This window comes from Triticum urartu, chromosome 7A (genome assembly GCF_056163025.1).
Source record: "Triticum urartu cultivar PI428250 chromosome 7A, HENAU_Tu73, whole genome shotgun sequence".
Classification (NCBI taxonomy): domain Eukaryota; kingdom Viridiplantae; phylum Streptophyta; class Magnoliopsida; order Poales; family Poaceae; genus Triticum; species Triticum urartu.
The window spans coordinates 723,378,040-723,450,128 of NC_141879.1; the positions used below are offsets into that span (position 1 = coordinate 723,378,040).

General features: G+C 45.0%; 2 protein-coding genes, 1 long non-coding RNA gene and 2 pseudogenes across 4 annotated transcripts; 2 read left to right on the forward strand and 3 right to left on the reverse strand.

Moving 5' to 3' along the window:
- The first annotated feature begins 26,176 nt into the window (after positions 1-26,176).
- LOC147962267 (uncharacterized) lies at positions 26,177-42,224 on the forward strand. The gene is made up of 4 exons (XM_087537706.1): positions 26,177-29,109; position 29,467; positions 41,946-41,978; positions 42,088-42,224. Exons 1-4 carry the CDS (start codon positions 28,354-28,356, stop codon positions 42,222-42,224), a joined length of 927 nt encoding a protein of 308 aa, XP_087393832.1. The 5' UTR covers positions 26,177-28,353.
- A 2,749-nt stretch (positions 42,225-44,973) lies between these two features.
- On the reverse strand, positions 44,974-51,627 carry LOC125522804 (uncharacterized). Of its 2 annotated transcripts, XR_015612208.1 has the most exons (12): positions 51,506-51,627; positions 51,370-51,425; positions 51,195-51,260; positions 50,840-50,891; positions 50,137-50,254; positions 49,837-49,909; positions 49,369-49,763; positions 47,775-47,988; positions 47,278-47,346; positions 45,944-46,041; positions 45,669-45,742; positions 44,974-45,325 (listed from the first exon to the last, which is right to left on the reverse strand). It is a non-coding gene; the product is annotated as an uncharacterized LOC125522804 (long non-coding RNA). The 2 variants fall into 2 exon arrangements; XR_015612207.1 differs by lacking the exons at positions 50,840-50,891; positions 51,195-51,260; positions 51,370-51,425; positions 51,506-51,627 and adding an exon at positions 50,582-50,667 and having other exon boundaries at positions 49,369-49,909.
- A 1,719-nt stretch (positions 51,628-53,346) lies between these two features.
- LOC147962268 (uncharacterized) lies at positions 53,347-54,512 on the forward strand (annotated as a pseudogene).
- Positions 54,513-54,916: 404 nt separating this feature from the next.
- LOC147962269 (uncharacterized) lies at positions 54,917-55,625 on the reverse strand. The gene has a single exon (XM_087537708.1). The coding sequence runs from the start codon at positions 55,582-55,584 to the stop codon at positions 54,946-54,948; it is 639 nt and encodes a 212-aa protein (XP_087393834.1). The 5' UTR covers positions 55,585-55,625; the 3' UTR covers positions 54,917-54,945.
- Positions 55,626-70,991: 15,366 nt separating this feature from the next.
- LOC125527358 (disease resistance protein RGA2-like) overlaps positions 70,992-72,089 on the reverse strand; it is a 3,842-nt pseudogene continuing 2,744 nt past the window's right edge.

The window sequence follows — 72,089 nt, forward strand, 5'->3', positions numbered from 1 at the left end:
TGATTGTCATGTCTCCACTTCTTTTAGAAATCCGTCATGGACAATTGAGATTCGTAGGATGACCTGGATATATGTTCAAAACACGAAGGTTTCCGCCTGAAAGATCGTGGATGTCGCCTAGAGGGGGGGTGAATAGGCGTTTTAAAATAATTACGGTTTAGGCTTGAACAAATGCGGAATAAACCTAGCGGTTAATTTGCCAAGCACAAAGCCTAAAACAACTAGGCTCACCTATGTGCACCAATAACTTATGCTAAGAAAGATAAGCAACTATGTGATAGCAAGATATATGACAAGAAACAATATGGCTATCACAAAGTAAAGTGCATAAGTAAAGGGCTCGGGTAAGAGATAACCGAGGCACGAGGAGACGACGATGTATCCCGAAGTTCACACCCTTGCGGATGCTAATCTCCGTTTGGAGCGGTGTGGAGGCACAATGCTCCCCAAGAAGCCACTAGGGCCACCGTAATGTCCTCACGCTCTCGCACAATGCAAGATGCCGTGATTCCACTAAGGGACCCTTGAGGGCGGTCACCGAACCCGTACAAATGGCAACCCTTGGGGGCGGTCACCGAACCCGTACACTTTGGCAACCCTTGGGGGCGGTCACCGGTACCCGTCAAATTGCTCGGGGCGATCTCCACAACCTAATTGGAGACCCCGACGCTTGCCCGGAACTTTGCACCACAATGATTGAGCTCCGAACACCAACAACCGTCTAGGGCACCCAAGCACCCAAGAGGAACAAGCTCAAGGGTACCAAGCACCCAAGAGTAATAAGCTTCTCAACTTGTAACTTCCATGTATCACGTGGAGAACTCAAACCGATGCACCAAATGCAATGGAAAGGGCACACGGAGTGCCCAAGTCCTTCTCTCTCAAATCCCACCGAAGCAACTAATGCTAGGGAGGAAAATGAGAGGAAGAACAAGAAAGAGAACACCAAGAACTCCAAGATCTAGATCCTAGGGGTTCCCCTCACATAGAGAAGAAAGTGATTGGTGGAAATGTGGGTCTAGATCTCCTCTCTCTTTTCCCTCAAAAACTAGCAAGAATCCATGGAGGGATTGAGAGTTAGCAAGCTCGAAGAAGGTCAACAATGGGGGAAGAACATGAGCTCAAAGGATAAGGTTCAATGGGGAAGAAGACCCCCTTTTATAGGAGGGGAAAAATCCAACCGTTATGTGCTCAGCCCGCACACGAGCGGTACTACCGCTCCATGAGCGATACTACCGCTCAGGCGGAAGAAACAGGGAACAGAAGCAACAAAACAAGAACCTTAGGGTAGTAGTACCGCAGGAGACAGCAGTACTACCGCTGGGTTAAGCGGTACTACCGCGGTGGTAGGGCGGTACTACCGCTCCAGGAACGGTACTATCGCCACTACAACCGTGACTAGTGCCGCAAAACCCGACACGAGAAAAAGACCTCTCGAATCGAGGCGGTAGGAGTCAGACTGCCCAGCGGTACTACGGCAGGGGGTCAAGGGCGGTAGTGCCGCTGTGGCGCGGTACTACCGCTTGTGACCCTTCAGCCGTAGTACCGCAAGCGGTGCGGTACTACCGCTGGGGCGAGAGCTGAGGACCAGGCGGAGGTGCCGGGCCCCCAGCGGTACTACTGCTGTGGAGCCACAGCGGTACTACCGCTGTGGAGCGGTACTACCGCTGGGTACCACGGTACTACCACTGGGACCCCGACAAAAACCACACTCAAGAAAACCAGAACTGCCATAACTTCTGCATATGAGCTCCGAATTGAGCAAACTCAAGCTTGATGGAAACAAGACGACGAGTAGCATCAAAACAGAGGAGTGAAACCTCCAACCGAGAAGAACCGGCAAAACCTCCAACAATGAAAACATCATAGAAGAAGCATGTGAACTCCGTTTTCAATGAACTCGAGCTTGTCATCAAGATGACCATAAGCTCTAGACTCTCAAAGAGAACCAAACAAGAACCAAGAAAGATGATGCAAGGATGCAATGGTTTGAGCTCTCAGCGAACGATACGATCAAGCTACTCATCAAGAGCCCCCCTTGATAGTACGGCAATCGATCCTATAACCCGGTCTCCCAACTACCATCATGAGACCGGTAAAATAGAAAACCTATCAAGGGCAAACCTTTGCCTTGCACATGGTCCACTTGAGCTAGATGATGACGATCTTGACTCCCTCAAGTTGGACCACCTTTCTTGATTGGGTTGACTCGATGAAGACTAGTTGATTGCTCCCCCATACTCCACTATGGGTGAGCCACTCTTCCGCACATCTTCATAAGTCCATTGTCACCACAAAGGATGGCAAGCTTCAAGCATTTGATCTCTTCGTGATGCTCCACTTAAACTTGCACACCGCAACCTTTCTTGATTGTGTTGACTTGATGAAGACTAGTTGATTGCTCCCCCATACTCCACTATGGGTGAGCCACTCTTCCCCACATCTTCACAAGTCCATTGTCACCACAAAGGACGGCAAGCTTCAAGCATTTGATCTCTTCGTGATGCTCCACTTGAACTTGCACACCGCAACCTAACCCCACAAAGAACCCTCACGAAGACCATGGGTTAGTACACATAGCATAATTGACAATGCTTACCATACCATGGGATCACTTGATCCCTCTCGGTACATCTTCTACGCTTTGTGGGTTGATCAACTTGATTCACTCTTTAACTTAGTCTTGATCAACCTCTCACAAGACCAATCTTTAGGTAATTCCTTGAATAGCACCTTGGTCGACACAAACTCTCCTTGAAACCAACACATAAACTCCAAGAAAAGCCTATGGACAAAACCTTCAAATATAACTCAAGGCAACCATTAGTCCATAGAGATTGTCATCAATTACCAAAACCAAACATGGGGGCACCGCATGTTCTTTCACCGCCATTCTGATACATCAAATGAGGCACACAATCCTCTGGGATTCTCTGTTGAAAAACATAGTAATAACTTCATAGTTAGCAATGATGTACTAGTTTTAGAAGTATGCAAAAAGATGCACGGATGTCGTAATAGTAAAAAATCTTACCAGGGTATCTCCATGGTAGTTACCGTAGTTCAACACGTGCACTAGTGGCACGTATTGACCATAATGTTGAGGAGTTCGATTGTAGATATTGTAATTCTCAAGATCATTACAAAATCCAACCAGATGAGTTTTCTCCTTGTAAGTTAACTCAGAGCCATCGGTGTAGCAAGTTCTATCTACCATCTTCTGCACATTCTTTGATACTTCAAAATAAGCTGTCAATGGAAATAAGCTGTCAACTATTTTGAAATGAACAATATAAATTAGTTAATAATTAACTATGTTTGAGAAACTCACATAGCGGTAGAACTGGAGGAGTATCAACAAGGACCCAAATGTCCATATTGTCTTGCTCGATTTCAGGATCACCAAGATCCATGGTGACAAGCATACCCTCATCAAAACCATACAATTTGCAAAATGCTTCCCAATTTTTGCAACCAAAATGGGTTACGCTCTCAGCATTATACAACTTTACTTCAAAATCCACATGATGATGGGTCCTTAGGTGAATTTTCTTCGTTTCAAAATTTTCATGGTCTTCAAAATCCATCCTCTCCAAGACATAGCGTCTTGCATGGCATGGGATAAACTATACTTGAATTGTAAAAGATGAAAATTACACGTTGAAATAGTTGAAGTCATGCTTAATTATGAAAAAAAAACACTTGTCATCATTGCGTACCGTTTCAACTTCAAAGGTCTCCTCGAGCTTAATGCTGAAGCGCCGACCATCGTCCAGGTGAGGCCTGTCGCACTGACCTCGATCGTCGTGGCAGCAGTCGCACTCCCCCGGGAGACTTTCGTCGTCGGATGATGACATTTCCTATACGTTCATAATTCAAAGACTAAATTAGATCATTATTATTCAACTAATCATATGCATATGCCTTGCATAGTGCTCTCCAATTTGAGCATTCAATAAGAAAATTCAAATCGCAAAATAAAGTAGTATTCAAATTAGGATGCCTTCAATTATAAGAAAAACTACATCATCTCCATGTGTCCGTACATCGAATACTATCACTAATACACGTCGAATACTATATATCATACATATCGCCAGTACAGCTAGAACCGTAGCGCCCGACGGGTATCGGCGCGGGCGGTGGACACCCAAAGGGAAGGAACCATCACAGGATCATAGCTCTAGTGAGATCCCTGAAGAACCTGCCAGGTATTCTCGAACCTGCCCTCCAACGCAACCATGTAGCGACGGACGTGCTCGTCCTCCTCGCTGACACGGTGACGTACCACCTCCGCAGTGTCCGGAAGCCTCGGCACCGTCACTGGCCCACGCGACCGCCACCAAACAAGGATCGGGTCAACGACGGGCTGGCTCCTCACCAAGCTACGCCCCCCGGAAGGTAGCGCCTCCCAGTACCACCCCGGCGGAGCCGAGTCCCGGACATGGCCCATCTGGTCAAGCAGGTGTCGTCCGCCGCCGACTCGACGACGAGGATGCGGGATAGGCATCGTCCACGTCGATGCGGGAATAATTGCTTTAACTAAAAAAAATAAACTAGTTCTATTAATTTTCTTGCTAAAAATAAACTACTTCTATAGTAAAATAAACCAGTTTTATTAAATCAACTAGTTCAACTACTAAGCACTTACTATAAATAGAATAATGTAGTACTTACTAAAAATAAAAAAGTTTACCTAGTTCTAACTAATTCCATTAAACACTTTCTAAGTAGTACTAATTACTAAAAGATATCGGGGAGGGGGGGTATGTCGACAACGACATACCCGATAACAAAAAATAAGAAGAGGAAGAAGAAGAAAAAAAAAGAGGAGAAGAAGAAAGGAAAAGGAGAAGAAAAAAATAAAAAAAGGAGAAGAAGAAGGAATAATAGAGGAGAAGAAGAAGAGAGAAGAATTCTTCTTCTTCTCCTCTATTCCTTCTTCTTCTCCTCTTTTTTTTCTTCTTTTTCATCTTCTTATTTATTTCTCCTGTTATTTCTCTCCTCTTCTTCTTCTCCTTCTTCCTCTTCTTATTTTCCTTTTTTCTCTCCTTCTTTTTCTTCTAAATATGAACATATACATAAATGACTTTGATCATACATAATTTTCAGATTCCTACACAATATGAACAAAATTACAACAGAAAAAAATAATAAAAATTCTATGAAAAATTTGACATATTATTTGCATATATATGAACACAAACTTTTGCATATGCTACAATAATATCACCAAAAAAATGTATGAACAGAAAAAAATTCTAACTTTTGCATCTAAACTATACATCTAAATTAAGTACAACTAAATTAACTATACATCTAAATTAACTATACATCCTAACTATACAACTAAATTAACTATACATTCTAAATTAGGAAATTACGCAAGCCGGGGCGGCGATCGACGAGGAGGGGCACGGCGTCGGCGGCGAGGAGGCAGGGGGTCACGGGGCGGCGACGGCGACGGCGAGGCACGGGCGACGGCGACGGCGCGGTCGGGGGCGACGGCAGGGGCGGCGGACGGCGACGGTGAGGGGCACGGCATCGGCGGCGAGGAGGCAGGGGGGCACGGGGCGGCGACGGCGACGGTGAGGCACGGGCGACGGCGACGGCGTGGTCGGGGGCGACGGCAGGGGCGGCGGACGGCGACGGTGAGGGGCACGGCATCAGCGGCGAGGAGGCAGGGGGGCACGGGGCGGCGACGGCGACGGCGAGGCACGGGCGACGGCGACGGCGACGGCGAGGCACGGGCGACGGCGACGGCGTGGTCGGGGGCGACGGCAGGGGCGGCGGATGGCGTCGGGGCAGCCTGGCGGCGTCGATGTGCTCGGCGTCGTCGGGGGCAACTGCGAGGGAAATGTGAAAATTTCCCAAGTCTTTGCTTATATAGCAAAGCCATTGGTTCCGGTTTGTGGCACAAACCGGGACCAATGCACCCCTTTAGTCCCGGTTTGTGCCACGAACCGGGACCAAAGGCCACTTTTCGGCAGCCCAAAGGGCGGGAAGCGGCGGCCTTTAGTCCCGGTTGGTGGCACCAACCGGGACTAAAGGGGGCATTCGTCCCGGTTTCTCTCATGAACCGGGACCAATGCCCACATTTAGTCCTGGTTGGTGCCACCAACCGGGACCAAAGGGCGTGTACTGGAACTGCCGCGGTGCGTTGGGATGTTTAGTCCCACCTCGCTAGCCGAGAGGGGCTCGGAGTAGTTTATAAGCCCAGCGGAGCCGACCACTTCGAGCTCCTCTCTACTGCAGGCTTACGGGCCTAAATCCACTCTCTGTGCCTGTGGGCCTACTGGGCCTACTGTGGGCCTGCATCCTGGCCCAACTAGCGGGTTTCTAGTCGTATGCAGGCTGTGGTGGCCCAGTAGGCGGCATTCTTTTAAAAAAATCTAGTTTTTTGTCTTTTTACTAACAGCAAAATACTTACTAGTTTTTCAGTTATTATTTTTGGTTTTAGGTAATAAAAGTTATAAACTTTCTGTTAGTGCCATTAATTTTCCAATTTGAATTGTTTAAATTTGAATTCTTTGAAACTTATGTGAATCACTAGTTTGTAACAAAAGAAATATTTATGATAATTCTTTTTGCTATTAAAGTTTCTTTTTGCTTATAATGTTTTGAACAGAAAATACTTTGATAATTTTATTCTTTGTTGCTTTAGTTTTTTTTCTACCTATAACAAAATACTTATTGTTAATATAAGTATTTTTTTTCCAGATTTTTTGTCGACGACACAGTAGATCTCTCAATGAAAGCACCACAGTCGGTGTCAAAACCGGCACATCTCGAGTAGGGGGCCCCGAACTGTGCGTCTAGGATCGATGGTAATAGGAGACGAGGGACACGATGTTTACCCGGGGGGGATCTAGGGTTACGTGCAGTCAGTTAAACCTCCCCATTTTTTATTTTAGGTCACAAAATTTGTTTATGAATAGTTAAAATTTGAATAGTTTAAATTTGAATTTTTTAAGATTTGTGTGAATCACTAGTTTATGAATAACTTTACTATTTTTTTTCATTTCTACTTAGAACTAAATACTTATAGTTTTGTAGTGATTTCTTTTTTCTTTTAGGTCACAAAAAATAAAAACTTCTCTGTTAGTGAACATAGATGCACTTATAGAGAAAATTAAACATAAATTCATAATTAATTTCTATTTATGAATTTAGGTCCAATTTCCTCTATAGGTGCATCTATTTTCACTTTGAGAGGAGCTCAACAACGCAGAGAGGGACAGGCTTATAAACAGGTGTGGGCGCCCTTCGGTTGGCGAGGTGGGACTAAACTCTGGGCCAACCCTTTAGTCCTGGTTTGTGGCATGAACCGGGACTAAAGGGGAGCCTTTGGTCCTGGTTGGTGGCATGAACCAGGACCAATAGTGGTGGCCCAGGAGCGAGGCCCATTGGTCCCGGTTCGTCCCACCAACCGGGACCAAAAGGTCCAGACGAACCGGGACCAATGGCCCACGTGGCCCGGCCGGCCCCCTAGGCTCATGAACCGGGACCAATGCCCCCATTGGTCCCGGTTCTGGTCTAAACCGGGACTAATGGGCTGCCCCGGCCTAGACCGTTGGCCCCTTTTCTACTAGTGGGAGCTGACTCGTTTTTGATGATGTTGATGCCTCGGCAGGAGATTGTGCATATCCCGTCAGAGACCTGCAGTTGCGAATGATAAGCCTTCTCAAGGATACCAATCCCTCGAACAATTTTTCTGGCCAGTGGACTAGCGCATCACAGTTGTGAATTAACAAATTTTGAAGGAGTTAAAGTGGTACAACTCGAAGTGTGCGAGAGGAATATCATGATAATTCAATTTTTCCTTGCCATCCAGCACTTCCCTCAATCCATACTCAGCAGACGAGAGGGTTCTACTGTATATAGTGTTAGCTAGTGTCAAATTGGTTAATGAAGTCATATGTCTAGTTACCCACATGAATAACTCCCCCTCACATGCTGCCACTTCTAATACACTAAGCTTTGGTGATTTAGCTGTGGTTGTCAACTCTGAACAGCTGCAAATACAAGCTTTCTGGAGGCTCGGGAAGTATTGACGCCGTGGCAGCTTCGTCAATTTTTTACACTGATCAATACACAACTTCTCAAGCCTAGGAAACATTATCTCTTCTCTATCATTATCTACTTCAGACCATCTCTCCAAGTGGTCAAGACCATGTAGTGTAAGCTCCTTCAAAGTTTGCATCATAGCCGTCCATGTTGTAAGCTCCGGCGTGTGCAGGCGGCGGTGGTCCCTGTGCGCGGTCGGCGGCTCTGTCTTTGACCCGGACGGCGCGGGGGATGGCGGCGGCCCGGTGTGGCCGGCGATCTGGATGCAGTGGTGTCGGCGGCTCGCTGATCTGCCGGTGCTCCAAGGTTCTGCCTGGTGGTGCTGGTGGTGACGGCGGCCCGTGCACGAGAGTTGGATCCCTTCGAACTGATCTGGGTGAAAACTTGCCTTCGGCGTCTGCTAAGGCCGGCGGTGGCGGCGCTATCTGCGTCGCTCCCTTCTTGAAGGCATGGCCATGGAGAAGTTCAAGGCCACTCTCTGCTACCTCCGGGGGAAACCCTAGATCGGATGATCGGATGACGGCGGCGCTCTGGTGTCGTTCCTCCCTTTGAGGCGTCATTCTTGGAGGTACACATGTGATCGAGGGACCAGAGGACGGATTCTTTGGTGGAGCGGTGATTCATCCTGCACACTGATGGCGACGGATCTTGACGGCGTGGCGCAGTGCAGATTCAGAGTTCGCCCTGACAGAGAGACCTGGCATGGTACATGCAACAGTACAGCTATGAAAATGGATTGGTGGCAGGTGGCTGCGGCGGCCTCATACCCGGCAGGCGTCCTGGTTGAGGAGTGCGCCGGACTGGTAGGTGCCCCATACCTAGCAGGTGTCCTGGTTGGGACCTCAGGTCTTAGATGTTTAGGTTTGGCTGCGATGTCTATTTGGTATTAGGCCCAAACTATCTGCGCCCCTTCATCAATTGGATAGTTGTAGCAACAGTTGTTGCTTAGACGGTGGCTTTAGTCTTGCTATTGTTTGGCTTTGTAAGGTCTTGTGAGAATAATTAATAAAGTGGTTGTATGCATCGCCCAGATGCAGAGGCCGGGGGTCATCCTCCTTTTGTAAAAAAATGTATGTGGTGCCTCCATAGGATAATATGCTTATAGCACGCAGTCCATCATGAGGTTTGAGTTTCTCCACCGCTCCTCCACCGGCTACTGTTCAACCAACCCTCTCCACGGGGTCCTGTTCAACCACCCCTCCACGGGCTACTGTTCATCCAGCCCGCCACCGACTACTGTTCAACCAGCCCTCCACGGGGTCCTGTTCATCTAGCCCTCCACGGGGTCCTGTTCATCCAACCCCAACCGGCTCGATCGGGGTCCTATTTATCCAACGGCAACGGCCTCTACTACCACGGCGTCCTGTTAATCCACCCCCACTGGGAACTGTTCATCCAACCCCCCCCCCCCACCGACAACGCTCACTGTTCATCAAGAGGCAGCATCGCTCGGCTTCAGTTAGCAGCAGTAGCGAAAGAATCACTCGGGTTCAGTTAACAGCAAGGGATCGATCGGGGTTCAGTAACTGATACGTCTCCGTAGTATCTACTTTTCCAAACACTTTTGCCCTTGTTTTGGACTCTAACTTGCATGATTTGAATGGAACTAACCCGGACTGACGTTGTTTTCAGCAGAATTGCCATGATGTTTTTTTATGTGCAGAAAACAAAAGTTCTCGGAATGACCTGAAACTCCACGGAACATCTTATAAAAAATCCTTGCCAAAGATGAAGACCAGGGGGGCCACACCCTGTCCACGAGGGTGGGGGTGCCCCCCTAGGGCGCGCCACCCTACCTCGTGGGCCCCCTGGAGACCTTCCGACGCCAACTCCAACTCTATATATTTGCTTTCGAGGAGAAAAAATAGAGGAGAAGAAATCATCGCGTTTTACGATACGGAGCCGCCGCCAAGCCCTAAAACCTCTCGGGAGGGCTGATCTGGAGTCCGTTCGGGGCTCCGAAGAGGGGGATTCGTCGCCGTCGTCATCATCAACCATCCTCCATCACCAATTTTCATGATGCTCACCGCCGTGCGTGAGTAATTCCATCATAGGCTTGCTGGACGGTGATGAGTTGGATGAGATTTATCATGTAATCGAGTTAGTTTTGTTAGGGTTTGATCCCTAGTATCCACTATGTTCTGAGATTGATGTTGCTATGACTTTGCTATGCTTAATGCTTGTCACTAGGGCCCGAGTACCATGATTTCAGATCTGAACCTATTATGTTTTCATGAATATATGTGAGTTCTTGATCCTATCTTGCAAGTCTATAGTCACCTAATATGTGTTATGATCCGGCAACCCCGAGGTGACTATAATCGGGACCACTCCCGGTGATGACCATAGTTTGAGGAGTTCATGTATTCACTATGTGCTAATGCTTTGTTCCGGTTCTCTATTAAAAGGAGGCCTTAATATCCCTTAGTTTCCATTAGGACCCCGCTGCCACGGGAGGGTAGGACAAAAGATGTCATGCAAGTTCTTTTCCATAAGCACGTATGACTATTCGGAATACATGCCTACATTACATTGATGAATTGGAGCTAGTTTTGTGTCACCCTAGGTTATGACTGTTACATGATGAACCGCATCCGGCATAATTATCCATCACCGATCCGATGCCTACGAGCTTTCCATATACTGGTTTACGCTTATTTACTTTCCCGTTGCTACTGTTACAATCACTACAAAATACCAAAAATATTACTTTTGCTTTCATTACTCTTTTGCTACCGTTACCACCACTATCATATTACTTTCCTACTAAAAACTTTGCTGCAGATACTAAGTTTCCAGGTGTGGTTGAATTGACAACTCAGCTGCTAATACTTGAGAATATTCTTTGGCTCCCCTTGTGTCGAATCAATAAATTTGGGTTGAATACTCTACCCTCGAAAATTGTTGCAATCCCCTATACTTGTGGGTTATCAAGGCCTTTTTCTGGCGCCGTTGCCAGGGAGCATAGCTCTATTCTTTGAGTCACTTGGGATTTATATCTGCTGGACACTATGAAGAACTTGAAAGATGAGACAACAAAAATTTATCCCTCAACTACGAGGGGAGGTAAGGAACTGCCATCTAGCTCTGCACTTGATTCACCTTCTGTTATCAGTAAGCTTGCGACACCTAAACCTGCTTCTGCTATTCGTTCTGATATGTCGCATGTTATTGATGATGTCACTTCTGCTATGCATGATACTTATGATGAAACTACTTCTATGCTTGATAATACTGTGCCCCTTAGTGAATTTCTTGATGAACAAATTGCTAGGGCTAGAGAGAAAGAAATTATTGAATCTGATAATATTGATGAAAATGATGATGAGGATAGGCCTGTTATTCCTGAAGGTTATATTTTTGATATGGAATCTTCTGCCGCTATTTTAGCTTGCAATGATAACGTGGAGCTTAGAAGGTTAATAGCTAAATGGAACAAAGAATCACTTAGAGATAAAATGAGGCCTGATCCTACTTTTGCTACTTCACCTATTTGTGTTCCCGATAAGGATTATGAATTCTCTGTTGATCCTGGTATAATTACTTTGGTTGAATCTGATCCTTTTCATGGTTATGAATCTGAAACTGTTGTGGCACATCTTACTAAATTAAATGATATAGCCACCCTGTTCACTAATGATGAGAGATCTCGCTACTTTTATATTCTTGAAAAATTTCCGTTCTCATTAAAGGGTGATGCTAAGATATGGTTTAATTCTCTTGATCCTGGTTGTATGCGTAGTCCCCAGGATATGATTTATTACTTCTCTGCTAAATATTTCCCTGCTCATAAGAAACAAGCTGCTTTAAAGGAAATATACAACTTTGTGCAAATTGAAGAAGAGAGTCTCCCACAAGCTTGGGGGAGGCTTCTCAAGTTACTTAATTCTTTGCCTGATCATCCTTTTAAGAAAAATGAAATACTTGATATCTTTTATAATGGACTAACCGATGCTTCCAGAGATTACCTGGATAGTTGTGCTGGTTCTCTTTTCAGGGAAAGAACACCGGATGAAGCTGAAATTTTATTGAATAATATGTTGGCAAATGAAAATAATTGGGCATCTCCTGAGCCAGCTCCTGCTCCAATTACTGAGCCTATTCCTAAACCAACTCCGAAGAAGAGAGGTGTTCTATTTCTCAGTCCCGAAGATATGCAAGAGGCAAAGAAATCTATGAAAGAAAAAGGTATTAAAGCTGAAGATGTTAAGAATTTACCTCCTATTGAAGAAATACATGTTCTTAATTTACCGCCTGTTGAAGAAACATATGATCTTAATCCTTTATTTATTGAAGAACGTCCAGACCTCAATAACTCAACACAGGTAGTAAAGGTAAATTCTCTCTATAGATATGATAAAGCTAAAACCCCTCCTACTAAAATTGCTAGTCAGTGCTTGGATGAGTTTGATAACTTTATGTTTAAGCAAGAAGACTTAAATGCTTATTATGGTAGACAATTAAAACAAAATGCTTACATGATTAAACACTTGGGTGATTATATGGCTAATATTAGAGGTGAACTTAAACTTGTTAGCAAACATGCTTTTATGGTTACCACTCAAGTAGAAAAAGTACTTAAAGCTCAAAAAGAATTGCTTGATGAAATGAATAGTAAGAAGAATGATTATGATGTTAGAGTGGATACTAGAACTGGTAGAATGACTCAAGAACCTTTGTATCCTGAAGGCCACCCTAAGAGAATTGAGAAAGATTCTCAGAGAAATAATATTGATGCACCTAGTTCTTCTAAAAGGAAGAAAAAGAAAAATGATAGGACTTTGCAAACTTCTAGTGAACCTATTGGTAAAACACCTGAGAATCCAAATGATATATATCTATGTCTGATGTTGAAACACAATATGGCAATGAACATGAACCTAATGAAAATGTTAATGATGATGCTCAACCTAGTAATGATAATGATGTAGAGGTTGAACCTGTTGTTGATCTTGATAACCCACAATCAAAGAATCAACGTTATGATAAGAGAGACTTTGTTGCTAAGAAACATGGTAAAGAAAGAGAACCTTGGGTTCAGAGACCCATGCCTTTTCCTCCCAAACCATCCAAGAAAAAGGATGATGAGGATTTTGAGCGCTTTGCTGAAATGATTAGACCTATCTTTTTGCGTATGCGATTAACTGATATGCTCAAAACTAATCCTTATACTAAGTATATGAAGGATATCATTACTAATAAAAAAAGATAACGGAAGCTGAAATTTCCACCATGCTTGCTAATTATACTTTTAAGGGTGGAATACCAAAGAAACTTGGAGATCCGGGAGTACCTACTATACCATGCTCCATTAAGAGAAATTATGTTAAAACCGCTTTATGTGATCTTGGAGCCGGTGTTAGTGTTATGCCTCTCTCTTTATACCGTAGACTTGATTTGAATAAGTTGACACCTACTGAAATATCTTTGCAAATGGCTGATAAATCAACTGCTATACCTGTAGGTATTTGTGAGGATGTGCCTGTTGTGGTTGCAAACGTTACTATTTTAACGGACTTTGTTATTCTTGATATTCCGGAGGATGATAGTATGTCTATTATTCTTGGAAGACCTTTTCTGAATACTGCAGGGGCGGTTATTGATTGCACCAAAGGCAATGTCACTTTTCATGTTAATGGTAATGAGCATACGGTACACTTTCCGAGGAAACAACCTCAAGTTCATAGTATCAACTCTATTGGAAAAATCCCATCGATTATATTTGGAGGTTTTGAATTTCCTCTTCATACTGTCAAGAAAAAATATGATATTCTTATTATTGGGGATGTTCATATCGCCGTTGAGGTCACATAGTGTTATTCGAAATTTCTCCGGTTTCATGTTAATCGGAACGAGTTTGTTAACAAGACCTGATCAACCTTGTTAGTGGATCCCTTTTGATGAGCATGAGATGGATGAAACTAGAAGCACAACCTTCTGTACCCTCTTTATACTTTATGTTATTTAGTTGAAATAAAGTAAAAATAGTATTTTTCTGTCTGTTTCCTGATTTATCTGGGCAATATAAAAATATTCCGAAAATAAAAGTCCTCAGAATGCCATGCCAATTTAATATGATTTTTTCAGGAATATTTGAGGATTTATGGTGCAAAAATCACCGCGGGGGGAGTGTTGACATAGATTTTGACCAAGATAAAATAAAATCCATGACCCACATAAAATATATATTCAAAACGGCAAAAATCCGTTTTATAATGAGAAGAATCACTTAAAAATATAATCAATCGCTCAAAGTGATGATAGACAAAATAGGCGTCTAATGTATTTTTTGTCGACAGTGCACACATCAAACCGACCATTTTAAAATACGACGAAACTCGTCAAGTTTTGAAGAAAATATGGAGAGCACATGGCTCGCACACATGGGCGCCGCTACTAACGGCGAAAATAAAAAATATTGTCATGAGGGACGCTAATATCACCAAAATGGCGACTATATGATAAATGTTCGACTTTGTTCCATCGGCAAAATGAAATATTTAAACGGCGCATAAAAAATACCGTCCCAATGAAATATACGCAATATACTTAGTCAGATATACATCTGATTATAGACCTTGAGTTGCATGCAAAAAATATATATTTAGCGTGCACAACCTAAATTTTAATGAGCCATTAGTAGCTAACCATGCTTAGCCCATAAAAAAGGCCACAAATGCATGGCCGTACTCCCCATAAAGTTGACGTGCATGCATGCATGCGAATAGTGTGGGGGAAGGCCCACATGTTACTTAAAAAGAAAAAGTGCCAGCCCATAATGACTAATCACGTAATGGAGCTAGTTATTGGTCAACCTTACGTGGATCAATTAGTAATCAATGGAATAATAATAAAGAAAAAAGAAAGCAGCTCACGTTCTCACATTCCCGCACGATCACACGATGTGATGGGGCGTGGGTGGGCACGCCCTACAGCCAACGAGCACTGCTCCTCCCTAGCCCCTATAAGTACCAGGCAGATGCACTGCTCTAGGGTCGGTCTTTTCATTTTGTCTTCCCATCTGCTCTGCTAGAACACACACATACGAACTCACAAAAAAGAAGAAGAAGAAAGAGGCAGGCGTGCTGCGTCCTGTTGATTGAAGGTGAGATTCGATGTCTCTTCTCTGGCCCCTGGTTTGGCCATTGTGGTACAAGCCAGGGAGCTTTCTTCTCCTTCTTCTTCTAAATTTCTAGCCCTTGATTCGGCCATCATGGTACAAATCAAGGAGCATATTTCATCTCCAAAAAAATTCTTGCCCTTGGTGCATGGTTTAATCTATTTCAAAATTTTGTCTTTGGTTTGGCCATTTTGGTACAGACTAAAGAGTATGTTGCATCCATCCTAAAATTTTGTCCTTGGTTTGGCCATCGCGGTACAAACCAAGGAGCATGTTATATCTACCCCAAACTTTCTCCTTCGGCTCGGCCATCGCGGTACGAGTCAAGGAGCATGCATGGTTCTTGTAAGCATGGTTTCTTTAAATGTTGCGTGTGCTTCGTCCTATTGATCCCCGTCTTGGTTCGGTCCCTTTAGCGATACAAGCCAAGACGAACGCCTCGTTCCTTGGTTTGGTCTCTATACATGGATACAAATCAAGAGAGTGTCATAGGTGCGAAAACCTCATAAAAATTGCCTTAATTTGCTCATCATAAAAAAATGGATATGACTAAGTTGGAATGAAATTACGAACGCGCTAAACCGAACTCATGATAAACTCTTGTTTGGTTGCGCTATGGGCATTATGTGTCACGCTAGTTCCAATACGAACAAGAGCATAAAAATGTATCCCCTCACTTGGTTACGCTGCACGCGGGCATTATCTTAATGCCGCGCGGTGTTAGTAGTAATACGAGTAGGGCAAGACTTAACTAAAAAAATGTGTTCATGTTACATACCCAAAAACCAAAATCATGCAAGATGGATTATAAAACATGTTGCATCATAAAAACCAATCTTACTTGGTTGCTCTACACGTGGGCATTATCATAATGCTACACGGTGCTAGTAGTAATACAAGTAAGAGAAAATTAAACAAAGTATTCAGGCCACATATTTGGTCCAAAGTCAAATAAAACATGTCATGAAATGCTCCAATGCTATAAGAGCCTAAACTATTAGCATCGTCATAAATGGATATCACAAACTCACTTTACTTGGGTTATGCTACACACGAGCGTCAATGATGTGACGCTATGTGGAGTTAGTGCTAATACCATGTGAGGTACAAACATAAACAAAAATGATATATGTCATACGGCTCATGCAACACCATAATTGCTCCACAAACCTTTGCTTGGTTACGCTGCACGCGGGCATTATCTTAGTGCCACGCGGTGTTAGTAGTAATACATGTAAAGCAGAACTTAATAAAAAATAAGTTCACTCCACATCCACATATGCATACAAAATTCATGCAAAATACATGATAATGCATATTTTATGTAGCCCACATAGGCTTTAAACGAATAAAAAATATCATAAACAAAACTCCATTCGGGTCAAGCTATACGTGCGTGTGTGTCATATCATTGCACCGCGTGGTTAGTATTGATACCGTGTGAAGTCAAAGTCAATAAAATATGGCACATATCATATGCATTATAAAAAGCATCAAAATTGTGCCAGAAAGCTTCAGCCCATTACGCTACACACGGGCACCATATCAGTGTCGCGCGGTGATAGTAGTAATGTGATGATGCAAAACTTATTAAAATTGGCATGTCACATATATACATGCCATCAAAACCAAAGAGATCATATAAAAATCCTAAAGGAAAATACATACCCATATCCTATGTGCCAAACGTAGGATAAAACTAAGCCTAGCCAAAACCAACCTTCATTCTGCACCATCATATAGATGAGGTTGAACACGAACAAATTGTTGCATGCTAGGAAAATATATTCCCAACATCACACATGAAATGATGGAGGAGTATTTGCATGAAACAAACTTCAAGTTCACCAAGAAGGAGTTCATCGTCGACCGCGAGGAGGATTTCCCTTGTAGAATATTGTAATAGGCCTGTGATGTAATCCTATGTAATAGATATGTTGGAATTCTTAATCAGGGGTTTTGTCTTCGGAGATGTAATTGTTGGGGAACGTTGCAGAAAACAAAAATTTTCCTACGGTTTCACCAAGATCCATCTAGGAGTTCATCTAGCAACGAGTAATCGGATTGCATCTACATACCTTTGTAGATCACGCGCGGAAGCGTTCAAAGAGCGGGGATGAGGAAGTCGTACACAACGTGATCCAAATCACCGGAGATCCTAGCGCCGAACGGACGGCACCTCCGCGTTCAACACACGTACGGTCAGCGTAACGTCTCCTTCTTCTTGATCCAGCAAGGGGAAAGGAGAGGTTGAGGAAGATGGCTCCAGCAGCAGCACGACGGCGTGGTGGTGGTGGAGCTGCAGTACTCCGTCAGGGCTTCGCCAAGCACTATGGAGGATGAGGGGGTGTTGGAGAGGGAGAGGGAGGCACCAAAGGCAAAGGTAAGAGGTCATCCCTCCCCCCCACTATATATAGGGGGCCTAGGGGGGGCGCCGGCCAAGGGTGGGGGGCTTGCCCCCCAAGCAAGGGGGCGCCCCCTTTTAGGGTTTCCCCCAACCCTAGGCGCATGGGCCTTTAGGGGAGTGGCGCCCCAGTCCACTTTGGGCTGGGTCCCTTCCCACTTCAGCCCATGGGGCCCTCCGGGATAGGTGGCCCCACCCGGTGGACCCCCGGGACCCTTCCGGTGGTCCCGGTACAATACCGGTGACCCCAAAACTTGTCCTGATGGCCGAAATAGCACTTCCTATATATAATTCTTTACCTCCGGACCATTCCGGAACTCCTCGTGACGTCCGAGATCTCATCCGGGACTCCGAACAACATTCGGGTTACTGCATATACATATTCCTACAACCCTAGCGTCACCGAACCTTAAGTGTGTAGACCCTACGGGTTCGGGAGACATGTAGACATGACCGAGATTGCTCTCCGGTCAATAACCAACAGCGGGATCTGGATACCCATGTTGGCTCACACATGCTCCTCGATGATCTCATCGGATGAACCACGATGTCGATGATTCAAGCAACCCTGTATACAATTCCCTTTATCAATCGATATGTTACTTGCCCGAGACTCGATCGTCCGTATCCCAATACCTCGTTCAATCTCGTTACCAGCAAGTCACTTTACTCATACCGTAATGCATGATCCCGTGACCAGACACTTGGTCACTTTGAGCTCATAATGATGATGCATTACGGAGTGGGCCCAGTGATACCTCTCCGTCATACGGAGTGACAAATCCCAGTCTTGATCCGTGTCAACCCAACAGACACTTTCGGAGATACCCGTAGTCTACCTTTATAGTCACCCAGTTAGGTTGTGACGTTTGGTATACCCAAAGCACTCCTACGGTATCCGGGAGTTACACGATCTCATAGTCTAAGGAAAGGATACTTGACATTGGAAAAACTCTAGCAAACGAACTATACGATCTTATGCTATGTTTAGGATTGGGTCTTGTCCATCACATCATTCTCCTAATGATGTGATCTCGTTATCAATGACATCCAATGTACATAGTCAGGAAACCATGACTATCTGTTGATCAACGAGCTAGTCAACTAAAGTTTTACTAGGGACATGTTGGTGTCTGTTATTCACACATGTATTATGATTTCCGGATAACACAATTATAGCATGAATAAAGACAATTATCATGAACAAGGAAATATAATAATAATGCTTTTATTATTGCCTCTAGGGCATATTTCCAACAGTCTCCCACTTGCACTAGAGTCAATAATCTAGTTACATTGTGATGAATCGAACACCCATGAAATTCTGGTGTTGATCATGTTTTGCTCTAGGGAGAGGTTCAGTCAACGGATCTGCTACATTCAGGTCCGTGTGTACTTTACAAATATCTATGTCTCCATCTTGAACATTTTCACGAATGGAGTTGAAGCGACGCTTGATGTGCCTTGTCTTCTTGTGAAACCTGGGCTCCTTGGCAAGTGCAACAGCTCTAGTGTTGTCACAGAAGAGTTTGATTGGCCCCGACGCATTGGGTATGACTCCTAGGTCGGTGATGAACTCCTTCACCCAAATTGCTTCATGTGCTGCCTCCGAGGCTGCCATGTACTCCGCTTCACATGTAGATCCCGCCACGACGCTCTGCTTGCAACTGCACCAGCTTACTGCCCCACCATTCAAAATATACACGTATCCGGTTTGTGACTTTGAGTCATCCAGATCAGTGTCGAAGCTAGCGTCGACGTAACCCTTTACGACGAGCTCTTCGTCACCTCCATAAACGAGAAACATTTCCTTAGTCCTTTTCAGGTACTTCAGGATATTCTTGACCGCTGTCCAGTTTTCCTTGCCGGGATTACTTTGGTACCTTCCTACCAAACTTACGGCAAGGTTTACATCAGGTCTGGTACACAGCATGGCATACATAACAGAACCTATGGCTGAGGCATAGGGGATGACACTCATCTCTTCTATATCTTCTGCCGTGGTCGGACATTGAGCTGAGCTCAATTTCACACCTTGCAACACAGGCAAGAACCCCTTCTTAGGCTAATCCATATTGAACTTCTTCAATATCTTATCAAGGTATGTGCTTTGTGAAAGACCTATGAGGCGTCTTGATCTATCTCTATATATCTTGATGCCTAATATATAAGCAGCTTCTCCAAGGTCCTTCATTGAAAAACTCTTATTCAAGTAGGCCTTAATGCTGTCCAAGATTTCGATATCATTTCCCATCAAAAGTATGTCATCTACATATAGTATGAGAAATGCTACAGAGCTCCCACTCACTTTCTTGTAAACGCAGGCTTCTCCATAAGTCTGCGTAAACCCAAACACTTTGATCATCTCATCAAAGCGAATGTTCCAACTCCGAGATGCTTGCACCAGCCCATAAATCGAGCGTTGGAGCTTGCACACCTTGTCAGCATTCTTAGGATCGACAAAACCTTCCGGCTGCATCATATACAATTCCTCCTTAAGGAAACCATTAAGGAATGCCGTTTTGACGTCCATTTGCCATATCTCATATTCGTAGAATGCGGCAATTGCTAACATAATTCGGACGGACTTTAGCTTCGCTACCGGTGAGAAAGTCTCATCATAGTCAACTCCTTGAACTTGTCGATAACCCTTAGCGACAAGCCAAGCTTTATAGATGGTCACATTACCATCCGCGTCTGTCTTCTTCTTAAAGATCCATTTATTTTCTATGGCTCGCCGCTCAATAGGCAAGTCAGTCAAAGTCCATACTTCGTTTTCATACATGGATCCTATCTCGGATTTCATGGCTTCTAGCCATTTGTCGGAATCCGGGCCCGCCATTGCTTCTTCATAGTTCGAAGGTTCACCGTTGTCTAACAACATGATTTCCAAGACAAGGTTGCCGTACCACTCTGGTGCGGAACGTGTCCTTGTGGACCTTCGAATTTCAGTAGGAGCTTGATTAGAAGTATCTTGATCATCATCATTAACTTCCTCTCTAGTCGGTGCAGGCACCTGAGGAACATTTTCTTGAGTTGCGCCATTTTCTGGTTCAAGAGGTAATACTTCATCAAGTTCTACTTTCCTCCCACTTACTTCTTTCGAGAGAAACTCCTTCTCTAGAAAGAATCCATTCTTGGCAACAAAGATCTTGCCTTCGGATCTGAGGTAGAAGGTATACCCAACAGTTTCTTTAGGGTATGCTATGAAGACGCACTTTTCCGACTTGGGTTCGAGCTTTTCAGGTTGAAGTTTCTTGACATAAGCATCGCATCCCCAAACTTTTAGAAACGACAGCTTAGGTTTCTTCCCAAACCATAATTCAAATGGTGTCATCTCAACGGATTTCGACGGAGCCCTATTTAAAGTGAATGCGGCAGTCTCTAAAGCATAGCCCCAAAAAGATAGCGGTAAATCGGTAAGAGACATCATAGATCGTACCATATCCAATAGAGTGCGATTACGACGTTCGGACACACCATTACACTGAGGTGTTCCAGGCGGCATGAGTTGTGAAACTATTCCACATTTTCTTAAGTGTGTGCCAAATTCGTGACTCAAGTATTCTCCTCCACGATCTGATCGCAAAAACTTGATTTTTCTGTCACGTTGATTCTCAACCTCACTCTGAAATTCCTTGAACTTTTCAAAGGTTTCAGACTTGTGTTTCATTAAGTAGACATACCCATATCTACTCAACTCATCAGTGAGGGTGAGAACATAACGATAGCCACCGCGAGCCTCCACGCTCATTGGACTGCACACATCAGTATGTATGATTTCCAATAAGTTGGTTGCTCGCTCCATTGTTCCTGAGAACGGAGTCTTGGTCATCTTACCCATGAGGCATGGTTCGCACGTGTCAAATGATTCATAATCAAGAGACTCTAAAAGTCCATCTGCATGGAGCTTCTTCATGCGTTTGATACCTATGTGACCAAGGCGGCAGTGCCACAAGTATGTGGGACTATCATTATCAACCTTACATCTTTTGGTACTCACACTATGAATATGTGTAGCATTACGCTCGAGATTCATTTAGAATAAACCATTCACCATCGGAGCATGACCATAAAACATATCTCTCATATAAATAGAACAACCATTATTCTCGGATTTAAATGAGTAGCCATCTCGTATCAAACGAGATCCTGATACAATGTTCATGCTCAAACATGGCACTAAATAACAATTATTGAGGTTCAAAACTAATCCTGTAGGTAAATGAAGAGGCAGCGTGCCGACGGCGATCACATCGACCTTGGAACCATTCCCGACGCGCATCGTCACCTCGTCCTTCGTCAGTCTCCGCTTATTCCGCAGCTCCTGCTTTGAGTTACAAATGTGAGCAACTGCACCGGTATCAAATACCCAAGAGCTACTATGAGTACTGGTAAGGTACACATCAATTACATGTATATCACATATACCTTTCGTTTTGCCGGCCTTCTTGTCCGCTAAGTATTTGGGGCAGTTCCGCTTCTAGTGACCACTTCCCTTGCAATAAAAGCACTCAGTCTCAGGCTTGGGTCCATTCTTTGGCTTCTTCCCGGCAGCTTTCTTGCCAGGCGCGGCAACTTCCTTGCCGTACTTCTTGAAGTTCTTTTTACCCTTGCCCTTCTTGAACATAGTGGTTTTATTCACCATCAACACTTGATGTTCCTTCTTGACTTCTACCTCTGCTGATTTCAGCATTGAAAATAACTCAGGAAATGGTCTTTTCCATCCCCTGCATATTGAAGTTCATCCCAAAGCTCTTGTAGCTTGGTGGAAGCGACTGGAGGATTCTGTCAATGACCGCATCATCCGGGAGATTAACTCCCAGCTGAGTCAAGCGGTTATGTAACCCAGACATAGTGAGTATGTGCTCACTGACAGAACTATTTTCCTCCATCTTACAGCTGAAGAATTTGTCGGAGACTTCATATCTCTCGACCCGGGCATGAGCTTGAAAAACCATTTTTAGCTCTTCGAACATCTCATATGCTCCATGTCTCTCAAAACGCTTTTGGAGCCCCGGCTCTAAGCTGTAAAGCATGCCGCACTGAACGAGGGAGTAGTCATCAGCACGTGTCTGCCAAGCGTTCATAACGTCTTGGTTCTGTGGGATGGGTGGGTCACCTAGCGGTGCTTGTAGGACATATTCTTTCTTGGCAGCTATGAGGATGATCCTCAGGTTCCGGACCCAGTCCGTATAGTTACTGCCATCATCTTTCAGCTTGGTTTTCTCTAGGAACGCGTTGAAGTTGAGGACTACGTTGGCCATTTGATCTACAAGACATATTGTAAAGACTTTAGACTAAGTTCATGATAATTAAGTTCATCTAATCAAATTATTCAATGAACTCCCACTTAGATAGACATCCCTCTTCTAGTCATCTAAGTATAACACGATCCAAGTCAACTAGGCCGTGTCCGATCATCACGTGAGACGGACTAGTCAACGTCGGTGAACATCTTCATGTTGATCGTATCTTCTATACGACTCATGCTCGACCTTTCGGTCTTCTGTGTTCCGAGGCCATGTCTGTACATATGCTAGGCTCGTCAAGTCAACCTAAGTGTTTGCATGTGTAAATCTGTCTTACACCCGTTGTATGTGAACGTTAGAATCTATCACACCCGATCATCACGTGGTGCTTCGAAACAACGAACTGTCGCAACGGTGCACAATTAGGGGGAACACTTTCTTGAAATTATTATGAGGGATCATCTTATTTACTACCGTCGTTCTAAGTAAACAAGATGCAAAACATGATAAACATCACATGCAATCAAATAATAATAGTGACATGATATGGCCAATATCACATAGCTCCTTTGATCTCCATCTTGGGGCTCCATGATCACCTTGTCACCGGCATGACACCATGATCTCCATCATCATGATCTCCATCATTGTGTCTCCATGAAGTTTCTCACCAACTATTACTTCTACTACTATGGCTAACGCGTTTAGCAATAAAGTAAAGTAATTTACATGGCGTTTCTCAATGACACGCAGGTCATACAAAAAATAAAGACAACTCCTATGGCTCCTGCCAGTTGTCATACTCATCGACATGCAAGTCGTGATTCCTATTACAATAGCATGAACATCTCATAAATCACATATATATCATTCATCATTCATCACAACTTTGGCCATATCATATCACAAAGCACTTGCTGCAAAAACAAGTTAGACGTCCTCTAATTGTTGTTGCAAGTTTTACGTGGCTGAAATAGGGTTCTAGCAAGAACGTTTTCTTACCTACGTGAAAGCCACAACGTGATTTGTCAACTTCTATTTACCCTTCATAAGGACCCTTTTCATCGAATCAGCTCCAACTAAAGTGGGAGAGACAGGCACCCGCCAGCCACCTTATGCAACTAGTGCATGTCAGTCGGTGGAACCGGTCTCACGTAAGCGTACGTGTAAGGTTGGTCCGGGCCGCTTCATCCCACAATACCGTTGAAGCAAGATAAGACTAGTAGCGGCAAGAAAGTTGACAACATCAACGCCCACAACAAATTGTGTTCTACTCGCGCAAGAAGAACTATGCATAGACCTAGCTCATGATGCCACTGTTGGGGAACGTTGCAGAAAACAAAAAATTTCCTATGGTTTCACCAAGATCCATCTAGGAGTTCATCTAGCAACGAGTAATCGGATTGCATCTACATACCTTTGTAGATCACGCGCGGAAGCGTTCAAAGAGCGGGGATGAGGAAATCGTACACAACGTGATCCAAATCACCGGAGATCCTAGCGCCGAACGGACGGCACCTCCACATTCAACACACGTACGGTCAGCGTAACGTCTCCTTCTTCTTGATCCAGCAAGGGGAAAGGAGAGGTTGAGGAAGATGGCTCCAGCAGCAGCACGACGGCGTGGTGGTGGTGGAGCTGCAGTACTCCGTCAGGGCTTCGCCAAGCACTATGGAGGATGAGGGGGTGTTGGAGAGGGAGAGGGAGGCACCAAAGGCAAAGGTAAGAGGTCCTCCCCCCCCACTATATATAGGGGGCCTAGGGGGGGCGCCGGCCCTAGGAGATGCAATCTCCTAGGGGGGCAGCGGCCAAGGGTGGGGGGCTTGCCCCCCAAGCAAGGGGGCGCCCCCTTTTAGGGTTTCCCCCAACCCTAGGCGCATGGGCCTTTAGGGGAGTGGCGCCCCAGCCCACTTTGGGCTGGTTCCCTTCCCACTTCAGCCCATGGGGCCCTCCGGGATAGGTGGACCCACCTGGTGGACCCCCGGGACCCTTCCGGTGGTCCCGGTACAATACCGGTGACCCCGAAACTTGTCTTGATGGCCGAAATAGCACTTCCTATATATAATTCTTTACCTCTGGACCATTCCGGAACTCCTCGTGACGTCCGGGATCTCATCCGGGACTCCGAACAACATTCGGGTTACTGCATATACATATTCCTACAACCCTAGCGTCACCGAACCTTAAGTGTGTAGACCCTACGGGTTCGGGAGACATGTAGACACGACCGAGATTGCTCTCCGGACAATAACCAACAGCGGGATCTGGATACCCATGTTGGCTCCCACATGCTCCTCGATGATCTCATCGGATGAACCACGATGTCGAGGATTCAAGCAACCCCGTATACAATTCCCTTTATCAATCGGTATGTCACTTGCCCGAGACTCGATCGTCGGTATCCCAATACCTCGTTCAATCTCGTTACCGGCAAGTCACTTTACTCGTACCGTAATGCATGATCCCGTGACCAGAAACTTGGTCACTTTGAGCTCATAATGATGATGCATTACCGAGTGGGCCCAGTGATACCTCTCCGTCATACGGAGTGACAAATCCCAGTCTTGATCCGTGTCAACCCAACAGACACTTTCAGAGATACCCGTAGTCTACCTTTATAGTCACCCAGTTACGTTGTGACGTTTGGTATACCCAAAGCACTCCTACGGTATCCGGGAGTTACACGATCTCATGGTCTAAGGAAAGGATACTTGACATTGGAAAAACTCTAGCAAACGAACTATACGATCTTATGCTATGTTTAGGATTGGGTCTTGTCCATCACATCATTCTCCTAATGATGTGATCGCATTATCAATGACATCCAATGTCCATAGTCAGGAAACCATGACTATCTGTTGATCAACGAGCTAGTCAACTAGAGGCTTACTAGGGACATGTTGGTGTCTGTTATTCACACATGTATTACGATTTCCGGATAACACAATTATAACATGAATAAAGACAATTATCATGAACAAGGAAATATAATAATAATGCTTTTATTATTGCCTCTAGGGCATATTTCCAACAGTAATTAACAGAATTTTTATGTAAATGTAAGAGTTCTGGAAATAAAGTACCTGCAATGTTTGATTCTATTTTTATTTTATGCATTTAAAATTCACTCTTTATCAATGACGTGGACGCGTGTCTCACGCCCGCCATTTTCCCGTCATCAGATTCTGGCATGCCCGGTGGGACCTATTTCCCCCCTCATCTTCGAATTCCAACATATGAATTTCCATAGTACATAAAGCATGAAACATTATGTATGCATATACAATTTTTTTTGAAGAAAACTAATATATGGTTTTCTTTATTTTGAAAGGTATGGAGGGACAAGTCCAGCAGTTTGTCACTCTCCGCTTTGGTGACCTCTGGCTGGATGTGCCAATTGGTCCGCTTGTGGCTGCAGTTAGCAAGAGTTTGGAAACAACAGTTGCATCCCCAGCTAAGCCAGAAGAAAAGGAAGTCTCCTCTGCGCTGAAAGAGGAGTTTACTCCTGTGCTCACAAAGTCAGCAAAGAGAAGGATGCGTGCAGCTGCAAGAGCATCTAAGGATCAGCACGCACATGAAGCTTCTTCATCTACTTCAGTTCCTCCTGGTTTCGCAAAGATGTCACCTACCAAGGTCATGAACCATGAAGTACCAGCAAAGGTTGTCCGCATGACACCCGAAGAGTGGCCCGTTCTTGCAAAATGGGCGGGACCACTAAAGGTGGCGTCGCCAAGACAATCTGCTTCAACTACATCGACCAAAGTCGCAGTGCCCCTTACACCTTCAAAACTTAGGGTGGGCGCACGCGAAGGGTCAGGAGAAAGCTCACATAAGCTTATCCCAAGCAACGTAGGGGCAGCTCAAAGGGCTTGCTCTGTGGACAAAGGGAAAGGTGTAATGGCTGAGGACACTGAGTCTTCCTCACATGAAGAATCAGCTCGTCCAAGAAACCAACTTCGTGTTGATGCACCTGAATTTTTCCCCACCATGGGCTATAATCCCATTGGACCATGCCTAGTGGGTGAGCCAAGCAATAGATGCTCGCTCCAGTGGCAGGGGGTGTTTGTCACTTCAGATGACTTCCAAGCTGGTCATGTGGATCCAACTGCATATCAGATCCTTTGTCCTCATCGCTGCCAGCACCAATACCATCATTTGAGGGCTCAGTTGATCCAGCACGTCGTCATCGTCGACGGCAGAGGGCTCACCGCGCATGGCTTGATTTCCCAGTGGCAACTGATGCAAACATGACCAATCAACAATGAAAACAAGTGGCATATCCCATCAGAAATAGAGAAAGGAAGATCAATGCAAGGATCCGTGGGGGGAGCCATGCTAGCTTCCATGCCGTCATGACACAGAATGTTTGCCAAGCTTTGAAGGAAATACTTCCATGATGCTCTATCTCTGCTGATAATGTTGGGGGCGCCATCATGCGGCGTGTAGAAACTCTATCGAAGTGGCCAGAATATGAAGAATTTGTGAAGGCAGATCCACGATGACAAGAGTATGTGAAGCAGGCTGCTCATGCACGCAAAAAGCGGGCTGCCCTGAAACAAAGAGAGATGGCAGTACGAGCTAATTCGGGGTATAGCAGAATACAAGGAAGAGATTCTCCATCAACAAGACAAGTCAATGGAGGAAATGAGGCAAAAGAAATGGCAAGTACAGAAAGGAAGACTACTAGAACTCTCGCTCCATGGCCAACTCGTAAGAAGGTCTCAGGAAACTCATTTGAAGTATTCAACGCAATGCCAGTTGGTGTCAAAGGGGTGACAGACAATAGTAGTGAGACCTCCTCAGCCTCGATACACTTCAAGAGGAAGAAGGCACATAATACTATTGTAGAAGGTCCTCGCCGCACGACGCGGAGCCAGAAGGGTTCAGATTATGAAGAACTTAGGTCAAGCAATGGGGGGTCTTACAATCCCCTATCAGATAGCACTCCTTGTCCTTCTTAAAATGAGATAGAACTTCACCATGGTGCAGAACATACAGAACAAGTCCTAGCTGCGAATGAAGCTCGTTCGGTTGAGGAGCAATTAGCCAACCTTACGGCAGCACTTCAGCAAAAGGAAGACGAGCTAGCAGCCCTTCGAATTCATATGAGCAATAACCAGAGCAAAGGAAATGAAGGGGATGGTGGCGCAAGTGCTAGCAGCCAACATGGAGGATCAGGGCTTAACCTTGAGGCGATCCAAAGAATGATCGCTGAAGGGGTAAAGTCGCAATTAATGCAAACTCAGTACTCGATGCGGCCAGGGTATGTTAAGCCGTACCCACCTAATGTGGACCTAGTTCCTTTCCCAACAAATTACAGGCAGCCACAGTTTAGTAAGTTCAACGGGAGTGGATCTCCCCATGAGCACATAGCACACTTCTTTGCTGCTTGTCAGGATACAACTAACAACGGAGCACTTCTCCTTAGGCAGTTTGTATAGACATTGTCTGGGCCTGCCTTCACTTGGTACAGCAAGCTGCCTCCAAGCTCTATAAAAACGTGGGAACAAATGCAAAACTCATTCCTCGAGCGGTTTTATAGCACACAGAGGACAGTGGGCATAACTGAGTTGACCCAAACTGAACAAGTGTTCAACGAGAGGGCGGCTGATTTCATAAATAGATGGAGAAACCTAAGTCTTCATTGCCCACAGCCAATCGCTGAGCCAGAAGCAGTGCGCATGTGCATGAACAATCTCCGCTCAGAAGTGGCTATCCAGTTACAAGGAGTGAGGCCCCTCACGTTTGAAGAGTTAGCTTCAAAATCCACGGATATAGAAAATTTTATGCAGCTTGTCGCTCGTCGAACAAATACGACGTTCAACAAGCCTACAGATAAAGGTGGTCAGCGTGAAAAGTTGCCGATGAAACCCAAGTCTGCACAAGCCATGGAGACAACGACGGTAAAACCCCAGTTTCAGCCCAGAAGAGCACCTATAGGGAATCAAGGGCAGCGAGATGCACAGGTCAGTAGGAGGCCAACTCTCAGCGAGCGGCAAAATAGGGAGTATTCTTTTCCTATAGAAGAAATTGATGACCTTTTTAATGGTTTAAAGGAGTTGAGTCTTATAAAACTTCCCAAGCCCAAAAGGCCAGAAGAAGCTTCAAAATTTAATGACCCAAATTTCTGTCACTACCATCGCATTTTGGGCCATACACTCAAAGATTGCTTTGTTGTGAAGAATATCATACAGAAAATGATCGATGAGGGGACTATTGATACAGACCTCCTCAAAAGCTTAAAGAAAGGAAAGAAGATGGCTACAGTGATGAAGCTATGTACCTAGGGTAGGGTCATGGACCTATCCTAACTGCCCTACCCAAGGACATCCCTAGAAGAAATCACCTTTCAATCGACTTGGAGGTGTTCCACTCGATAGATTCAAAGACACTCGACCACGAAGCAATCACTCGACCAAGATCCAACCACTCGACTGCCAGGAGATCTAAAGTCACTCCGCACGCAAATGGTCGGTCATTAAGTAGCTTTTATGGTCATCATAACACTTTATTAGAGGCGTTACCAGTAATGCCCAGCCTTAATGTACTTTAAACCCTGCATAACTGAGGGCCGGAGGGGTCTGGCAAACTCTATATAAGCCACCCCCCTCCTCAGTGTAAAGGGTTCGCACCCCTGTAACTCATACACACATAATCCAGTCGACCGCCTCCGGGCTCCGAGATGTAGGGTTGTTACTTCCTCCGAGAAGGGCCTGAACTCGTAAACCTCGTGTGCTTACAACTAATCCATAGCTAAGATCTAGCCTCTCCATCCATACCCCCCTACATTACTATCAGAGTTAGAACCACGACAGTTGGCGCCCACCGTGGGGCAGGAGTCTTAGCGCGTAGTTGGAGAAGTTGCAATTTTTCCGATCCCTTTGATCATGGTTTCCGGCGGAGTTTTGGTGGAGGGCCGCGAGATCCGTCTCGGTGCGCTCACGTTCATCGCTGAGGACTCCGCTTGGCTTCAGGAGGCTCCACTTGACGTCGACGCGCTCCCCGTCCGCGGGGCGACGCACTTTCGCGCATGCGTCCGTGGTGTCCTCCTACGGCAGCCGTCGACCCAGTATCGGTCGGCTCTTGTGGCGTCCTCCCTCCCTATCTCCCGCCGGCGCAAGCACTCCGGTCGGTCGAGGCTTCAGCGGTGGGTGAGGCATGCAGTGGCCCGCCAGTCGGCCACCCCACAAATCGCGGCGATCGAGCCCGACGAATCCCTCTACGGCCTGTTCGACTTGTCGAGTGGCTCCGCAGAGACCACATCCGAATGCGACAGCAGTGACCAGCGGCGGAGGGTCTGGTAATCGATGGACCACGCAGTCCTCCCGGTTTTCCCCGCACCGACGGAGGCGCGGGTTGAGGCGACCCGTCGCATCCCCATGAGGAATATCTCCCCGAGCCCCTCACGTCGCTGCAGAGAGAAGAACTTCGTCGCCGGAACATGGATGCACTACACACTCCTATCGTTGGAGAAACCCCCGAGGCTCGTGCTTTGGAGGACGCGCGCCTGGCCAACTTGGCTGAGCGCACTCGACTGGAGAACCTCCAGCGAGTACTCGATGCGCGAGCGCGTCAGCGAGTTCCAGAATCCAGTCGACGTCAGCTCTTTCAGCCCCCGCAGGTATATCGAACTCCGATTCAGAATTTAGCAGCTGCAGCCCGTATAGCAGAGTCGATTCAGCCCTCCCAGTCAGAGGCTGGCAGAGGCCTGTTGCAGATCAGAGCGTTACTTCGGGCAGCAGGAGACCAGAATTCCGCTGTTTCTCAGTCGCGGAACAGGATCCATAGCCGATCCATTGTTGCAGACATAGTCCAGTCGGCTCACAGCCCAAGATCGCCCCCGAGGCGTGAGGGACGTGGAGACCGGCGTGATCAACACAGGAACCGTGAGCAGTATGATCACCAATTCGATCATGACGATCGACGTCGAGTGCCCACCCCTCCCCCGAGGAGTGGATCATATGTGCCTCGACAGCAGGATGACAGACGCCTCATAGTGTTGGGCGGAGGATTCCAGTCGACCCCAGGGAACCAGGCTTTGATGCGAGATCCATTCTCGTTCATGGTTTGGTCGACAAGAACAGAGCTCACCGAGAAGGCCACGACAGAGATGCGCCTACCAGTAGCAGAGTACATGTTTCAGGGCCAGAGTGTTTCAGTCGAGCCATCAGAGCCGCTGTGATTCCTCCCAACTTTAGGTTGGCGACTGGAGTCAGTAAGTTCACCGGTGAGTCCAAGCCCGATACTTGGCTCGAAGATTACCGAGTGGTTGTCCAGATTGGCGGTGGCAATGATGAGGTAGCCATGAAACACCTACCTCTCATGTTAGAGGTCTCGGCCAGAGCGTGGCTGAATCAGTTAGCACCCAGCAGCATTTACACTTGGGAAGATCTCGCCCGAGTGTTTGTCACAACATTTGAAGGAACATGCAAGCGACCAGCAGGTCTTACGGAACTGCGGTCTTGCGTGCAGAAGCCGAATGAAACTCTGAGGGATTACATCCAGAGATGGATCACGTTGCATCACACAGTTGAAAATGTACCAGATCATCAAGCAGTCTGTGCCTTTAAAGAAGGCGTCAAATACAGAGAACTGAATCTTAAATTCGGTCGAACCGGAGAGACGTCTCTGAATCGGATGATGGAAATTGCCACCAAGTACGCTAATGGTGAAGATGAGGATCGACTCCGGAGTGGCAAGCACAAGTCAGTGGCCCAAGAAACTGGAGGAGGAAATTCCAATCGGAAACAGAAGCGGAAAGCCGAGCCAGCTACTCCTGGGGAAGCCTTGGCTGTAACTCAAGGAAAGTTTAAGGGGAAACCCAAGGGACCTTGGAACCCCAAGAAAGTTAAAGACCAAGACGGAAATGATGTGTTGGATCTGTCGTGTCACATCCACACCAAGAATGATGAAGAGGGTAAACTCATTTACCCGAAACATACCACTCGACAATGTCGGATCTTGATCTAGCAGTTCCAGGGCAAACAGCCCAAAGATAAGGAAAAGGAGTCAGACAAAGTTGAGGACAAGGAAGATAGTGACGATGGATACCCCCAGGTCAATTCCACCCTGATGATTTTTGCTGATGTTGAAAGCAAAAGTCAACTGAAAGTTATTAACCGTTATCTGAAGTGGTCTGAGGTGAATATGGTTGCTCCGGCAACACCCAGTTATCTGAACTGGTCTCAGACTGCCATCACATTCGACCAGTCCGATCACCCCACGCACATTGCCATCCCTGGGAGGCAAGCTTTGGTGGTCGACCCAGTTGTCGACGGCACTCAACTGACCAAAGTCCTGATGGATGGTGGCAGTGGTTTGAACATACTGTATGCAGAGACTTTGAAAGGGATGGGCATTCTGATGTCCAGACTCAGTACCAGCAACATGAGTTTCCATGGAGTCATTCCTGGGAAGAAAGCCGAGTCACTCGGCCAAATTGCTCTTGATGTGGTTTTCGGTGATTCCAAGAATTACCGCAAAGAAAAGTTAACATTCGAAGTTGTGGATTTCCAGAGTGCTTATCACGCCATTTTGGGCAGGCCAACTTATGCACGCTTCATGGCTCGACCATGTTATGTGTATCTCAAATTGAAGATGCCTGGTCCCAAAGGTGTGATCACTGTTATGGGCAATCGGAAGAAAGAAGAAGAGTGTTTTCAGAAAGGCTCAAAGATTGCTGATGCTCAGATGGAAGTGGTCGAGCTGCAGGAGTATCAGAAGACTGCAGATCCGAGTGATTTGTTGCGAGCCAAGCCCGCTTCAGAATCAGCTTTTCAGTCGTCTGGTGAAACGAAGTCGGTTCACATTCACCCGACCGATCCCAATGCTGCTCCGACTCATATCTCAACAACACTCGACTCCAAATAGGAAGAAGCGCTCATCCAGTTCCTCCGTGAGAACTGGGACATCTTCGCATGGAAGCCTTCTGACATGCCGGGGGTTCCTAGGGGGCTAGCCGAGCACCGTCTACGAGTCGACCCAAAAGTTAAACCTGTCAAAGAACATCTTCGACGGTCTGCCATCAAGAAGAGGAAGGCCATTGGCGAGGAGGTGGCTCGGCTCTTGGCAGCAGAGTTTATCCGAGAAATTTACCACTCCGAGTGGCTCGCCAATGTTGTCATGGTCCCCAAGAAGGACAAGTCACTTCGCATGTGCATTGACTTTAAACATATCAATCGGGCCTGCCCGAAAGATCATTTTCCTCTCCCCCGCATCGACCAGATAGTCGACTCGACTGTGGGGTGTGAGCGTCTGTCTTTTTTGGACGCATACTCCCGGTACCATCAGATCCGTCTGTATGGACCCGATGAGATAAAAACAGCTTTCATCACTCCATTCGGATGCTTCTGTTATGTTACCATGCCATTCGGCCTCAAGAATGCCGGAGCCACGTTTATGAGAATGATTCAGAAGTGTTTGCTCACTCAAATCAGTCGGAATGTGGAAGCATACATGGATGATATTGTGGTCAAGTCACGAAAGGGTTCCGACCTACTGACTGACCTTGCTGAAACCTTTGCCAACCTCAGGAGATATGATATCAAGCTCAATCCATCAAAGTGCACATTCGGAGTTCCTGGCGAAAAGTTACTCGGTTTTCTCGTTTCCGAACGGGGAATCAACGCCAATCTAGAAAAAGTTGGTACTATACTCCGGATGAAGCGTCCCGTGCGTGTGCACGACGTCCAGAAGATTACAGGTTGCTTGGCCGCTTTAAGTCAATTCATCTCTTGTCTCGGTGAAAAGGCATTGCCTCTTTACCGACTGATGAAGAAGTCAGACAAATTCGAGTGGACTCCAGAAGCTGATGCAGCGTTTGTAGAGCTCAAAGCCCTGCTCTCCACCCACCCAGCCGGTGCTTGCTGCCCCAATCAGCAAAGAGCCTTTGCTGCTTTACATTGCAGCCACGGGACAAGTTGTCAGTACAGTACTTACGGTCGAGCGGGAAGTAGAAGGAAAGGCCTTCAAAGTTCAGTGCCCAGTATATTATGTTTCTGAAGTTTTGACTCCATCAAAGCAAAGATATCCTCATTACCAGAAGCTAGTATATGGGATTTATATGACCACGAAGAAGGTTGCACATTACTTCTCTGACCATTCCATTACAGTCGTCAGTGACGCTCCATTGTCAGAGATTTTGCACAACAGAGACGCAACTGGTCGAGTGGAAAAATGGGCGATTGAACTCCTTCCCCTAGATATCAAGTTTGAGGCAAAGAAGGCTATCAAGTCCCAATCAATTGCAGATTTTGTCGCCGAGTGGATTGAATAGCAACTACCGACTCAAGTTCACTCGGAGCACTGGACCATGTTCTTCGATGGGTCTAAGATGCTGAATGGTTCCGGTGCTGGGGTAGTATTGGTTTCCCCCCGAGGAGATAAGCTCAGATATGTTCTCCAGATTCACTTCGATTCCTCCAATAACGAAGCAGAATATGAAGCACTTTTGTATGGGTTGCGCATGGCCATTTCACTCGGCGTCCGTCGCCTCATGGTCTATGGCGACTCAGATTTGGTGGTTACTCAGGTGATGAAGGAGTGGGACGTCAGAAGTCCAGCCATGACTGGTTATTGCAATGCAGTGAGAAAGTTAGAGAAGAAATTCGAGGGGTTGGAGCTTCATCACATACCCCGACTGAAAAACCAAGCAGCCGATGATTTGGCAAAAATAGGTTCCAAGAGGGAAGCCATTCCCAGCAATGTGTTTTTGGAACACATCCACACGCCATCAGTTCAAGAAGATCCTTTCACTGAAGAAGCCCCGCAGCCAAAGAGTACCACGGATCCGACTGAAGTTGAAGTTCCAGCAGTGGTCGACCTAATCATGGAAGTCTTGGTAATCACTCCCGACTGGAAGGTGTCATACATCGCGTATATCCTAAGGAAAGAACTCCCAGTGGACGAAGAAGAGGCTCGACAGATCGTTCGTCGATCCAAGGCCTTTACAGTCATAAACGGACAGTTGTATAGAGAAAGCACGACTGGAGTCAGTCAGAAGTGTATAACACCAGAAGAAGGTCAGATAATCCTTGATGATATCCACTCGGGGACCTGTGGTCACCATGCGTCCTCTTGGACCATTGTGGCTAAAGCATACCGAGCGGGATTTTACTGGCCAAGAGCAAATGAAATGGCGAAAGAGATAGTCGACAAGTGTGAAGGATGCCAGTTCTACTCCAATATGTCGCACAAACCCGCATCAGCCCTGAAGACCATTCCACTCGTCTGGCCCTTCGCTGCTTAGGGACTGGATATGGTTGGACCGCTGAGAACGGGCAGGAGCGGTTTCACACATGTGCTAGTGGCAGTCGACAAGTTCACCAAATGGATTGAAGCTAAGCCTATTAAGAATCTTGATGCTTGCACTGCTATCAGTTTCATCAGAGAGTTGATATTCAGATATGGAGTTCCACATAGCATCATCACTGACAATGGGTCGAACTTTGATTCAGACAAGTTCAGAGCTTTCTGCGCCTCTCAAGGCACGCGAGTCGACTACGCTTCAGTCGCCCACCCCTAGTCGAATGGACAAGCGGAAAGGGCAAATGGTCTGATTCTCAAAGGGCTAAAACCTCGGCTGATGCGCGATCTTAAGCACGCAGCAGGCGCATGGGTCGACGAGCTTCCATCAGTTCTTTGGGAACTGAGGACTACCCCGAATCGGTCGACTGGAAGAACCCCGTTCTTTCTGGTCTATGGAGCGGAGGCAGTCTTGCCGAGTGATCTGCTTCACAATGCACCCCGAGTTGAGCTCTACTCTGAAGATGAAGCAGAACAAGCCCGGCAAGACGCAGTCGACCTCCTGGAAGAAGAAAGAGAAATGGGTATGATCCGATCGACCATTTATCAGCAAGACTTGCGTCGATTCCATGCTAGAAATGTGAAGAGTCGAGCCTTCCAAGAAGGAGACTTGGTCCTCCGAGTGGATCAACAGAAACCACACAAGCTCGCTCCTACTTGGGAAGGCCCCTTCATCGTCACCAGAGTCCTCCACAATGGAGCGTATCACCTTTACAATGTCGATCGCCAGAGAGATGAGCCACGAGCTTGGAATGCGGAACTGCTCCGCCCCTTTTACACTTGAGTTCTCACTCGGATGAGATGTGATAAGAAAAACTTCTATAGTCTATTTATCAAAGACAAGAGTGTTACAATTTTTCCAGTAATTGTTGTTGCTTTTGTTTGCGTGTGAAACCCCCCACTGGGTGGCTTAGCTGCGAATCCGTTTCGCCTAAGTTTGTAAAAAAACAATCCTACCGAGTGGTGAGCCAGCCTCCCAGTCGGGGGCTTAGCTACGAACCCGTTTCGCCTAAGTGTTTAAAATCCTACCGAGTGGTGAGCCAGCCTCCCACTCGGGGGCTTAGCTGCGAACCCGTTTCGCTTAAGTGTTTAAAATCCTACCGAGTGGTGAGCCAGCCTCCCACTCGGGGGCTTAGCTGCGAACCCGTTTCGCCTAAGTGTTTAAAATCCTACCGAGTGGAGAGCAAGCCTCCCACTCGGGGGCTTAGCTGCAGTCCAGTACTCGCCTAAGTTTTGAAAATCCTACCGAGTGGAGAGCAAACCTCCCACTCGGGGGCTTAGCTGCAGTCCAGTACTCGCCTATGTTTTGAAAATCCTACCGAGTGGAGAGCAAACCTCCCACTCGGAGGCTTAGCTGCAGTCCAGTACTCGCCTAAGTGTTTAAAATCCTACCGAGTGGAGAGCAAACCTCCCACTCGGGGGCTTAGCTGCAGTCCAATACTCGCCTAAGTTTTGAAAATCCTACCGAGTGGAGAGCAAACCTCCCACTCGGAGGCTTAGCTGTAGTCCAGTACTCGCCTAAGTGTTTGAAAATCCTACCGAGTGGAGAGCAAACCTCCCACTCGGGGGCTTAGCTGCAGTCCAGTACTCGCCTAAGTGTTTGAAAATCCTACCGAGTGGAGAGCGATCCTCCCACTCGGAGGCATAGCTGCAGTCCAGTACTCGCCTATGTGTTTAAAATACCACCGAGTGGAGAGCAAACCTCCCACTCAGAGGCTTAGCTGCAGTCCAGTACTCGCCTAATTGTTTAAAATCCTACCGAGTGGATAGCAAACCTCCCACTCGGGGGCTTTGCTGCAGTCCAGTACTCGCCTAAGCATGGAACACGTCCCAATTCGCAAGGGCGACGAGGTGCAGGTCGATTGCTACCTCCTCCTTCAGAACTGCGCCACAAATACAAAGTTGTCTCGAGTAAGGAACAGGTTCCACTCGACAGATAATTCATGGAGATATTCAACGATAAATCAAGTTTAGATAAATCCCAAGGGTCCTAGACCGCAGATCAAAGTACTCGAGCCTTCAGCCCAAAAGAGTTTAACGGTTACAAAATCCACTCGGCATTCCGAGGAAAATTTAAGGTGAGGCATAGAAGTTTTTATTCCTCAGGCAGAGGACTGGAGGGGGCGACGAACTGGTCCAAGTCAATCCCGTCAGCAATCCGAGTGGCAGCAGCGATGAAGGTCTCCATGAAGGACTGAAAATTGTGCTTCCTGGTATTGGCAACCTGGATAGTAGCCAGCTTTTCCTCTCGCGCCTCCTTGCAGTGAACACGGACCAGGGACAGAGAAACGTCAGCACCGCACCTCGCGGAGGATTTCTTCCATTCCTGCACCCGACCTGGAACTTCATTCAGTCGAGTCATCAGAGACTCGAGGTCATTTTGAAGCGTCGTTCCAGGCCAGAGCGACGTGTCGATCCAAGACACCGCAACCTTCAGTCGAGCAAGATAATCAACAACGCCAGCAACGCGAGACTCCAGTCGGAGCACGTTCATGGCAGCCTCATCCTTCACAGGAGAATTAATGGGGTCCAGACCTGTCTCCACTCGACTGGTCTCCTCCTCGAAGTTCTGGCAGAATTCTGTAAACACAATTCAAAGATAAGTCAGCGGCTCTACATGGGTTTGGTGACAACAAGTCAGTCGGGTAGGAGTGATTACCATCAAGCATGACGAATAGCTTCTTGGCGAGTCCACTGAGATAAGCCTCCAGATCGTTCCTCTTCCCTGCCAGTTCACTCGCCTTGTCACTCAGAGCTATCTTATCATTCTTCAGACCACTGACCTCTTGGTTAGCCGCGTCGAGAGCGGCTTTCAGTCTGGAGTTCTCTTCTTCAAGGTTACCAACTGAAGCCAGCTTTTCTTCCGCAAGCTTCGTTTTGTCCAAGGCCGTCTTCTGCGCTTCGGCAAGGTCACGATCTTTCTTCTTTAGAGCCTCCTCCATTTTATCTGTGAAATGTCAAGTGAGATCAACATCAAGAATGGACAGAAAAGAAAGGACAGTCGTCAAATGCTCACTAGCCATACCTTTTGCTTCGTCTCTCGCCTTCTGCAAGTTTTCCTGGGCAAGCTTCAAGTCAAGGTTAAGCTGGATCTGTTTGTTTTCCAATTCAGTGTAGCGAGCCACAAGCTCGCAGGATTTCTGTGAATAATCAGTCGACAGATGTCAAAAGGTAGGTTGCTTCCGAGAAACTAAGAGAAAAATTACGACGGTTCTAAGATCATAGCCGAATCAAAAATATTCGACAGTAATCTCGGGGACTACACCCAGTGGGTGCACTCAGCGTGCCCCCACTGGTTTGACCAAAAAAAAGTTGACTGCCCGCAGTCGACCATGTCTAGTGGGTGCTCTCAGCATGCCCCCACTAGTTCCAAGATTCCATTCGACATGGCCTGACCAGACCGAGTGAAGAAGTTCAAATAAAGCAACACAATACAAAGACTACAGTCGACTGCCAGCAGTCCACCGTAGTCTCAGGGACTACACCCAGTGGGTGCACTCGGCGTGCCCCCACTAGTCCAAAAAATTCAATCGACACACCCAGTGGGTGTACAGATACAAAGATCTTCGGAAAAGAGAGTCTTCAGATAGCATATCCTAACAGAACAAGCGATGATCGACTGACCTGGACATTGCTCTGAAGGGCTGAACTCGCGTCATAAGCTGCTTGGCTGGCTTCCCGGACCACCTTCACTTGCTCCATCATGATTCCCGCCTGGCGTATAGCCTCCTTAGCGGCACCCACTTGATCCTCAGGGACGTGGTGTGTGGCAAAAAGCGAAGGCGGATCTGCAGTCGACGATGAAGGCCGAACACTCGTCAGAGGCACAGCGAAGGACACAGAAGTCCGAGTGGTATTACCACCCTCCTGAACTACGGCCTCTGGCACTGTTGTGGTTTGTGGGGTCTTGCCAGCTGACGCCTTCCTATTCCTTCTCGCCCTCAGCGGCACTTCGTCATCATCATCGGGGAGGTCAATGACATGAGGAGGAGCTACAAGAAAAATCCAAAGTTAAAAATGAAAATCCAATCGACCGGAAGAGACCGTCAGTCGACTAAAAGCGGAACATCAGAAATTATACCAGGGTTGGAGGTAACAGCATCTTCCATCTCTTGATCATCATCCTTGGCAGAGATCTCAGAGGTAGTAGCACTGCAAGTTTCGAAAACCAGTCGGTTTATTCAATGAATCGACCAAGAGTCCGTCCATGTTCAACAAAAGAAAACAAGTTCTATTGTTACCCGGAAATGGTGGGAACAGTCATCTTCATCTTAGGCAGGGCCTTTGGCGGTTTTGACGGCGTCGCTCATGGATGCTTGGGAGCTTTTTCTGTCGGTGCTGGGGAAGAAGTCCGAGGGCGTTTTGACGACTGCCCAACAGGCACAGTCGCCTTACCACGTTCGCGCGAAGGATCGTGTGTGAGCTTGGATCGCCTCTCCGAGCGGGGAGGTTCAACCTCTTCCTCCTCCTCTTCACTGGAGTCGTCGTCATCATCCCCCTCCCCTTCACCGTCAGATTGCCACTCCTCTCCACTTTCGCCGCCGCTCGCCTCCCCCTCCTCGGCCTGCTCCTGCGCTCCATTGGGCATCGAGTACATCTCAGTAATAGCCTGGAAGACAGCAAACAAGACAAAAGTCAATCGACTGATTCAAAGAGAACAAAATGAAGAAAGCAAGGTTACAGTCGGAGATGCAAGATCAGACCTTGTCTACTTCGTATGATTGGTCGAGTGGAGGAATCCTCCTGGCTCCTCGGGGGTTGTCCTTGTTCCCTGTGATACTCGACAGCCACCCTTCCAGCATCTCGTCAGTGACCTCCTCCGGATGAATCCGAGTGGTGTCTTTGAGACCCGAATACATCCACATAGGGTGGTCACGAGCTTGGAGCGGTTGGATGCGCCTCCGAAGGAAGACCTCTAACAAATCCATGCTGGTCACTCCATCGCGGACAAGCTGAACCACTCGACCGACCAGCACTTTGACTTGCGCCTTTTCTTCTGGCGTCACTTTCAGAGAGGAAGGTTTTTCTGCTCGGTTCAGGGAGAAAAGGGGAAGCCCAGTCGACTGTCCTAGGGTCACCTGGTCTTTACCGTAGAACCAGGTCGACTGCCACCCGTGGACCGACTCGGGAAAAATGATGGACGGAAAAGAGCTTTTTCCTCTCATTTGGATCGCCAGACCCCCGCACAACTGAATCACTTGCGTCCTTTCATCACTTGACTTGGCTTTCTTAACCGACTGAGAACGACAAGTGAAAATGTGCTTGAAGAGCCCCCAATGGGGGCGGCAACCCAAGAAATTCTCGCACAAGGAAACAAAGGCAGCAAGGTACACAATGGAATTTGGAGTAAAGTGATGGAGTTGCACTCTGAAGAAGTTCAAGAAGCTCTGGAAGAAGGGATGAGGAGGCAGAGAAAATCCGCGATCGATGTGGGTAGTGAGGAGGACGCACTCACCCTCATGAGGCTGGGGTTCGATCTCGCTCCCCGGGAGACGCGCAGATTCGTGGAGAATGAATCCCCCCTCAACCATATCATCAAGGTCATCTTGCCGAATCGCCGAAGGCATCCAATCGCCCTGGATCCAGTCCTTGGGCAGAGCGGACCTCGAAGAAGATCCGCCCCGACCGGACTTCTTCGCCTTCCCCTATGCCGTCGCCTTCTTCGCGCGCTCCAGAGCCGCTGTCTTCTCCTTCACCATCGTCGCAGACGAAGCTCGAACGGGCCGGCAGCACCGAGGCGAGAGCGGAGGTGGCAGAAGATTTTGCGAAGGAAGGGGAAAAGTGAAGGCGCACTGTTCAAAAGCCCTGGGCCGGCAGCTTATATGGGGTCGCTTCCGAGTGACTGACCTGTAGGCCCAGGCAATCCTGCCAAATCCCGCAACAGTCGCGCGCGCGATACATGGCGAAAAAGGTGGCGCGGAGATCGAGGAGGCTCCGTTCTATCCCATCCGATTACTGCGGCCGCCTCCGTCCCGCACGCTTCCCGAAATTCGAATCCCGCGAAATCCGCGGGCTGTAGAACAACTCATCAGATGGAGGATCTCTCCCACGCAACCACTCGGGAATCTTCAAGTAAAAGGATTCACTCGACTAAAGCAAACTAAGAATGGATCAAGGCGACTGAAAGAAGTTGATGACATCATCCATGACAATTGATCCAAAACAAGGCGTTCTCATAGCACGAAGAATGGGTCGGAAGGATTCCCAACTCCTTCCCCACTCAAACCTCGATTCATTCGGGGGCTAATGATGAAGCTATGTACCTAGGGTAGGGTCATGGACCTGTCCTAACTGCCCTACCCAAGGACATCCCTAGAAGAAATCACCTTTCAATCGACTTGGAGGTGTTCCACTCGACAGATTCAAAGACACTCGACCACGAAGCAATCACTCGACCAAGATCCAACCACTCGACTGCCAGGAGATCTAAAGTCACTCCGCACGCAAACGGTCGGTCATTAAGTAGCTTTTATGGTCATCATAACACTTTATTAGAGGCGTTACCAGTAACGCCCAGCCTTAATGTACTTTAAACCCTGCATAACTGAGGGCCGGAGGGGTCTGGCGAACTCTATATAAGCCACCCCCCTCCTCAGTGTAAAGGATTCGCACCCCTATAACTCATACACACATAATCCAGTCGACCGCCTCCGGGCTCTGAGACGTAGGGTTGTTACTTCCTCCGAGAAGGGCCTGAACTCGTAAACCTCATGTGCTTACAACTACTCGATAGCTAAGATCTAGCCTCTCCATACATACCCCCCTACATTACTGTCAGAGTTAGAACCACGACATACAGCAAATGTTGCCACTCTTCAAGATAGCTCGGTGAGTTGCGCATCTTCAAATATGAGGCCAACTTATGATGATATGATTTTTACAGCAGGATATGAATTTACCCCAATTATCTCTTCAGGATTCCTCCCGTACCTCGGTCATAGGACCACGTCCCAGGGTCAGCGTAAAAGAGAGGCTCACATTCCCTGCAGCCGTGATGGATGGCCCAGTATACCAGCTTCTCAAGAACCCCAAGACTGGAGGGAACAGCGGCCAAAACGCCGTGTACTACCCCGAGTGATGGAAGATGTCGCTCCTCTGCGCTTCGTACCAAAGAAATATCAACATATGGCGAAGCGCATGAAGGTTCCGCCTAGTGAAGAATTCAACGTTCTCACTATAGGTGTGTTTGAGGATGATAGCGAGTCTCTTCACTTCCCCGAAGAAGATGCGCCAGAAGTGGATCAGGTCCACCTTAGATCAGGTCGCCAGTTAGCTGACCCACATCCTCCACCTAGAAACGAGCCTAGGAACAAAGATGTAACCGAGAATAAGACAATTGACCCGCCTTCTAAGGTGTCGGTCAAGTATGATGTAATCTCTCATTTGAAGAAAATACCAGCTATGCTTTCCGTGTATGATGCTTTGTCTCTTTCCTCGGATTTACGTAAGGCACTAGTCACAGCATTGTCATTTCCTGAAGATTATAGAGTGGAAGTCTCACAGACTGAAACTGAATTAAATGATGTGTTAAATATTACATTCACGGAAGAGGACATGTTGTTAGGAGCAAAGAAGCACAACAGACCTCTTATGTTTGGTGAGATTGACGACTTGCCAACAAATCGCATAATGATAGATGGTGGATCCGCCATAAATTTGTTGCCTCTGCTTACTTTAAAAAGGATTGGATATTCCCCTAAGGATTTGAGTCGGTCAAATGTGGTCATTCACGGCTTTAACCAATCAGGTCAAGAGGCCATGGGTACCATTTCTTTGGTACTAAAAATGGAAGCATTATCTACATACGTGAGATTCCATGTGATTGATGCAGCCACATCTTACAATGCATTGTTGGGCCGACCATGGTTGCATGAAAACCAGGTTGTGCCATCTACACTCCATCAGTGTGTCAAGTACAAAGAAAAAGTACACAAGCCAAAACCTGTAGTAGTACCTGAATCAAATATGGTAAAGAAAAATACTACAGAATCCTCAGCTGGCCGAAAGATTTATCAGTATATACCAAGTGACCAAAGGAAAGTGGGTGACCCAATATTCCGTGTCATCGATAAATCATCTGTTAAAAGAGGTACCAAAATGCCTATGCTCTTACCTCCTTTGGTTCAACATAAAATTGAGCAAGATAAAGAGGAGTCGCATGAGTATGAAAATAAAAATAAAAATGTGGTTCATATCACCTTGGAAAATAAAGATGATGAGTCATTGCCTATTTCTCTATACGATAACCGAGTTTTGTATATGATGCAGAGAATGGGATATGATACTCTCGCTGGCCCATCGTTGTGCGATGGCTGGGGGCAGCGAGCACCATTTGAAAAGGCGTTGTCCCGAGAACAACTCGAAGCTCTACACGAGGGCCAGCCTTTGAAAGAAAAAAGACATGGGCTGGGCTATGAGGTTTGCATGACCTCGACTGAATTTGTAGACCCAACTAAGGCATCCCCACAAATGGAGGATGGTAATCAGCCAACTATTGATGACTTGGAGGAAATAAATATCGGGACAACCGAGGATCCTCGATCGATTTTTATTGGCGCACGTCTGTCCAAAGAAAAGAAAGAGGAATATCGTAAGTTCCTTTCTGCAAACAAAGATGTCTTTGCTTGGACTTACAAGGAAATGCCAGGCTTAGATCCAGAGGTAGCGGTGCACCGACTTGCCGTGCAAGACGATGTTCCCCCAGTGAAACAAGCACAAAGGAGATTTCGACCCAAGCTACTTCCCAAGATAGAAGCTGAGGTTGACAAACTCATAGCCGCTGGATTCATTAGGAAAGTTAAATGTCCTAAGTGGCTTTCCAATATTGTTCCAGATAAAAATAAAAATGGTCAAATCCGTGTGTGTAGACTTTAGGGACTTAAATAAAGCATGCCCTAAAGATGATTTTCCTATACCTATATCTGAAATACTCGCCGATGCTACCATGAACCATGAAATATTTTCTTTCATGGATGGATATTCTGGATATAATCAAATAAAAATAGCGCCAGAAGATGAAGAGCTAACGGCTTTCAAAACGCCCAAAGGCATATTCTGTTGTAAGGTCATGCCATTTGGACTAAAAAATGCAGGGGCGACATATCAACGAGCCATGACCATAGTTTTAGATGGGTTGTTATATGTAATCGTTGAATGTTATATTGATGACATAGTGGTAAAATCAAAACGTGAAGACCATATGAAACATCTTGCAATGGTTTTCGAGCGTCTGAGGGAACATAACTTGAAAATGAATCCCATGAAATGTGCGTTCGGAGTTTCTTCCGGGAAATTTCTTGGTTTTGTGGTCACAAAGAATGGCATCCAAATTGACCCAAATAAAGTAAAAGCGATCGTCAAAATGCCACCACCCACAAACCTACATGAACTAAAGAGTTTCCAAGGTCACCTAGCATATATTAGGAGATTTATCTCAAACTTATCAGGAAGATGTAAACCATTCTCACGTCTCATGAAGAAGGGTGTCTCATTCGAGTGGGACCAAGCATGCCAAAATGCATTCTTGGACATTAAAAAATACCTTATACACCCACCTATCCTGGGTGCACCAGTTAAGGAGCGTCCTCTGATCCTACTAGATGACTCGTTGCGCCAATGGCGCAAAGGCCGAGAGGGAGACAAGTATTGTGAGAATATTTAGACACCCAACTTAAAAACCAAATGTGGCAAACACTCCCGCATCCTCTGCTTGGAAGCCGCCTTTTCTCATCAGATCTAACATAGATACATGATTCTTCAAGAGCAAATTTCAGAGAAAATATAAAACATGGAGAGCTGTAAGTTGTACTACTGAGACCATACCACCATATCTTCATTTAGTTTCTTTGGAAATCTAAAGGTCTAAGAGAATGGTACATGTGAGAAGCTGTGAATTCAGAACAAAAAACTAAACTAACTTCTAAACAAACATTGCAAGTTTGGAAGCCACAAAGAAGCAGCCCAGATCTCTCAGTGTAGTGCAGGTACATGTCCTTAATCCTGCATCCACAGCCCATAATTTTTCAACACCTAAATCCACGAAATCCAACCGAAGGAAATCATGGCAGAAACATGCGTCGTGGCTTACGTCTCGGAGAACGACCTCTTGGCATTATTGTGCAGGTTGGACACAGCAATCCTCGCTGCGAGCCCATAATTTCAATCTTCTTTAATCTCTAACTGAACCAAATAACAAAAGCTTAAGCTTAAGCATCCACACACAGAAAAAATGCAAAACAAATCTCACATAAAACTGTCTCAAGTCAGATACAGGGGAAACCAAGGTGAGATGATCATGTTTCTTATAGGAAACAATAACCATAGGCAAATACATACATTATTGTCCTATCAGAAGGTAGTTAGTTGTACTTCAAGTGGTACTGGGACATGAAACTCAGCCATTGAAATTTTTTAAACAGAATAGATGATAACACCAGTGTAGGCCATGAAAAAAAATACAAAGAAGAACATAATCGAGCATAATCCACCTCGACCGAAGCAACGGTTGATCAACAGCAGTTACCTGAACCTCGTGATGCTAGACCATATATCTATGGTTACCCTTTTTATTTCTCCCGCCTAACCTGAAGTAGTTATCTTGAAAAAATAGGGAGGCACACTTCAACAAATCAGTTCTTAGTAATTATAGAATGCCCTGTATTAAAGGAAGTAAAATCAAGCATGTATGTGCTCTAACTTTCATAACTGCATGTAAACTCAGCAACTAACTTTATATACCAAAGTGTACAATTCTCAAGTTTAGCTACAGAGACGAAAACAGGGACAAAGGGCGTGCACCTGAAACCTGACGGAGTTTGCTTCGGCCTCCCTCTCAATGGCCAACCCAGAACATAATCATCAACCATGCGCGCCTCCACCGTGTACTTCACAAGCATCTATAAAGATGGAATTGACATAAGCCATAAATCACAAGTTCTTGACACCAACGGCAATAGGGTGTCGTTTTAAACAATGTTCAGAATGATGGCTCTGAAAAATCTTTTAATGCCTATAGCAGACACATCTAAAGTGAATTTTGTTTGTTTTTTCTGTAACTAAGAAGTTGGAAATTGACAACCATGTATATATATCAAGGAAAAGTAGAGTAAAAAATGGATCACAATTATGCTAGCAGCAAAGTATTCTGGAAATGAAAAGAAAAGAGAAACGCAAGTTAGATCATTCCAGTCAAGTGTTGCAAGTATATCTTTCAAGCTTCGAGAAAATAGATACGGATCAAAAGAGGCTATCGCATCATCCTGGTCATTAACATCAGAACCATAATTTTGGATTTCTAAAGTTGCAAAATACTTTCTGGAAGCTGTTGTACAATTGTGTTTCAAGCTTCAAAAGAACCAAACTCTAAATATTTCATATTTTCCTAGGCACGACAACCGCAACAAAAGAGGAAACAGATCAGCCATAGTACAATTGTGTTTGTATAGGCCTACTAAAAGAACACATGAGTAATAAAGTCCACGAACTGAAATCTAAATAATTCCAGAGCAGCCCAAGCATAATGCAAGCAGCACAACTACGGCAGCGAGTTGCGGCCATCAGTTGTGCACAGCCTTCTACCGTGACGGTCTATTTTCACGTGTGGAGCTTAATGCCCTAGTAATCCGGAGGGGAGCCAGCGAGACATGTAGATTTTCAGATGGGCCACGGTCAACCACCATAAATGATAAATGGCTACTGTGGTAAATCCTACACATTTGGTACAAAAATATGGCAACAAAGCTAAAAAAAATATGTGCATAAGCTCATACCATGTACCTGACATAGGAGATAAATGTTAGACTTGCGAGCATGTACAACAAGACTCACCGAATATGAAACTTACAAATTAATTGTTATTTAATAGTTTTACTAGAGAAGGTGGGGAAATACATTAAAAAACATTCTCCAAGGGCATATTTTCAGCTGAAGTACCAAGAAAAAGATCTCGGGAAGGACAAAGAATAACTATATTAATAGTCTATAGATACTTGGCTAACCAGTTTGCTCCAGTTAATTGCAATGCAAATACAAATTTAAAATGGGTTCAATTTATATTAGCCTCATGCTTTCAGTAGCTAGAAACAAAAATATCGCATCCAGAACAACTGAAATATCACAAGAGAATAGCTTACAAAGACATTAAAACAGAACCCACATAAAAACTCTTTTCAACAATCAGACGTCGATAAGAAGACCATGATCTGAAACATAAATAAAGGAGGAAAAATCCATCAGAAAAAATCGTCCTAAGATCTTCCTAAATTTGTATAAAAGAGATATTCTAGCAAAAGAAAGAGAAATATTAATGCAGTATCACTTATCAATGTTGGTAACTTGTATGAATTACAACCTTTTTATTGCAATGTTTGTAATTTTAGTCTAAAGATTGAGCTCTTGTTTTTTTCCAGCTTCCTAATTTTCAAGTGCAGTTGGAAAATATCCTACAACACTGAATAATGGAAGAGATAAAAGTTTTAAACAATAAATTTCCTCGCAGAGTAACAACGAAGCTCTAACTAAGTGGATTTGCTCTTCTTTGGGGATATGCTAATTCATCTATCGCGGAAAATAACACAAATCATGCTAGTGTGCACTATTTCAAAATAGCTTCAATATCACTGGAAAATACCTGTGGTCGCTTGAATTGCCCAAAGGTGAATGCCACTGAAGATACAAGAGCTCTGAATCAACCAATTAATGCATAATCCAGTTCGCTGTACAGATATACCTGCGGTTTTAGAGAAGATTGAAGCAGTCAAATATAAATGACAGATTTCAATTTAATGAAACACCACAGTTTTACCTTCCCGGGAGCTTTATGCATTTAGGAAGCTGCACTGTCACTGGTAAGGAACAAAATAGGAGCAAATAAAACATGAATTCTGATTTAAGGGTAAGATGGTTCATGGCCTAGAGGTAAAGAAAAATAAGATTCACAATTAAAATAATGGTCTCAGTTATATGTGCATCTATATAACTGGTGCAGTTGCAGGTTAGGGCGAATGTCTCTTCCATTAAGTATGCCAGTTATCTAGTACCTCAGTTTGGACACTTCTTAAGTGAAACCTTCCATCATACATATAGTGCACATGCAATAGTTTCAGAATTCGGGCAAATTCACAGGATAGCACCCTCGCCGGATTGGCGGGTGCAGAGCGAGAGCCCGCCAGCCTCTGTGTCGCAGAGGGCGTTGAGCCAGCACAATGATTTGGGTGGACAGTTATTGTGTCTCACTTGGCTTTTCAATGATTTTTTTTTCATGTAGGCACCTTTTTATAAATAGAATGTCAACCCAGAATCCATAACCTTTCTTGCAAGCTGAAGAAACCAGAGGGAAATGCTTTACTGGGCCTAAACTACGTGTAACTGTGGATGTTATCATGCAGCACAGTAGGATACCAAATAAAAGTGTAAAACCTTCAAAGTGTGTGACTGGAAAATAAATGAAATGAACAATCTGCATTTACTCAAGCCCTTTCTTTTTATTGTGTACCAGCTAGAAAAGTATGTACAGCTAGTAGGTTGTTGTCAACCTGTACTTCAGAATATAATTCACATAGGGTACGGGGTAATTGAACGATGATGAATCACATACGCAATTCGTAGGTAGTGATTCGAAGCTCTGAAAATTGGAGAAATGCAACCCTGCTAGAAGCAGGCAGGCAGAGGCGAAAAAGTGTAACTACTCTAGATTGGAATTTGAAATAAACTTGATCAGATTCATCCGCATGAAGGAGGGTAAAATGGATCTGCTTTGACTGACGACCTGTCGAAGTGGATGTAGGTGTAGAGGTTGATCCGTTGCTGAGGCGAGGCTTGCGGCAGCGGTCCGAACGGGTTTCTTCGCACTGATCCAATCGGTGGCCTTTGTGTGCCTGGAAGCAAAATCTGTTCTGAATGACATAGGTAGGTCCATTTAGAGAAAGGAACACATAGTGGCATGCTAGCATCATTGTCAGACTGAATTCCTTTAGCTCACCACACAAGATAAAGACATACTGTAAGACCTATGATCCCATCTTTACATAAATTGAGAGACATATACCTATGACATAACTACAAGCTCTACATTCGAGATGACTGCTCAGAGTTTCTTCATTTCATCGCAATTCTTTTGAATACGAATAAGAGAAACTTGTTGCACTCTCTTTTTTAAATGAATAAAAGAACTCATTCCATTCGATAGAACATAACCTAAATAGTCAAATTTGATTGGTACTTACACTTTTCAGTTTCCAGAGTCGTCCATGTTCTGGACAACATTGTCACAGTGGATGCTAAGACCATCTCCCTTGATCAGTCAGCAGAACGGATTTTCAGATGTGGGCCTCTTCATGCCTTCGCCACTACTGTTGTTGACCTAAACTGTGATACACAAAATAACACGGATTAACAGAGCAAGCTCCAAAAATCTACAGCAGGAAAGCATAGATGATCAGAGCATTGAATCAAAGCGGATTTTTCTGCCGGGACACGGTTCTATCAGAAGGCAGCCTTGGATGTACAGATGAACTGGATCTCCGCCGTCGCTTTATGGTTAGTTGCTGCAACTGCCTCCGACTCCTCATGGATTTGGCTACAAGGTCACGCCTGATAGGGAAGTCCCAGCTTCACATTCCTGGAGTACACCACTGTCAGGCTTTACTCGCACCAGAAAAACCAGTGCCATTTACAAGGACTAAAGCATAGACCATTTCTCCGGTATCCTGATAACCTCGCAGTCTATTTGCTTTAGCTCTCGCGTCTTCCTATGTTGACCCAGCTCTGCATACAACGTTAAGTTACCCTTATGTATCCATGTAAAAATTAGACTATCATGGTAATAAGAGATCTACTCGATGGTAAAACATAGCTCATATAATAAGTATGAACAGACACCAAAGGATGCATCCTTCTAAATAATTCCGAGGGCATCATGAGTATTGCAAAAGCATGTACAAATAAATACATAGCTAAAGAGGAATGAATATTTCCTCTTGGGAGTTTCATACCTCTAGTTCTTCTGGTTCATAGATGTAATGTGACTTCCGGGATGTGAGAAATAAGGAATTAAAATGCATTATGTGCAAGGCGGTACAACTCCTCTCCTCTAATTATAATATGGATATACTGCATAACAAAGCAAACCTTATTTAGAGCTACAGCTAGGAAATTAAAACTCCAATTGACCACTTAACCTTACAACATAGGCCTTAAGTACAGGGAGACACATAAAAACTTGGATCTATTACAAAGATGGTTCTTGTATGATTAGCTGAATATATAGTAATATAAACGCCAAGTGCAACTGTGCAAGCTTTTATCTACCAATCACAAAAATACAAATGGAAAACTAAATGATATAGACTCGTCAGAGATGATAATCAAATCAAACTTAGTGACAGCGAGGTAAAAATAAAATACACGACCATATACTTAACAGGAGACAATCCTAACCTGGTCAAATATCCAACACTACACCCTTCCTCCTTGCTTGTTTCATCACTTCCTACTCCAAAAAAGAAACAGAACATTGTTTCATACACATGTGTGATTTAACACTAACTTTACTACGGGTTTGATTCAGTTCATCATCATGAATTTGGTTGCCACTATACACATATAGACTCGTCAGAGATGATAATCAAATCAAACTTAGTGACAGCGAGGTAAAAATAAAATACACGACTATACTTAACAGGAGACAATCCTAACCTGGTCAAATATCCAACACTACGCCCTTCCTCCTTGCTTGTTTCATCACTTCCTACTCCAAAAAAGAAACAGAACATTGTTTCATACACATGTGTGATTTAACACTAACTTTACTACGGGTTTGATTCAGTTCATCATCATGAATTTGGTTGCCACTATACACAGCAGCCGGACGATCACCAACTATTACTATGATTAGCTTTAACAAGGGGACAAATAGTTTAAGTAGTGGTTAGCTCAACAAGAATCTAAACAATCCATGGCATTCATCTCCTAAGACACATCCAACAGTTGTGAAGAAACAGTTACATCAGGGTGGGGATTGGAACAAGGACTGAGAGAGAGAGGAACATACCTAGTACAAATCCAATCTCTGTCCTTTTTTCTCATCGTTGATTACCACCGTTGCCATTACGAACACCTACAAAATATGTGTTCTCAACTCCTGAATATCCCACGAGAAATAGCAGCAATGAAAAAGATGAAAGTGGACTTAAATTCAGAGAGATGGAGAGAGAGAGAGAGATCACCTTGTTCTTCACCAAGCTCTTCCTCAAGATTCGTCCCCTTCTCTTTTTTCTTAGATCTGCACACATATGTTCAGAAAAACCATAAATCAAGAAGTAAAAACTGGGGAGGCAGATGACTCGGACGCAGATGGGCAACCTAGACTGGGGACATGTGATGACGGCCAGCACCGCCTGGAACTCCGACCTTCCTGCTCCTTTCCTCATGCCATCGCCCTCATCCTCCCCTGCTCCATGCCCACCACAAAGACCATGCCACCCTGCTCTCCTATGGCGGCGACCTGCGCCTGATCCAGACGACCGGCACGCGGCAGCAGCGGATCCAAAAAATAGCCACCCCAAAACTAACCTAAACATCAAATCAATTAGGATTACTGCCAAGAATCAGAACAAGGAAATGCAAAGAAGAAGGCACATACGTGGCTGAGGGTTGAAGATGTGCGAGCTCTCGGCAAAGGTGCCCATGGCAACACCTCCGCCCTCCCGTTCGTCGTCGCCGGCCATGACGACCTGGACAAGCTTGTCGTCGTCGCCGTCGGAGAAGCTCGCCTCCACACCAGCAGCTAGCGGGCGCCGGCTTGGGGGAGCTGCCAGCGAGGCTCTGGCCTAGGTCGGAGAGGCAAGCAGGGGAGCCGGCGTCGAGGAAAGAGGAGATGAGGGGACGAGCAGGGAGAGGGACGGGGCGGCGTGGGAGAGAGGAGGGAGCGAGCGAGGAGATAAGGCGGCTGCTTTACTTTTTCCTTTTACCCCTCGTCCGTCTAGGGTTTCTTGCTTTTGTTACGCAGAATTGAACGAAAGGCACGTCATTCTTTTGACCCATACATAACGAGCCTCACTTGTCATTCGCTCTCCAAACAGCCATGGACGTGAATAAAAACCGATGGCCCACCACACGCCAGCAGCCAAAAGGGAGCTACAGGAACGAATCCAGCGGCCGAACGAGCATCGCGCACGCGGGGGCGCTAGAATGGCGGGTAGTGTAGGAGGCTTTATATGTTAGATATACGGCAGCCATGCCTATGTCGTTGGAAGCTCTTTTAGCACAGAATAATGAGTCCGGAAAGGAAATGTCCCTATATTACCTTAGTTGCACCCTCGTGGGGGCTGAGTGCAACTATCCGGACATGGAAAAGATATGTCTCGCATTGGTGTTTGCAGCATAAAAATTGCGCCATTACATGTTAGAGCATACTGTACACCTCGTATCGAGAGCAGACCCTCTCAGGTACATCTTAAATAAAATGGTGCTTTCAGGTAGACTGGCTAAGTGGGCGATGTTTTTGTCGCAATTCGATATAAAGTTTGTGCCACAAAAGGCCATGAAGGGGCAGGCGTTAGCTAACTTCCTAGCTACACATCCAATACCCGATGATTTCCCCATAGATGATGACTTGCCGGATGAAGAGGTGTTCACTACATCAGTTGCTAGTACATGTTGGCAAATGTACTTCGATGGCGCATGTCGACGATCAGGGGCAGGTGCTGGAGTCGTCTTCGTGACGCCCAGTGAAGGGATAATCCCATACTCATTCACCCTAACTTCAGCAGTTTCAAATAATTCGGCTGAATATGAGGCTTTGATAATTGGGCTTGAATTAGCTCTGAATATGGGGTTAGATTCACTCACTGTTTATGGTGACTCTCAGTTAGTGATCAACCAACTACTGGGAATTTACATGGTAAAGAAAGAAGAATTAATGCCTTACTTCCAACAGGCCAAAATGCTCATGTCCATGTTTGCTGATCTAAATATTTAGCATGTTATAAGAAGTCAGAATGAAAAGGCTGACGCCTTAGCAGGTTTAGCCGCTAGTATGTCATTAACTTCACATCAAATGATGGACGTTCGTGTTGTAGAATGCAGAATCCTACCTATACTCGCCGAGGAGGAGGAGACGACAACGTCGGTTGCAATGACTACAGAGGTCTACGAGATTGAAGTCGGGGACTGGCGAAGCCCTTTCCTGGAATACTTGCTCCATGGATATTTTCCTCTGGACCCCGCAGAAAGGTCTAGAGTTCGGAAAAGGTCAGTTCACTATACATGCATAAACGATACCCTATATAGACGTTCTTTCGATGGCATCCCCCTCCGCTATCTAGCAGGGAATGAAATTTTGGAAGCCTTAAATGAAGTGCACGGTGGGGTGTGTGGGGCGCATCAATCTGGCCCTAAGTTATATTATCAATTGCAACATCTTGGTTACTATTGGCCTACCATGTTTGACGACGCCATGAAATTTGCAAAAAGGTGTCACGAGTGCCAGGTACATGGCAATTTCATACATCAACCCCATGAGTCGTTGCATCTCACAAATATTGCATGGCCATTTGAAATGTGAGGAATGGATATAGTAGGACCTATTAATCCGCCATCATCAAAGGGGCACAAATTTATCCTGGCTGCCACCGATTACTTCTCTAAATGGGCCGAACTTATACCATTAAAAGAGGATAAGGGAGAGCACGTGGAGCACATCATAAGAACACACCTCATATATCGCTTCGGAGTTCCTTCCCGTATCATGTCTGACAACGGGGGATCATTCAAAAATAAACATGTCGATAAGTTATGCTCGAAATTCAAAATAATTCATCACTATTCTACGGCTTATAATCCGGCAGCTAATGGACAGGCGGAAGCTATTAATAAAACCGTCTGCAAATTGTTAAAGAAAGTCGTGTCTAGAAATAAGCGTGAGTGGCATGAGAAACTTCTTGAGGCCTTGTGCGCTTATAGAACCACGACACATACACCAACTGGAATGACACCATACTCCCTCGTATTTGGAGGAGAGGCAGTTCTGCCATTAGAGGTACAAATCACCTCGCTTAGAGTTGCTATTCAGGAGAAACTTTCTGAAGAAGAGGCCATAAAATTACGCCTCGGCGAACTCGAAATGCTCGAAGGAAAACGCCTTCAGGCATTACAAAATTTGGAGGCTTATCAGGCTAGAATGTCCCATGCTTTCAACAAGTGCGTTAAAAGGAGATCACTCAAGCAAGGAGACCTAGTGCTCGCCGTCATCCGTCCAATGAATGTTACACAATGGATGGGAGGAAAGTTCGAGCCAAAATGGGAGGGTCCCTACATCATAAAAGAGGTCTACTCTACTGGTGCATATAGGAGTATCTTACGAGTATAAACTGGGGCACAAAAAAAAGATACTCCAACAACTTACGAGTATAAACTGGGGCACAAAAAGAAACTCCAATGACTTACGAGTATAAACTGTGACGTAAAAAAAGGGTAATAAAAAAACATCAAGCAGGCTCCAGACTTCATAAGCTTAAACCGTCGTACAAAAATGGTACGTACATGCATTTATATAATAAACAAATAGAATAAAATAAATAAGGTTGCAGGCCATACACAACGATAGTGTAAATAAATAAGGATGTTTCAACGTCAAAGCTGGCGTACTAGCACATCATGCATAAAATTTGGAGTTCCCACCTGAATAAACAAAGTACTGCTACATTTGAAGTGAAACTGAGTACTGAACATAAAATGATTCCAAGGGAAATGATGAATTGAAATGGACAAATAAAAGAGAACTAAACAAAGTCTACGCCTTCTCAAGAAGCTCGCCAGTTCTGCAGGTTGTTCAACAACTGACTTGCTTCAGTCTTCAAATCTGTTGTCTTTTGTTTAAATTCAGCAAGCCTTGCACGTTTGCCAGCATTGGTATCCTGTACACTCTTCACCAACTTCTTCTGTTCAGATTGATGGGCATCATGTGCTTGTCGGCGTTGTTCCATTTCCAACTTAAGCCTATGCAAAGTAGCAGTAACCTCTTCAAGCTGGGCCTTCGACTCTGCTTCACGTGCCTCCATTTTAGTGCACTTCTTCTCTACGGCAGATAAGTCCTCAATTATGGCCTTGGAAACCTCATGGCCAGACTTAATCCTAAGTCCTACTTCAGCAACAACATGCTCATCTCGCTCGGATTCCTCCCTGAACTTAGTCTGGCCAACCTCCAACTTCTTGGAAAGGTCAATAAGCCCGACCAACATGGCCTGCACCTTAGCTACCTCAGGTACTTGCGTGGGCAGCGTCTGAGAAACGCTCTCAAGCATAATGCGTCGCTTGGGATCACCAAGGGTAGAGTCGTTCAGTCCTTCGAGGGCTCGTTTCACCACGAAATCTGTAGCATCCATAAATGTGTCCTTGACGAAACTGCAGTCCATCTGTGCGTCTTTCCCTGATACAACCATCACCTCAGGGTCTTGTGAGTGGCGAATTTCTTGTTCGCAGCCTAAAAAAAAGAGATGAGTTATGAGAATTGATGATAATGATGGTCCATAAACACGACCAGTTAAATAAACATATAAATAAATAAACTACCAGGTAAAGTTGACAAGAAACCAAGAGCACTAGGGGTAGGGGGCACAGTTTCATCCACACCTGGGCTGGAAGGTGGACGACTTGTGCCACGCTCGCTAATGATATAATCCTCGACGGATAAATTGAAGAGGTCACCAAGGCCATGGTCCTTCTTGAAGGAAATATGCCCTAGAGGCAATAATAAAGTTATTATTTATTTCCTTATATCATGATAAATGTTTATTATTCATGCTAGAATTGTATTAACCGGAAACATAATACATGTGTGAATACATAGACAAACAGAGTGTCACTAGTATGCCTCTACTAGACTAGCTCGTTAATCAAAGATGGTTATGTTTCCTAACCATGAACAAAGAGTTGTTATTTGATTAACGAGGTCACATCATTAGTTGAATGATCTGATTGACATGACCCATTCCATTAGCTTAGCACCCGATCGTTTAGTATGTTGCTATTGCTTTCTTCATGACTTATACATGTTCCTATGACTATGAGATTATGCAACTCCCGTTTGCCGGAGGAACACTTTGGGTGCTACCAAACGTCACAACATAACTGGGTGATTATAAAGGAGTACTACAGGTGTCTCCAAAGGTAGATGTTGGGTTGGCATATTTCAAGATTAGGATTTGTCACTCCGATTGTCGGAGAGGTATCTCTGGGCCCTCTCGGTAATGCACATCACTTAAGCCTTGCAAGCATTGCAACTAATGAGTTAGTTGCGGGATGATGTATTACGGAACGAGTAAAGAGACTTGCCGGTAACGAGATTGAACTAGGTATTGGATACCGACGATCGAATCTCGGGCAAGTAACATACCGATGACAAAGGGAACAACGTATGTTGTTATGCGGTCTGACCGATAAAGATCTTCGTAGAATATGTAGGAGCCAATATGGGCATCCAGGTCCCGCTATTGGTTATTGACCGGAGATGTGTCTCATTCATGTCTACATTGTTCTCGAACCGTAGGGTCCGCACGCTTAACGTTACGATGACAGTTATTATGAGTTTATGCATTTTAATGTACCGAAGTTAGTTCGGAGTCCCGGATGTGATCACGGACATGACGAGGAGTCTCGAAATGGTCGAGACATAAAGATTGATATATTGGAAGCCTATCTTTGGATATCGGAAGTGTTCCGGGTGAAATCGGGATTTTACCGGAGTACCGGGAGGTTACCGGAACCCCCCGGGAGTCATATGGGCCATAATGGGCCTTAGTGGAAAGGAGAAAGGGGCAGCCCAAGGTGGCCGCGCGCCTCCCCCCTCCCCTAGTCCTATTAGGACTAGGAGAGGTGGCCGGCCCCCCTCTCTCTCTTTCCCCCTTGATGAATCCTATTCCAACTAGGATTGGGGGGGGGAGTCCTACTCCCGGTAGGAGTAGGACTCCTCCTGGCGCGCCCCAAGGCTGGCCGCACCTCTCCCCCCTTGCTCCTTTATATACAGGGGCAGGGGGCACCTCTAGACACACAAGTTGATCATTGAGATCGTTCCTTAGCCGTGTGCGGTGCCCCCTACCACCATATTCCACCTCGATCATATCATTGTAGTGCTTAGGCGAAGCCCTGCGTCGGTAGAACATCAAGATCATCACCACGCCGTCGTGCTGACGGTACTCCTCCTCGAAGCTTTGCTGGATCGGAGCCCGGGGATCATCATCGAGTTGTACGTGTGCTAAGAACTCGGAGGTGCCGGAGTAACGGTGCTTGGATCGGTCGGATCGGGAAGACGTACGACTACTTCCTCTATGTTGTGAACGCTTCCGCAGTCGGTCTGCGTTGGTACGTAGACAACACTCTCCCCTCTCGTTGCTATGCATCACCATGATCTTGCGTGTGCGTAGGAAATTTTTTGAAATTACTACGTTCCCCAACAGTGGCATCCGAGCCTAGGTTTTATGGTTTGATGTTATTTGCACGAGTAGAACACAAGTGAGTTGTGGGCGATACAAGTCATACTGCCTACCAGCATGTCATACTTTGGTTCAGCGGTATTGTTGGACGAGACGACCCGAACCAACATTACGCGCACGCTTACGCGAGACCGGTTCCCCCGACGTGCTTTGCACACAGGTGGCTTGCGCGCGACTGTCTCTCCAACTTTAGTTGAACCAAGTGTGGCTACGCCCGGTCCTTGCGAAGGTTAAAACGGATTCTATTTGACAAACTATCGTTGTGGTTTTGATGCGTAGGTGAGATTGGTTCTTACTTAAGCCCGTAGCAGCCACGTAAAACTTGCAACAACAAAGTAGAGGACGTCTAACTTGTTTTTGCAGGGCATGTTGTGATGTGATATGGTCAAGGCATGATGCTGAATTTTATTGTATGAGATGATCATGTTTTGTAACCGAGTTATCGGCAACTGGCAGGAGCCATATGGTTGTCGCTTTATTGTATGCAATGCAATCGCGATGTAATGCTTTACTTTATTACTAAGCGGTAGTAATAGTCGTGGAAGCATAAGATTGGCGAGACGACAACGATGCTACGATGGAGATCAAGGTGTCGCGCCGGTGACGATGGTGATCATGACGGTGCTTCGGAGATGGAGATCACAAGCACAAGACGATGATGGCCATATCATATCACTTATATTGATTGCATGTGATGTTTATCTTTTTATGCATCTTATCTTGCTTTGATTGACGGTAGCATTATAAGATGATCTCTCACTAAATTATCAAGAAGTGTTCTCCCTGAGTATGCACCGTTGCCAAAGTTCGTCGTGCCCAGACACCACGTGATGATCGGCTGTGATAAGCTCTATGTCCATCTACAACGGGTGCAAGCCAGTTTTTGTACACGCAGAATACTCAGGTTAAACTTGACGAGCCTAGCATATGCAGATATGGCCTTGGAACATGGAGATCGAAAGGTCGAGCATGAATCATATAGTACATATGATCAACATAACGATGTTCACCATTGAAAACTACTCCATCTCACGTGATGATCGGTTATGGTTTAGTTGATTTGGATCACGTGATCACTTAGAGGATTAGAGGGATGTCTATCTAAGTGGGAGTTCTTAAGTAATATGATTAATTGAACTTTAATTTATCATGAACTTAGTCCTGGTAGTATTAGCATATCTATGTTGTAGATCAATAGCTCGTGTTGTTGCTTTCATATGTTTATTTTGATATGTTCCTAGAGAAAATTGTGTTGAAAGATGTTAGTAGCAATGATGCGGATTGGATCCGTGATCTGAGGTTTATCCTCATTGCTTCACAGAAGAATCATGTCCTTGATGCACTGCTAGGTGACGAACCTATTGCAGGAGCAAATGCAGACGTTATGAACATTTGGATAGCTCAATATGATGACTACTTGATAGTTCAGTGCACCATGCTTAATGGCTTAGAATCGAGACTTCAATGACGTTTTGAACGTCATGGACCATATGAGATGTTCCAGGAGTTGAAGTTAATATTTCAAGCAAATACCCGAGTTGAGAGATATGAAGTCTCCAACAAGTTCTATAGCTAAAAGATGGAGGAGAATCGCTCAACTAGTGAGCATGTGCCCAGATGTCTGAGTACTACAATCGCTTGAATCAAGTGGGAGTTAATCTTCCAGATAAGATAGTGATTGACAGAATTCTCTAGTCACCATCACCAAGTTAGTAGAACTTCGTGATAAACTAAGATATGCAAGGGATAACGGAAACAATTCCCAAGCTCTTCGTAATGCGGAGATTGACGAAGGTAGAAATCGAGAAAAACATCAAGTGTTGATGGTTGACAAGACCACTAGTTTCAAGAAAAGGGCAGAGGGGAGAAGGGGAACTTCAAGAAGAACAGCAAGCAAGTTGCTGCTCAAGTGAAGAAGCCCAAGTCTGGTCCTAAGCCTGAGACTAAGTGCTTCTACTGCAAAGGGACTGGTCACTGGAAGCGGAACTACCCCAAGTGATTGGCGGATAAGAAGGATGGCAAAGTGAACATAAGTATATTTGATATACATGTTATTGATGTGTACTTTACTAGTGTTTATAGCAAACCCTCAGTATTTGATACTAGTTCAGTTGCTAAGATTAGTAACTCGAAACGGGAGTTGCAGAATAAACAGAGACTAGTTAAGGGCGAAGTGACGATGTGTGTTGGAAGTGGTTCCAAGATTGATATGATCATCATCGCACACTCCCTATAATTTCGGGATTAGTGTTGAACCTAAATAAATGTTATTTGGTGTTTGCGTTGAGCATGAATATGATTTGATCATGTTTATTGTAATACGTTATTCATTTAAGTAAGAGTAAATTGTTGCTCTGTTTACATGAATAAAACCTTATATGGTTACACACCCAATGAAAATAGTTCGTTGGATCTCGATCGTAGTGATACACATAATCATAATATTGAAACCAAAAGACGCAAAGTTAATAATGATAGTGCAACTTATTTGTAGCACTGCCGTTTAGGTCATATTGGTGTAAAGCGCATGAAGAAATTCCATGCTGATGGACTTTTGGAACCACTTGATTATGAATCACTTGGTACTTGCGAACCGTGCCTCATAGGCAAGATGACTAAAACACCGTTCTCCGGTACTATGGAGAGAGCAACAGATTTGTTGGAAATCATACATACAGATGTATGTGGTCCGACGAATATTGAGGCTCGTGGCGGATATCGTTATTTTCTCACCTTCACAGATGACTTAAGCAGATATGGGTATATCTACTTAATGAAACACAAGTCTGAAACATTTGAAAAGTTCAAAGAATTTCAGAGTGAAGTTGAAAATCATCGTAACAAGAAAATAAAGTTTCTACGATCTGATCGTAGAGAAGAGTATTTGAGTTACGAGTTTGGCCTTCAGTTAAAAACAATGTGAAATAGTTTCACTACTCATGCCACTTGGAACACCACAATGTAATGGTGTGTCCGAACGTCATAACCGTACTTTATTAGATATGGTGCGATCTATGATGTCTCTTACCGATCTACCACTATCATTTTGGGGTTATGCATTAGAGACAGCTGCATTCACGTTAAATAGGGCACCATCTAAATCCGTTGAGACGACACCGTATGAACTATGGTTTGGCAAGAAACCTAAGCTGTCGTTTCTTAAAGTTTGAGGTTGCAATGCTTATGTGAAAAAGTTTCAACCTGATAAGCTCAAATCCAAATCGGAGAAGTGAGTCTTCATAGGATACCCAAAAGAAAATGTTGGGTACACCTTCTATCATAGATCCAAAGGCAAGATATTCGTTGCTAAGAATGGATCCTTTCTAGAGAAGGAGTTTCTCTCGAAAGAAGTGAGTGGGAGGAAAGTAGAACTTGATAAGGTAACTGTACCTGCTCCCTTATTGGAAAGTAGTTCATCACAGAAATCTGTTTCTGTGACACCTACACCAATTAGTGAGGAAGCTAGTGATATTGATCATGAAACTTCAGATCAAGTTACTACTGAATCCCGTAGGTAAACCAGAGTGAGATCCGCACCAGAGTGGTATGGTAATCCTGTTCTGGAGGTCATGTTACTCGACCATGACGAACCTACGAACTATGAGGAAGCGATGATGAGCCCAGATTCCGCGAAATGGTTTGAGGCCATGAAATCTGAGATATGATCCATGTATGAGAACAAAGTTTGGACTTTGGTTGACTTGCCCGATGATCGGCAAGCAATTGAGAATAAATGGATCTTCAAGAGGAAGACGGACGCTGATAGTAGTGTTACTATCTACAAAGCTAGAATTGTCGCAAAAGGTTTTTGACAAGTTCAAGGTGTTGACTACGATGAGAGCTTCTCACTCGTATCTATGCTTCAGTCTGTCCGAATCATGTTAGTTATTGCCGCATTTTATGAAATCTGGCAAATGGATAAACAAAACTGCATTCCTTAATGGATTTATTAAAGAAGAGTTGTATATGATGCAACCAGAAGGTCTTGTCAATCCGAAAGGTGCTAACAAAATATGCAAGCTCCAGCGATCCATCTATGGACTGGTGCAAGCATCTCGGAGTTGGAATATACGCTTTGATGAGTTGATCAAAGCATATAGTTTTATACAGACTTGCGGTGAAGCCTGTATTTACAAGAAAGTGAGTGGGAGCACTACAGCATTTCTGATAAGTATATGTGAATGACATATTGTTGATCGGAAATAATGTAGAATTATTCTGTAAAGCATAAAGGAGTGTTTGAAAGGAGTTTTTCAAAGAAAGACCTCGGTGAAGCTGCTTACATATTGAGTATCAAGATCTATAGAGATAGATCAAGACGCTTGATAAGTTTTTTCAATGAATACATACCTTGACAAGATTTTGAAGTAGTTCAAAATGGAGCAGTCAAAGAAAAAGTTTCTAGCCTGTGTTACAAGGTGTGAAGTTGAGTAAGACTCAAAGCCCGACCATGGCAGAAGATAGAAAAAGAATGAAAGTCATTCCCTATGCCTTAGCCATAGGTTCTATAAAGTATGTCATGATGTGTACCAGATCTATTGTATACCCTGCACTGATTTGGCAAGGGAGTACAATAGTGATTTAGGAGTAGATCACTGGACAGCGGTCAGAATTATCCTTAGTGAAATAAGGATATGTTTCTCGATTATGGACGTGACAAAAAAAGTTCGTCGTAAAGGGTTACGTCGATGCAAGTTTTTGACACTGATCTGGATGACTCTAAGTCTCGATCTAGATACATATTGAAAGTGGGAGCAATTAGCTAGAGTAGCTCTGTGTAGAGCATTGTTGACATAGAAATTTGCAAAATACTTACGGATCTGAATATGACAGACCCGTTGACTAAAATTATCTCACAAGCAAAACATGATCATACCTTAGTACTCTTTGGGTGTTAATCACATAATAATGTGAACTAGATTACTGACTCTAGTAAACCCTTTGGATGTTGATCACATATCGATGTGAACTATGGGTGTTAATCACATGGTGATGTGAACCATTGCTGTTAAATCACATGACGATGTGAACTAGATTATCGACTCTAGTGCAAGTGGGAGACTGAAGGAAATATGCCCTAGAGGCAATAATAAAGTTATTATTTATTTCCTTATATCATGATAAATGTTTATTATTCATGCTAGAATTGTATTAACCGGAAACATAATACATGTGTGAATACATAGACAAACAGAGTGTCACTAGTATGCCTCTACTAGACTAGCTCGTTAATCAAAGATGGTTATGTTTCCTAACCATGAACAAAGAGTTGTTATTTGATTAACGAGGTCACATCATTAGTTGAATGATCTGATTGACATGACCCATTCCATTAGCTTAGCACCCGATCGTTTAGTATGTTGCTATTGCTTTCTTCATGACTTATACATGTTCCTATGACTATGAGATTATGCAACTCCCATTTGCCGGAGGAACACTTTGGGTGCTACCAAACGTCACAATGTAACTGGGTGATTATAAAGGAGTACTACAGATGTCTCCAAAGGTAGATGTTGGGTTAGCGTATTTCGAGATTAGGATTTGTCACTCCGATTGTCGGAGAGGTATCTCTGGGCCCTCTCGGTAATGCACATCACTTAAGCCTTGCAAGCATTGCAACTAATGAGTTAGTTGCGGGATGATGTATTACGGAACGAGTAAAGAGACTTGCCGGTAACGAGATTGAACTAGGTATTGGATACCGACGATCGAATCTCGGGCAAGTAACATACCGATGACAAAGGGAACAACGTATGTTGTTATGCGGTCTGACCGATAAAGATCTTCGTAGAATATGTAGGAGCCAATATGGGCATCCAGGTCCCGCTATTGGTTATTGACCGGAGATGTGTCTCATTCATGTCTACATTGTTCTCGAACCGTAGGGTCCGCACGCTTAACGTTACGATGACAGTTATTATGAGTTTATGCATTTTGATGTACCGAAGTTAGTTCACAGTCCCGGATGTGATCACGGACATGACGAGGAGTCTCGAAATGGTTGAGACATAAAGATTGATATATTGGAAGCCTATATTTGAATATCGGAAGTGTTCCGGGTGAAATCGGGATTTTACCGGAGTACCGGGAGGTTACCGGAACCCCCCGGGAGTCATATGGGCCATAATGGGCCTTAGTGGAAAGGAGAAAGGGGCAGCCCAAGGTGGCCGCGCGCCTCCCCCCTCCCCTAGTCCTATTAGGACTAGGAGAGGTGGCCGGCCCCCCTCTCTCTCTCTTTCCCCCCTTGATGAATCCTATTCCAACTAGGATTGGGGGGGGGGAGTCCTACTCCCGGTAGGAGTAGGACTCCTCCTGGCGCGCCCCAAGGCTGGCCGCACCTCTCCCCCTTGCTCTTTTATATACAGGGGCAGGGGGCACCTCTAGACACACAAGTTGATCATTGAGATCGTTCCTTAGCCGTGTGTGGTGCCCCCTGTCACCATATTCCACCTCGATCATATTGTTGTAGTGCTTAGGCGAAGCCCTGCATCGGTAGAACATCAAGATCGTCACCACGCCGTCGTGCTGACGGAACTCCTCCCAAAGCTTTGCTGGATCGGAGCCCGGGGATCGTCATCGAGCTGTACGTGTGCTAAGAACTCGGAGGTGCTGGAGTAACGGTGCTTGGATCGGTCGGGTCGGGAAGACGTACGACTACTTCCTCTATGTTGTGAACGCTTCCGCAGTCGGTCTGCGTTGGTACGTAGACAACACTCTCCCCTCTCGTTGCTATGCATCACCATGATCTTGCGTGTGCGTAGGAAATTTTTTGAAATTACTACGTTCCCCAGCACTTCTCTCCCGTGAAGAGATGGCCAAAATCTTCATCGCTAACAAAGTTAGTGAGTTCAACATCTAATGACGGACCATCCAATGTTAGAAAAATTAGATTCTTGGCCGAAATCAAGTTTGCGCTTCAAGCGCAGCCTTGCTTCCTGTTCCACGTGAGGCGGTGTAGATTGTCTGCGTCTCTTTCCGCTAGCGGATGGGGCAGTGTCTGAGATATCATTATCCGCTGATAGCAGATGAGCGGAGGAGGACCCAGCTATGGCATTCTGTTTCGGTACATTACCCCGCCGTAGCTGCAAAAAAAACAAAAAAAAGAGTTCAAGTTAGTACTTAATAGTACGTGAGACATAATGAAAAATGGACACACATGTGCTTGAGCTCACCTCTTTAGACTTCACCGATTAAGCAGCAACAACATCATTTAAATAAATATAGAGGACCAGTCTCCATTGATCTGTAATAGGTGTCTCTGCCTTCTCAAGGGACTGAACATGTTGGTCACGGTGCTCAATAGGTACTCTCCTCACCACCATAAAATCTTTGTCAGACAATGGTCGAGGCCTGATGTTGTGCTGTAGTGCACGCTTATTTTTTATCCTTACATCATAAGGGGTCTTCCCAGTCATGTTGCCATTGCAAAGATGGTCCAGAATGTCGGCGAAAGGCTTTAGAAATTTTTTCCACCAATTAGCCCATGCTACAGAGGTGTTCCCAACTCGGTCATCATCAGGAAAATAGTGGAATTCTTCAGGGGCCAAGAATAATAGGTGTGACCAAAAAGCATAGGCAATTCCAATTTCATCTTGAGTATACAGGCTCGCTAGAGGAGAAAAGGGTACAACTTGGTCAAGACGAAACTGTCGTGCCACTCGATTTGGGTGATATGGTTCAGCTATACACACGTCGGCGGTGATAGTACCACGCCTCCATGGCAGCATGCCTCGACGAATGGAAATTAAGAAAGCCCTCTTGGGTTTGAACACACCTTCCATAATTGCGCTGATTAATTGCACCTTTCTCAAATATTATTATTAGTATGATTAAATCTTAGCTTTTTTAGAATAGAATATTTTATGAGATTTTAAAAAACCCTAATATTACTATCAAAAAGTTTCTAGAATTATTACCACGACATTCTCAGTTTTTCACTTAAGATAAAAAAACAGCATGCAATATGTTGGAAAATCTCGCAGATTTATTTACATAATTTCCTAGAAATTAGTATTGAAAGAAATTTCGGAGTAAATTATGTACGGGCACATGAAGTTGTGTTGGATATCAACCAACTTACATGCATGGAAGTCCTGCCTTGGTCCCACATGCATGCATGCACTTTCTGAACAAAATTTGCTATTGGTTCATTAATACTTAGCGTGTTGAGCATGTCTGGATAGATAGGCCAACAAAGTCACTGCTCGTACCACTTGTCAGGACAGTTTCTGAAGAAAAGTTACTCATGGTTGTTGGGCGCTGGCAGGTGAGAATGACATGTCAGAACAGGAATGCACGTTATACTTCATATGATACGAAAACTGCTGGGTAATTGTATCTGGCAAAATTCATCCAATACGTGTGACCGTAATATAGTGGTTGGGATGCCGACGCAATTGAATGGATGAGATTCCAGTGGGCATAGTCGCCGTGTGCTCCTAGGCATTTTCGCTTTGCTCATGTGCTACTATATTCCTTCATATGACCATGTCAGAAGAAAATACTTGGTTCTTTGACACGACCTATTTCTAGTGACAATATTAGGCACCACTTACGAGTTGCCTACAAAAATGCAGTATACAACCTGTAGAAAATACAGTGCAGAAAAAATGCAGTAGGAAACCAGTAGAAAATGCAGTGGAGGTAAAATAAACAACAGAAATTCACCTAAAAATGCAGTAGCCAGCTACTAGAATATTCTTAGTTTCAGTGTTCTTACTGAATCTGAGCCGCCGGCAGCTCATCCCGCTCCCCATTCCGCCCGTGGTTGCTCCACGACACGCTCCCGCGGCCGCCGGTGTGCCCCCTCTCCGGACGGTTGCTGGAGAAGCGGAGAGTAACGGGGGCGGTGTCGCCGGACGACGACGGCAGCGGGGCGGCGCCATGGCCTCCATCTTCCTCCTCCGACGTGGACTGGCCCGCCGCTTGAGGATGCTCGCCCGCCGCATCGTCTCCTTACCGCTCCGCCGCCAACCTCGAAGGATCCCAGCGGGATTGCTCATTCCTCCACCCCACGGTAACTGAAAATCCGGCGCTAGAACGGGATGGAGAAGAACGAAACCGCTTCAAGGAATCACGGCCCATGGAGGCGGAGGGGGGTGATTCCGGGCGCACGCTTGAACGCAAGGAGGTGCAGCGGCGGCGGCGGCGGAAGAGGATTTCGACCGGCGTTCTCAAGGATTTGGGGATTCCGGCAGTGACTTGTTCTCATCTTCCTTCAGAGGGGGGAACGGCGAGGCAGTGTGGAAAGCTCATCGAGGGCACAAGCCCACAAGCCGGGTTAGCGGGCTGACATCTACTATAATTTTCGTGGTGGGACGGCCCATCAATAGATCGCCTGCACTTTTCTACTATAGATAGCTCGCTTCATGTAGCGCTCATTCACTCGCTTTAATTTTTTTTTCTACAGTTTTATAGTCAAACCTATGCTCCAAACAGTTCTGAAAAAAATGTTCACAACTTCAACAATATCTGTGCAAATAAAAAAATCACGAATTAATAAAATGTTTGTGAATTTGAAAAAAAATCACGGTTTCAAAGAAAGTTCATGGAAATAAAGAATTATTCATGAATACAAAAAATGGCCATGCATTATGAAATGGTTCATGAATTCAAAAATCCATGCAAATCAGAAAGAGTTTATGAATTACAAAAATGTGATTTTGAAAAATTGTTCATGAATTCAAAAAAATTGCATAAATAAAAAAAGTTGATGAATTAAAGAAAATCGAAAATCTAAAAAAAAGTTTTTGAATTCAAATATTGTTTGCAATGTATTAAAACAATCTAGCATTGAATTTTTTTTAAAAAAATACTCATTTAAAATAAAAAACAGTTCTAAGTCCGTTTAAGCTCTGTTCATAAACTCAAGTTAACCATGAAAAGGACATACATAATCCAGACTGAATCAACACCAGCTTCTTGCCCCGTTGGTCAAACATATATGATCTATTTTTCTGGAGTTAAAAAAAACATGTAAGAAACCTAATTCAATTCCTTTTATGAATCATGACTCTGGTAGTTATGAACACATCTCCCCACAAGTTAGACACACATTGTTTTGGTCCGGCACAAAGACAAATAAGTGTGAATTCAGTTAGGAACACGAATGTTTGCCACAAAGAATGTCTCGCACATCTGGCTTGCTTAAACCCATGTTGTCACTACAACTTGCTGCACTTGCCTCACGCATGTTACTTTCTCTCGACATACTACACCGACCAATGAATTTGGTCGACTCACTGCAGTTCAGGGAGGCCCCTGACCGACCTCTTCGAGATCGAGTGCGTCCATCGACAACCTGTCTACGAGGAGTCGAGGACAGGATCACCGATGAGTACAACCGGAACACCGCTCCAGTCTCCAGATGCCCGGTCTGCCTGCATGTCTGATCTAAACCACACACTATCTCTGAAACCCACTACGCCCTGAGAGCTGAACTGCCAGCCTTAAGTGGAGGACAGTTAATTTTGGCCACCGTATCATTGCGCATGTAATGTGAACGTTCTGAATTTCTGCTCCTTCTGCATAATCTGTATTTCGCTTGGCCTTTCAGTATGTCTGTCTGTAAACCTTCTGAATTTCTGCTCGTTCTTTCTATGATCTGTGGCCCATGTTTTTCTTCTTCTGCTCATTCTGTTATAATCTAAATTTCCTTTGGTCTGTCTCTCTTAGTCTATACTCCCTCCGTTACATAATTCATGTCATGGCACGACACGGATTATGAACGGTAGGAGTAGCAGAGAGAAACTTTTTTCTGCTCATTTTTTTCTCTCTTTTCATTCTGTTAATTCAGAGATGTTCGCAGATCTTAAAGAATAAACCTCTCTGTAATGTAACATTCTGCTGATACTGTCATAATCAGTAGCTTTGTTTATGAACTTTGCCCATTTTGGTTGTTTTCATGATTTCCAGATCAGGGAGAAAGTGCAGAGCTTGCTCGATTGCTGGCACATGTTTCACTGGCTGATCATGCATGGATCATGCAGATGCACGCTCTGCAGGAGGAAGCTCTAGATCATTATCCTCATCGTCGACAACCGATGAGAAACTTCTGTCTATTATTAAAAAGGAGGCTCTGCTTGCTGCTTTGTATGTTGTGTGTGCGCTCGCTATGCCTGTGCTGTTGTTGCTGTTGGCCTGTTGCTGCCTGATAGCTTCCATATTGGTATTCATGTGATTCTATTTATGGCTCCCTAATTTTTTGTGGATGGCATATTTCTATGTCTTTGGTTTCAACAGGGTAGAGATAGACCTTGGCGTATCTGCACATGTCAATAATGCAAAAATTATACTTACATCAATAAAGTAAAAAAAGAATATTGATAAGAATTTCCTAAATGCAGACTATGAGGGGCAATCAACAGCTTAATATATACGCCCTCCGTTCCAGATTTTAAGGTGCATCTATTCCATGAAGTCAAACATATGTATGTTTGACCAGAATTATAGAATAAAACATGAACATCCGGAACAGAAAATATAAAATATGAAAATACTTTTCAGGACGGATCAAATGATACAAATTTGGTATTTTTACACATATTAATATATTTTTCTAAAAATTTGGTCAGACACACAGAAGTTTGACTTTTCAAAAAAGTAATACACCTTATATTTTGAATCGGAGGGAGAACTTAGTAGTGAGCAGGTAAGAGTGCATGTACAAGTCAGCATAGTAGTGTTATGCATACAGACCAGAAGATCAGTTAACAAATTACTACTCCTGGGATTGGCTCTTATTTCATATATCAACTTGTGTTAAAATTCCTGTGACCGAAACAGGAAAGACCTGCCCTTTCATGAGCTGCGATCACTGATCACCAGCAGCACAACAAGAACAGAGAGCACCCCACTGTGGTAGTGATAGGGAAATGGGGATTAAGACCCTGAATAACAGAGCTTCTGTATGTGCCTCTTCATATCTTCTTCACATCATTGACGGGATGATCTTGTTTGGGGCTACATCCGCGAACCGTAAGGGCAGCTACAATGCAGGCGCTTAGCATGGGCGCCAGGCTCAAATTCCCAGCCAGTTAGCGGTTATTTTACTGAATCCCGGTGCAAGGTTAAGCGTCGGCGCAAAACTGTGCACCGAGCGCTAGGCTCTTTTTCTTTCTACGTCAAGCGTCCAGGTAGTTAAATTAACCCACACAATTAGCGGCTGCCATTGTAGACACGGGCGCTTAGATGCCGATTTAATTTTTTGATATTTATTTTTATCTGTGTTAGCGCCTACACAAGCGGCTGGCATTGTTGATGCCCTAAGGCACGCCGGCGCTTAAAGCAGAGGGCGGTGGAGCTGACTAAATCCTTACGTTGCTCTTTCTATCGTGCTCTCCAGGAATCAATCCCCGTGCAATCTTTCCACATTTTGCAATTTTGTTCTTCTGTTCAGGCTTCGGGCTGGAGATGGTCTGAACTTGTCCATAGTTCATTTAATCCGCTGACCTTTTCGAGATCGAGGGCGTGTCCTTTGACAACCTACCTCACTGAGGAGTACACGTCCAACCAGAGATGCTTGGTCCGCCTCCAGGTCTGACTTAAACCGCACACCATCTCTGCAACCCACTGTCCTCTGAAGTATAAATCTCTCTGCTTAATTGGCCTACAGCTAACTGATCATCAAACCATCTCATTCTATAATGTAAAACATTTTGTTTCTTCGCCAAAAAAGGAACATTCCTAATACAGAGTATGGGCGGAGATCGACAGCTTGAAATAGTCAATAAATAACAGGACATGTATGTACAAATCAAAACAGCAGTATTGTTATATGTGGTAAAAATAATATTGATTGTATAAATAGTACCACTGTTATGAGTCTACGTAGTATACAAGTCCATAAAATTGGGAAACTATGACAAAAGAAAACTGTCGGTGCGGAGCATAAGGGGCAATCAACAGCCACAGATATACAGTCATGCACACTGACGGACAGACATGTCAAAACTTGAGGTAAACAGAAGTGGCAAACTCAAGTAGTAAATTATTTAAAGCAGATCTCTTTCTGAGGATAAAATTATGGATAATCAGAGCGCTTTCTGATTACTGGTCGGTGCAATTCAGCATGGCACCAGCCTCTTGTAGGCGTCTGCTCCTGGCAACAGCATCACAAAATAGCATGCAACAACAACTACTGATCCTGGCGGGTCTTGCAAGACAATAGTTCTACTCAAGTGATCCCTCTTTTCCGTCCGTCTGTACGTGCTAGAAGAAAAAAAAACATACACAATCAACACCAGAACATAAAGCCAAACATATAGTGATGGGGCATGTTTTTTTTTCGTCAAAAAAATTCTGAGGGGCACAATATCACCTGCGGACAGCATATCTTCCGAGTCTTTGGGAATAGCAGATTAACCTTTGCAGATATATTTCCATGTCTTCGGTTCCAGCAGCATAGGCTCTGCACAAATTAAAGAAATGCCGAATTTAGATGAAGGAATATTTAATTTGCTCTGTTTTTATGCCGTACTACTAGTGAAGTAGCACATTTAACAGCCGCTAGCAGGTAGTAATAGAGAAGGTAATTGCTGCGTGCTTACTTCCATAAAGATGGGCATCTATGTATTCCTCCTTGATGCTGCCAAGGCGTTGCTGCAGGCTTGCAGGGAGCGTCTTCAGACCAGGGCAGTATCTAATGTAAAGAAATTGGAGAGATGAGTATGCTTGCGGCACATCCGGTAGGGATTCCAGGCTCTTGCAACCCAGAAACTGGAGGAACTCCAAGGATTGGAGCTCGGGAGAGCAGGATTCCAGAGATGCCAACCCACCACAGTTAAAAATGTCTAATTTCTTGAGGGACGGGGGAAAATAGAGGACCCCTATTAAGCCATCACAGTAGTGTAGAAATAATTCTTCTATACTGGATGACCCTTGACGAATCGATGATACTGACTGTCCCTGCTGCTGCTTCCTGCCATATGTGGACTCAAGCTTACTGCAATTATTAATGTACATTGTCCTGACAGAAGCAGGGACGTTGAAGAGCTCAACCAAGTTTCCACAACTTTGTATCGTTAGAGACTCTAGACGTGGCAGGAGCTGACTGGTTTCTGATGATGTTGATGGCTCAGCAGAAGGTTGTGCATATCCAGTCAAATTATTGCAGTCCTCAATCCGAAGCTTCCTCAAGGATACCAATCCTTTAAACAATGTTTCTGGCCAGTGGACGAGAGCATGGCAATTCACAATTGACAACTCTTGAAGGTGTACAAAGCATGCACACAACTCTGTTACACTTACAACTGACTTAAAGTCTTTCAACACTAAAACTTCTAGAGGAAAGTCTTGATCATTCCCATTCTCCTTGACGTTCACCAATTCCCTGAAACTATTCTCAACCCCCATCGAGGTTGTATCTGTGCTATGCCCAATGCTAGTCAGATCTAGATTGGTCAATGAAGTCATATGTCTCGCTACCCACAAGAACAACTCTACATCGTGTGCTTCCA

Bases quoted from the DNA above. Each gene is read 5' to 3' on its own strand.
- LOC147962267 (XM_087537706.1), top strand. From the start codon at position 28,354: ATGCAAAACTCATTCCTCGAGCGGTTTTATAGCACACAGAGGACAGTG. The intron at 41,979-42,087 runs GTTGCGCATCTT...CCTCGGTCATAG, and splicing joins TCTTCAAGATAGCTCGGTGA to GACCACGTCCCAGGGTCAGC.
- LOC147962269 (XM_087537708.1), bottom strand. From the start codon at position 55,584: ATGGTTGTATCAGGGAAAGACGCACAGATGGACTGCAGTTTCGTCAAG.